The sequence below is a fragment of the Pelophylax lessonae genome (genome assembly GCF_965119305.1).
Source record: "Pelophylax lessonae genome assembly, chromosome: 9".
Taxonomy (NCBI): Eukaryota; Metazoa; Chordata; class Amphibia; order Anura; family Ranidae; genus Pelophylax; species Pelophylax lessonae.
The window spans coordinates 129,037,375-129,100,798 of NC_138776.1; the positions used below are offsets into that span (position 1 = coordinate 129,037,375).

General features: G+C 41.8%; 1 protein-coding gene across 1 annotated transcript; it reads right to left on the reverse strand.

The window, feature by feature from the left end:
- Positions 1-6,626: 6,626 nt before the first annotated feature.
- On the reverse strand, positions 6,627-45,376 carry LOC309562596 (intelectin-1-like; the record flags this gene model as incomplete). Its single annotated transcript, XM_082266848.1, has 7 exons — positions 45,301-45,376; positions 43,132-43,299; positions 39,081-39,328; positions 38,522-38,680; positions 36,252-36,372; positions 9,275-9,378; positions 6,627-6,779 (listed from the first exon to the last, which is right to left on the reverse strand). Exons 1-7 carry the CDS (start codon positions 45,362-45,364, stop codon positions 6,627-6,629), a joined length of 1,017 nt encoding a protein of 338 aa, XP_082122974.1. The 5' UTR covers positions 45,365-45,376.
- Between the last annotated feature and the right edge of the window lie 18,048 nt (positions 45,377-63,424).

The window sequence follows — 63,424 nt, forward strand, 5'->3', positions numbered from 1 at the left end:
TGGAGATCGGGGCTGGCCTGCCTTCTGGCACTGTGGAGGTGTAGGGCTGGGATGCGCCGGAGAGGTCCCGCTCGAGGAGGCCGGGGAGCTGCTGCCAGCGCCATCTTGGTTCCGTTGCTGGCTGTGGGGCATGAAGAAGTGCTGGAGTTGACGGGGTTGCCCACCGTCCTTCTTCTCCCTAGCCATATCGATGGATGTAGGAGGATTTAGTGAAGCCGATGAGGGTCTTGGCAAGGTGATCGGTGAAGTTAGGGCGCCGATGTTGCTGGATATCGTCCCTGTGTTGGCGGAGCGGCGAGCTCACACGTCCATACGGCTACGCGGCGGCCACGCCCCAGGTCAATTTATTTTATTTAGTAATCCAATAGGATTACAATATATCAGTGTGTTTGTGCGTTTTACTTTTTGAATTTGCCGCAGGTTCTACCCCCCTGTGACGCGACGATCGCAGGGAATGGAAGCCGGGGCATACAGCATCAGGTGGAAGATCCAGACAAAGTACACTGCTGGAATACATCACGGGATCCTGGGGACAAGGTAATTAACCTCTTCCATGATCCAGCTACTTCTCCCTGGCGGTACCCAGAGGCCTGGCAAGGTGGTTGGATTGGATCATAAATATAGAAGAGCCTGGCCAGCAAGGGTTGTTGTTGGGTGGAAAATGGAGTGTTGAGACTAGAGTCATGAGGCCTGGGAGGGAACCCTGGGGCTGGGGGGCTCTACCTCCAAGCTGGAGCTAAGGAGAGAGGAAGAGAAGTTGCAGAGGGATCTCCACTAACCGACCGTCTCATCCAGGAGACACCCTGCCAAACAAGCAAAGATCTTTCCAGCAGGAGGCCTGAACATCAGTCTATGCAAGCAGCAGGATTCATGGGATAGAGTGAGTAACTCTATCCCAGTGTTTCTCAACCTTTTTTGAGTCAAGGCGCCCTATAAGATTCTGCACAATCTTGCGTCACCCCATTCTAAAATGTTAAAAACAAAAATGAATAGTTTTCCATAATGCAGCAACATCCATACACGTAGGACACCCAATGTTAGAGCTGATTTATTCCTCCACCGTTGCAAACTGGTACTGTTTAATATTCCAGTATTTCTCTTCTCCCTCACTTTCTCTCCTTCACTCAGCTAATGTGACTCCAGTGCTGACAGCAGTGTTAATTTCGTCGACTAAAACCGACTAAAACGTTTTCGTCGACTAACACAATTCAGATGACTAAAATACGACTAAAACTAAAATGGCATTTTAGTCTTAAGACTAAAATACGACTAAAACTAAAATGGCATTTTAGTCAAAAGACTATAACTAAAACTAAATCGAAATTTGCTGCCAAAAATTAACACTGGTGCATGCTCAAAGCATAAATAATAACATATTAGATTTTTCACTCCAGGACCAGCAGTAGTATATAATGAGTTTGGAAATTGTAGAGAAATGCTTAAATAATGCATTACAAATTACAATTGAACTACACCCATTTGATTATAGATGACTAAAATGAGTTTTAGTCGACTAAAATGTAGGGCGTTTTAGTCGACTAAAATATACTGGAGTTTTAGTCGACTAAATACGACTAAAACTAAAACACTGGCAGAAGACTAAAATGGGACTAAAACTAAAATGCCATTTTAGTCCTAAGACTAAGACTAAAACTAAATTGAAATTTGCTGCCAAAATTAACACTGGCTGACAGAGAGGGGCACAGGAAGGTTAATCAAGGATGCTGCGCACGTGCCCGACGTCCCCCTTATCAATCTAAAATGTCATTGGCTTCATCCACCCGCTTGTTTGTACACAATTTTTGATCAATTTTGCCAAGGCACCCCTGAAGAAACCTAAAGGCACCCTGGTTAAAAAAGGCTGCTCTACCTGATCACCTCAAGGGCCAATAAGGGAGAAGCCTGCCAGATGCAATTAGCATGCTTTATTGGGACAGTGCCACTGCTAACCTAAATCCCTTGCTCTGGGACATTTTCAAGACAGCCAGGTGGGCTTCTATTTCTACCAAATAGAATCAACACTCCTACTGTATATACAGTTGAGATGTTTCTATTTTCTACCAAGGGAACACAGCGCTCCTACATACAGTTGAGATGTTGCTACTCTCTACTAAGGAGACACAACTCCAACAATACCTTAAAAAAGTATTCATACCCCTTTACATTTTCCACATTTTGTCATGTTACCAAAAACGTAAATGTACTGTATTGGGATTTTATGTGATAGACCAACACAAAGTGTCACATAATTGTGAACTGGAAGGAAAATGATAAATGGTTTTCAAATTTCTTTACAAATACATTTCTGAAAAGTTTGGCATGAATTTATATTCAGCCCCTTTTACTTTGATACCCCTAATTAAAATCTAGTGGAACCAATTGCCTTCAAAAGTTACCTAATTAGTAAATAGAGTAGATCTTTGTGTAATTTAATCTAAGTACAGCTGTTCTGTGAAGTCCTCAGGTTTGTTAGAGAACCTTAGTGAACAAACAGCATCATGAAGTCCAAGGAACACACCAGACAGGTCAGGGATAAAGTTGCGGAGAAGTTTAAAGCAGGGTTAGGTTATAAAAAAAAAATCCCAAGCTTTGAACATCTCGCCGAACACTGTTCAATCCATCATTCGAAAATGGAAAGAGTATGGCACAACTGCAAACCTACTGTCGACCTACACTGACAGGCTGAGCAAGGACAGCATTAATAAGAGAAGCAGCCAAGAGGCGCATGGTAACTCTGGAAGAGCTGCAGAGATCCACAGCTCAGGTGGGAGAATCTGTCCACAGGACAACTGTTAGTCGTGCACTCTGCATATCTGGCCTTTATGGAAGAGTGGCAAGAAGAAATCCATTGTTGAAAGAAAGATCAAGTTTTGTTTTCAGTAGGCAAGAAGCCATGTGAGGGACACATCAAACATGTGAAAGAAGGTGCTCTGGTCAGATCAAACTTTTTGGCCTAAAAGCAAAACGCAGAAAAATAAACATGGTGTTGGCTGCATCATGTTGTGGGGATGCTTTTCTTCAGCAGGGACAGGGAAGCTGGTCAGAGTTGATGGGAAGATGGATGGAGCCAAATACAGGGCAACCTTAGAAGAAAACCTGTTGAGAGTCTGCAAAAGACTTGAGACTGGGGTGGAGGTTCATCTTCCAGCAAAAAAATACAGCCAGAGCTACAATGGAATGGTTTATATCAAAGCATATTCATATGTTAGAATGGCCCAGTGAAAGTCCAGACCTAAATACAATTGAGAATCTATGGCAAGACTTGAAATTTCTGTTCACAGACACTCTCCATCCCATCTGAAAGAACTTGAGCTATTTTGCAAAGAAGATTGGGCAAAAATGTCACTCTCTAGATGTGCAAAGCTGGTAGAGACATACCCAAAAAGACTTGCAGCTGTATTTGCAGTGAAAGGTGGTTCTACAAAGTATTGACTCAGGGGGGCTAAATACAAATGCACGCCATGCTTTTTAGATTTGTATAAAAAATTTAAAACCATTTATCTTTTTCCTTCCAGTTATGTGCCACTTTATGTTGGGCTATCACATAAAATCTCAATAAAATACATACACATTTTTGGTTGTAACATAACAAAATGTGGAAAATGTCAAGGGGTATGAATACTTTTTAAATGCACTGTACATACAGTGAGACCTTGCTACTTTCCATTAAGGGGGCATAGAGCTCCTGCACACAGTTGGGACTTTGCTATTTTCATTAAGGGACATAGAGATAATGCCTACAGTGATAATATTTACTACTGATCCAGTAAGGACTGATTTTACTCCGGAGGAAGTCTAGAATTCATTTTGCAAGTTGTACATAGAGAAGTTGTCCTCCAAGTTGTTGCTGAATTCAGTTTTGGGCATTCCATGACCCCTTTACCCCATTCAAGTTATTTTCCTTCAATAAAACATAAAAACAAATCCAAAGACTAGTCTTCTGTGTTTACATGCAAGTTGGAAAATGTGTGTTGCCTGGTTGTGCAGGATTAGGGGGACCCAAAATCCAGTGTCCCTCTAGGGGGTAGCGCTAAACATATATTATATGTATCTTTCACTACCTGTTTTTAAACAACAAAAAAAATACTTTTTATCAACAAACAGAAATGACCAATGCAAAGTGGAAGAAATGGACCTATGTTTTTGGAAGAAATGGACCTATGCAACTCGTCTCTGTTCTGCCCCTGCTCAGTCCACGCTGGCTGTGATTGACAGCAGCTGGAGCTAATGGCTCCCACTGCTGTCTCTTAGTCAATGAGGGGGCAGAGACCTGAAAGAGCAGCTGCTCGTATGCACATTGCTGGGTCACAATCGGGCTCAGGTAAGTATTAGGGGGGGGGGGCTGCGGGGAGAACAGCATATAGAATGTTTTTTACCTTCGTGCATAGAATACATAAAGGTGAAAAACCTTCATTCTTTAGAACCACTTTAACTCTTTTTTATCATTCCTGGAAAAGACTTTACAAAGATAAGACCCAATCTCCATATTTTACTTTTGAAGCCGTTCTCTAGAAATATGATATTTTCACAAAATGCACATTTAGATTTTGCAGATCTGTCTATAAAAACCTTTTCACTGTTAGGTCCGAACAGCATACAGACTTACAGCACTGCCTGCAGCTGGCCAGGTCCGTACGCCGTACGGACCTCATTTCTCCTTCTGCTATAAGCTCACGATCACTTCAGTGACCATAAACTTATAGTAAAATTGTTCAGCAGACTCTGCTGAACAATTCTATAACTCTGATCAGCATATTACAATAAGTTATTAATCTAAAATGTGACCCCCCCCCTCCCACTGCCTGCCCTGGCCGCTAAAATGCCTCCCCCCCTCCTCTGCCACTGTCACCCACTCCCCAGCACACCTGTCACCCCTAATAGGAGCTGCTTACCCACCCCCCCCCCCACCATCCGCCAGCACCCGATCTCTGTTGCTGGATGCAATTATCGGCTTCACCCTGCTGCCTTTCCCACCAACAATTGCATTTACTCCAGACGCAGTTCTAAGAAAAAATGTAATTGTGCCTGTAAAAAAAAAAAAAAAAAAATTCAAAATATATAAAATTTTCCCTGTAAAAAAAAAAAAACATAACCCCCCCCCCATAGTAGAGCCCCTTTCACATGGGCCAACCGATTGGGTCCGCCTGTCAGTTTTTCAGGTGGACCCAATTGGACCCTCCTTTGTCCTCTATGGAGCGGCAGATATAAACTAACTTATGTCCGTTTACGTCCAACCCAATCTGCTAAAAGCAGAGGGATGGGGATGAGGAAACAATCCGCTGCTTTTCCCCGCCTGTTTTAACCCCATTTTTGCAGACAAATGTGCCACATGTATTGCACATGGTTGCGGGGCATTTGGGGGACTTCCCCATTGACTTGAGTGTTTAGTATTTAGTGGGTGCAAAGCAACTTTGCTGTGGGTGCAAAGCGACAGGTTGCAGCTCCATCCATCCAGAGTTTCATCCAAAAGTGGAAGCTCAGCTTTACTGCTTCCTCCCCCCCCCCCCCCCCACGGTGCCATATTTGGCACCTTTCGGGGGGCAGATACCTGTCAAAAACAGGTACCAGCTCCCACTTCCTTGTAGGGGCGCCGCAGTGACCTACGTCATTTTCAGGCCTCTCCTCCCGGGACCATTAAGAAAAGCACAGCAGGACTTGCGCATGCGCAGTAGGAAACAGGCAGTGAAGCCGCAAGACTTCACTTCCTTTTTCCCTGAGTAAGGATGCCGGCGCCTGCATCCAGAGAGAATGGACAGGTCGGCTTTGGGTGCCGACATCATGGGCTCCTTGGACAGGTAAGTGTCCTTATATTAAAAGTCAGCAGCTACAGTATTTTTAGCTGCAGACTTTTATTTCCCCCCCCCCCCACTCTGGAACTCCTCTTTAAGGGGGGGGCATTGGCGGGTGGAAGAAACCCAGCTCAACAGCACATATTTGCACCTGCCCTACCGCAAATCTAAACAAGGCCTTGGAGGTGCTATAAAGGGAGTGAGAACAGTTATGTGAAGGAGGGTGCTATAAAGGGGGTGGGGATAGTTATCTCAAGGGGGCTGCTATATAGGGGGTGGGGACAGTTTTGTGAAAGGGGGGTGCTATAAAGGGGGTGAAGACAGGAATGTGAAGGGTCGCTGGGGACTGCAATTTGAAGGAGGAGTACTATTAAGGGGGCGAGGACAGGAATGTGAAGGGGGGGATGATGTGCAGAGGGACTGAGAACACTGATGTAATAAAATGTATTGTGATGTGAAAAATCTGAGGCTAGGTTTACATTATTGCGTAACGTGTGTATGCGGCCCATTTATTTCAGTGGGCTGCCTTATAAGCAGAAACACAGAAAATAAGTCCCTGACCTTTTTATTTATTTATTTTTTATTGCACTGCACCAAGCTGCATGGTACTGTGGCACTCGTAAAGATGTGCCACGTTTGCCCATTGTGCAGAGGTGCAATTAAGAACCAAACATTTGATTCGGACCTCAGCTGGAAGAAAATTTTACTGACTGGACCTTCATGAATTTTAATTCAATACCCCTGGTAAAGTAAAACAGATTTCACACAAATATGCTATATACTTTATTGAAGCAAACAAAAACTGTTAAGGGAAGAATAGGAACATCTGTTTACAGATTAACGATAGAACAGTAGGACAGCTGCCTCAGTGATCTCCTTGGTGGAACTCCATCCTGTGTGGGTTCCATAGCCGTCCCAGTCAAAAGATGCAAAGTCTCCACACTGACGAGGTGCTCCTTCGGGCATGTATCCAGCTCCTCCAATGCAATGCTAAGAAAGTGATATTAGTATGAAATAATAACAACTGATTAGCACAACTTAGAATAACAATTTAAAGAAGAATCCTCCAAACTCTCAAACTCTAAGTGGAAGGGCTTTTCCTAAGCAAAATATGGAAATATTAATCATGAATTAAAATTAAATTCTGGGCACAAACTTTCATTTAACTATATTCCCTAATAACCACAAGTGATAAAAATCCACTTTGTGTGCTCAAATGCATTTACAAATTACAGTTATCAACTTGTAAAGTAGTGGTGACATTGTTTCTGTGCTGTACAGAGGGCAGGCTGTAGGAGAGACCCAGCAGGTTACTACAGGAGGGGGCAGAGACAAGACCAGTCACTCTGCATGAGAAGAGAGAGCAGCAGTGACTGGTCTTTGTTACAAGACACTCCAGCACAGAGTTTCACACTAGATCACTGCACAGATCAGCAAGAAATACACAAAGCACAACAAGATTCAAGTAGGTACAATAATCTACATGCCTCTTATATTCAGAAAATATTTTCTTATCTCCACATTCAGCTTTATTTAAAAATATAATTTTCTGCAAATGTAGCACCTTCTAGCTAGTGTATATAGCTAGCTGTTAGTGTAGGTAAATTGGTTTGGTTGAGAGCTAGGCATGGGCTAAATCTTGGTCATGGTTGTGTGACTCAGGGACATTGGATGACTCAGCAGACAGCTCTTCTGGTGCATCCCCCTGCTTTCTGGAACCTTGGAGAGGGTTCTAGATGTAGTGGATGGAGGCTAGGAGGGGCTGTTTGGCATATTTATGAGGTCCCTGACCAATCCCCAGCAAATGGGCTGGCAGGGGCAGTCGGATGGAGATGGAGTGCTAAGGAGGCTGTCGATGGGCCCTTAAGGGTGCACTCTAGTCTGAGGGGTGACTTTGGGCCTCGGGTGCTGGAGGGATCGTCTATATCACATTAAGGAATCCTTTCCTGGACGCATGGGAGCAAGTGTGAGGATAGCAGGAGCAGGTCAGCACATCTGGGAGATCTAAGAAGTTAGCCAGGTGAGCTGGTGAGTGTCACTCTGGAGGACTGTGGAAAAGTTAGCCAGGAGGACTAGTAAAAGGGACAGCTGCAGCCAGGTGGGTTGGCAGTGCCTGAAGAGGTGGTGCTGGGCTCAGTGACCACAAGAGGAAGTGCTGAAAATGTGTTAGCTGTGTCTCTCAAACGTTCTACAAGTATAGGGGCTGCGAGTCCCTGCCTGTAATGGGCCATTACTACAAACCCTTTTAGAGTGACACAGCTGGGAGTACTGCAAGCAAGTGAGTGCTGGAGGAAGCAGAGGAGTATATATAGACTGTATATAGGAAAAGTTGTCCCTGAAGTTGTTCTGAAGTCAATTGGGCATCCCATAATTTTCCAATCCCTATCCAGTTACATAGTTACATAGTTACATAGTTAGTGAGGTTGAAAAAAGACATAAGTCCATCCAGTTCAACCTATGATGTGTGTGTTTGCTTTTAACCGTACATTGTATACCCCTGTATGTTGTGGTCCATCCAATAGTTTTTTGAAACTATCAATGCTCCCCGCTGATACGACTGCTCCAAGTTCTAATCCATCAATAAAGCAAACAAAAAAAAAAAAAAAACAAAGTACAGGACTGTTTTCTGATTCTGGAGTGACTGTAAAAATATGGTGTGCTTGACTGTGCAGAGTGGGGGTTCCCTTTCTAATTGCGGCTCCTTAGGGAGTGTGCTACACAAATAAATGATAAAAGTTGCTTAAAATAAAAAGGTCCTCCCATGTGGTATGAAACAAAAAGCTCTTGCAATGCTTTGTGAACTGTAGGAATTACCTGCTGATTCACTGAACACAGTATTAAATATCCCACCTGCTTTGGACCTTTCAGCATTATCATACAGGTCATTGGGGATATGTTTTGGAATAAATGGTTTTGCTGTGGGGTCCAAGAATAACTCATTACAACTAAAGGTGTCACACATATAATATGCAGCCTCTTAATCTCAGATGAATTATTTTTCCATAAAATATAGTTGATAATTATTATATTAGTCGTCCCTTTGCAATAATCCCTATTTCCCCCCTTCTCATAAGCAAGATACGCAACATAAATTCTAACATATAACCCATGTATACAGATGTTTCACAAATACTAGGTCTTAGTGTATAATGTACAACAATGGCTTCTATGCTTTTCTGTGGCAAAACATCTTAGCCTACAAAAAAGAAAGCAATGGGGTTTAATTTACTAAAAACAAACAGGCTGTTCAAAGGAATTTCTACCTTGCAAGTGAATTTTGCCATAGGATGTGTTGAAAATTCACTTTGTGAAAGATACCAAGGAAAAAAAACTGTTTTTTTGTCTGCACATGATTGGATGATGGAAGTCAGCAGAGCTTTACCTCTTCTCTAAGCTAAGGGAAAATTCCCTTTCAAAATCAACAGCTTATTGCCATTAGTGAACCAACCTTATTGTGTCAGTATTAAAGAAATAATAATGCTTACATGCTCTACATTGCAGCCTGTCACTTTCACACCAGCACAAAGAGCCAGGGGAGCTCTTTCTGCATTAATAGCTCGGAACTGGACAAAGCCAGCAGTAAACTCTCCTGTAGAGAAAGAAAGGTGCATTAACATTGTGACAACATTTTTAAAAAAGGTAAATTGATCTGAGCAAATATTGAAATATCACAACATATAAAGTGCACACTTAAAGTGATGTTCAAATAAAGTGCTTATCAAATAAAGTGCTATCGTGCACGTGCAAAAAGTCCTCAACTGTATCAAACAGTATTGTATAAGTGCTATAAGTGCTAGTAAAAAGCCAATTAACTATAGGATATAAAAAAAGTATGGAAACACAGTCCAGATTGGCACTGGTGTGCAACAAAAAGATTCAGCAGTCCGATATAGTGAAGTCTCTAGAGTCCAATGGCTATGTATAACGTGAAAGATATAAACCAAGACAAGGTGGGTAATCAGGTGGAAAGCACACTACCGAAAAGGTAAACTTAAAGGAGTGACCCCGTGCTGGGCGGTGAGGTGCTAGGTGATCCCTTCTGGTAGAAAAACTCACTCACCAGAAGCACCCACCCCACACAGGGGTATAAGGCGGGTGTATAACGATCAAAGGATCCCAGTATCTCCCCTCCTCCTGGGTCGGTAGGTCCTGGAAATAGTCTCGGCGGTCCTAACTGCGGGTATCCCTAGAATGGCAGTGGGTCCTAATGTTCTCTTATGGGCCGGGGTTAGTCCAAAATGTCCACCAGAAAGATCTCACAGCCGTATGCCAAGGGACAACAGATAGACAGGGCACATAGCGTAATATTGGCATACGGCTGTGAGATCTTTCTGGTGGACATCTCGGACTAACCCCGGCCCATAAGAGAACATTAGGACCCACTGTCATTCTAGGGATACCCGCAGTTAGGACCGCCGAGACTATTTCCAGGACCTACCGACCCAGGAGGAGGGGAGATACTGGGATCCTTTGATCGTTATACACCCGCCTTATACCCCTGTGTGGGGTGGGTGCTTCTGGTGAGTGAGTTTTTCTACCAGAAGGGATCACCTAGCACCTCACCGCCCAGCACGGGGTCACTCCTTTAAGTTTACCTTTTCGGTAGTGTGCTTTCCACCTGATTACCCACCTTGTCTTGGTTTATATCTTTCACGTTATACATAGCCATTGGACTCTAGAGACTTCACTATATCGGACTGCTGAATCTTTTTGTTGCACACCAGTGCCAATCTGGACTGTGTTTCCATACTTTTTTTATATCCTAGAGTTAATTGGCTTTTTACTAGCACTTATAGCACTTATACAATACTGTTTGATACAGTTGAGAACTTTGTGCACGTGCACGATAGCATTTTATTCGATAAGCACTTTATTTGAACATCACTTTAAGTGTGCACTTTATATGTTGTGATATTACAATATTTGCACTTGTCACTTTATTGCGTTACCACTTCATATGTTTACATTGCACATCGATTTCTAATTTACTTAAGGCAGCGCCAACACCCATCTCCTATTCATTTTATATTTAGTCTCCGGACTAATATTCTGGGAGGCTGCAGCCTTACAACTACCTTTTATATTTTATACATTTTTTTATTTACCACACACCTGTATTTTATATATTTATATTTTCACATTGTCACTTACATCTGCACATTTTTGCTTTTGCACATCCAAATAGAGACTTTTGCGTGGAGTTTATGCCTTCTAAATTGATCTGAGCGGCTGACTTTAACTTCTGCATGGATCTAAAGGCAGACAGACAGTATATTGCATGCACTAGGGAAGAAAAGTCGCCCCGTTAAGCTGGTGAAGAAAAAACTGTATCAATCCCAGATGATAAATGTATGGAGAATACAATATCCAAGGGTAAAAGATTATATATTTTACTCCTCAGTGCATGGGACACATTCTAGATTTGATTATATAATGGTAGACCATAGATGGTTGGACTCAATAGGTAAAACATCTATAGAAATAATATCTCTCTCAGACCATCCCCAGGTAATAATGAAGATGAAAACAGCAAAACATCAAAACAGGACAGGTACCTGGAGGCTAAATGAGGAGCTGATACAATACAAAGGAGTGGAAGGTAAAATAAAAAAAACAACAACAATACTTCCAGTTAAATTAAACCCCAAGGATTTCAGGGGCGCATAAGGCATATATTGGGGGTATCTTGATTTCAACAGGGCTAAAAAGAAGAGGGAAAGGGTACGTAGTATAGAAGTATTAATAAAAGAAATATATGAATTAGAACAACTACATAAAAAGACAGCCGGCTCAAAAGTACAACATACCCTAATATTAAAAAGAGAAGAACTAGAAGAGTTAATGGAAAAGGAAACAAGAAAGGTATTTAAAAGAGTGGCCAAAGAAAGATACCAGTGGGGAAATAAATCAGGGAAACACTTAGCAAATATTTAAAAAAAAATTAAAAATCAGCAAATTTTATAGGGAAAATTAAAGACAATAAAGGGGAGATGATATACCGAACATCGAAAATATCAGAAGTATTCCAAAACTATTATAGTTCCCTGTTTTTAGTAAGACATAAAGGGTCACAGGAAGTAGAATTAAAAAGAACACAGATAATACAAGAATATATTAAAGAAGTAAACTTTCCTAAAATACCAGCTGAAAAATTATAGACATTAGAATATTTAATAACACAAGAAGAGATTGAAACAGTATTAAAAAGTACAGCAACAGGAAAGAGCCCAGAACCTGATGGGTTCCCATCTCGATATTATAAAAGTTTTAGAGAACAACTGGTACCAAAATTATGTGCATATATGAATGGATTAGGAGAAAGGAGGGGAAGAGAAAAGAATCACTGGAGACTCATATTACAGTGATAACTAAAGAGGGGAAGGATGCAGTGCCGGGACAAGGTCATCTGGTGCCCAGGGTGAAGATGGCAAACGGCGCCCCCCCCCCCCAGATATGAAGAAAGAGTCAGTGTCATTTCAAAACAAGAAAATGCTTAAAACAATACAAATCAAATCAGTTTTGCTTCCCTACTGACAGGACAGAGCTCTGCCTTGTTTACATAGTATGTGTCTTCCCAACAATCGATGGATGCTGGTGGTCATCCATTGGCCGTCACACGCTGATCGGCATCTGCTGTGTATTAACACAGCACAGCCGGGTCGCCCGTGGCGCATGTGTGTGCCCCCTATTTGGGAGTGCCGGATTAGGTACCTAGTATGTGATCCAGTGCAGCAGAGCCACTGTATATGTGATACGGTCGGCAAGCAGATAATAATGACCACCAGCATCAGTCCCAGTTTCTGCAATTATATCCCCCAGCATCGATGCCAGTTTAGAAAATAACAACTCTCAGCAGAAATGGCAGTCTCCCTAATAACAACCGCCAACATCAGTGCCCTGCCAGAAAGTAACTGAAGAAATGTGAAAAAAAAATGGTTAAAAACAAGTAAATATGATATACTTTTCTATCTATTCACTAATGCTGCACGAGGATTAAAAAATAATCAATTTTGATCAGGAGAGTGAAGTACCACTTTAAAGATCACCTGTCTTTCACTACTCATCATAGGGGTTAACTTCCAACATAATCTGTCAACATGTGCTGTGCTTGGGTCCCCAGTTCTGCACCCCAAATACCAGCATACTAACTGGTTTCAATTCTTCTTCTTGCTGAATTTCAACTTTACTTTATAAGGAAAATGCAGCTGCTGACCACAAGCTAGAGGCTCCAATGTAGATGGAAATCAGGTCAGGATCAAAAGAAATGACATCTCCCACAGATTTGTTAAGCCAGCTGGTGACTATGGTCAGTCTACGACACCAACAACTGAGATCACTTTAAAATGGATCAGTTCTTATATACATGAACCAGATTCAGCACAATACAGCTGGGTCCTGACAATAGGAATGGCCTGGGGCAGTTTATGTCCCCTGTGTCTAGTGTGATTGCGGACATTACAGCCACATCAGTCCCTTGTGTAGACATGGATTGCTGAACTTCATACAAGCCCATGCCAAGGAATGGAGACAGTCAGCAACCATCAATGGAGCTATTCTCACATCACCCATCACTTTCACATCTAAGGAGGCACCTGCCTGGGCTCTGTACATCCCTACAGTGTACTGGCTCTGTGACAGCTACTTGCCAAGCAGCACAGCACTGCAACAGCCGTTGAGTTTCAAAAGCCTCAACACACACACACACACACACAGACACACACAGACACACACAGACGCACACACAGACAGAAACACAACACACAGACACACACACCACACAGACACACACACAGAGACACACACAGAGATACCACACAGACACACACACAGAGACACCACACAAACACAGACAAACACACACCACACAGACACACAGATGCACACACCACACAGACACACAAACCACACAGACACACACACCGACACACACACACACCACACAGACACACACACCACACAGACACACAGCACACAGACACACACACAGAGACACACAAAGACACACACAGACACACCACACACACAGACACACACACCACACAGACACACACCACACACACAAACAGACACACAAAGACACACACAGACACACACAGACACACCACACACACACCACACAGACACAGAGACACACACACCACACAGACACACACACACACAGACACACACACACACAGACACACACACACAGAGACACACACACCCACACACACACAACACACACAGAGACACCACACACACACACACACACCACACAGACACACACACAGACACACACACACAGACACACACACACACACATACAGACACAGACACACACAGACACACACACACACACAGAAACACACAGACACACGCAGACACACACACAGACACACACACACACAGACACACACACAGACACAACCACACTTCACCTAGAGGTCCACATTGGCCCCGCCCACACTCATCACATTCTATCACCGCCATACATCACTGCTGCTACTTCTACTGGGTTCTATAGAGGCAGGCTGTAGATTGGTGATCACTGCTCACCTCCATTCATTGCTACATGCTATATACACAGCCAGACAGGAGATTGACAATAACTGCTCACCTCCATACATTGTACATCATCGAGTGTTTCCACTTCCTGGCCCGCCCACCTCCTATCCGACCTGTAGAACAAGGGCTAGAAAAGAGTCACAGGTGCTGGATGGGTGGGCCAGCCAGTAAGTGGGCGGGTCAGCCGGCAGATGGGCTGGGACAGAAGCGTGGAATATGCCTGGACTAGATATGGGCAGATATAATACTAAAGCCTTACAGGAGGTGGGCGGGCTGGGACGCGGGCACAGAGGCAAACAGTAAATATCTAAGAATACAGAATCCTTACAGATAGTGTGCGGGCGGCCGGCGGGGACAGAAGCCAAAAGCTAGTCCTGTCACTGAGATAGAAGAGATAACGATCCCAACCCGCCCACCTCAACACTGCGCCCAGGGCAGGTGCCCGCTCTGCCCCCCCCCCCTTGTACCGGCTCTGTAAGGATGTCACTTTATGCTCCAGTTATAGACCAATAGCATTGTTAAACATAGATACAAAGTTATATGCAAAAGTTTTGGCTTCTAGATTTATAGAGTTGATGCCTGATTGGATCCATGCAGATCAAACTGGATTTATCCCGGGGAGAAAGGGTAAGGATAATGGGATAAGAACCTGTTTCCTTATGCAAAAGATGAGAAGTAGAAGGTCCCCAGGGCTACTCTTGTCAATTGATGCCAAAAAGGCATTTGACAGGGTAGACTGGGGATTTATGATAAACACAATAGAGGCTGTGGAAATAGGCCCAAGGATGGGCCAATGGATTAAAACCTACAAATGGATAAAAAGCCTACAGCCTCAGTGAATGGGATGCTGTCCACCTTATTCAAAATGCATAACGGTACAAGACAAGGGTGCCCGCTCTCTCCCACCCTGTTTGTGTTGTCATTGGAGCCTTTATTGTCAACCATATGAAATAACGCGGATATTGGGGGAGTGATGATCAGAGATGAAGAGCATAAGATAGTGGCATATGCCAATGACATCTAGCGATGAGCTAAATGTTCGAGTTAGATGGTAAAGGGTTTCCGCGATAATGGAAAAAATTAAATTAAATATATGACTGCAGCCTACCTCAAAATATAGCAAGCTATATTTAACAAATATGGGGGGAGTGGAGGTAAGTGGCGCTGTCTAAATTAGGAAATAGGGAATATAAATATATTGGTGGGTCAATTAATATTGTGTAATAAATAGAGTAAAATGTGTTGAAATATTAAATACACAAAGTAAAAAGTGATATACAGTGAATAATTAAAAATATAAAGAATGTTGAAATTGTTAAATATTTTGGGAAAGTAAAAGTGTATAAAGTTATTCCAATATAAGTGTCATAAAAATAAATAAATTCTGTGTGTAACAATCAAATGTGTAAAACTGAGCCACTTATAAACCACACTTATAAAATCAATCAATAAAGTGATACATTGTTGCATAAATAAATAAATTAAATATTGTTAAATTACAGTGCTCTTATTCAAGTGCATACATCTGCTAGTGATCAGAGGTTATATGGCAATATTTAAATTAGGTGAATCAAATTATAATAAATCAGATCATATGCAATGTCCCAGCAACTTGCGTAAAAAGTCCAAAAAAAAATATATAAAAAATAAAAATATAAAAAATAAATAAATAGTGCCACAAATACACAATCAGGTGTAGATAAGTCCCAAAATAGAGAGGAGGGAAAAAAATGTCAGGAGGAAGTGGATTCCAGAGATTCAGAAATGGTGGGGGTGCTCAATATGGAAATAAGTGCTCCCCTCCTATTGATCCCGCACTCACCAGATGGTGGTACCCCTAGGGGGGTAAACAGCGTTTGGGGTGACTCTCAGGGGTCCCTCCGAAGGCTGGCTAAGTATCCACTTAATCCCGACCTCCTATCATATGCTCTTCTCCAGGGTAATTAATAAGTGAAAAATCCTCATAGGCACTCCGATATGTAAGGGAGATATCCGGATGAAAAGGAAGAAAAAGGCTTGTTGCTATTGTTGCTAGGGGGTAAGCAATTTTCTTACTCCTTCAGCGCCGCGGCGAGCTACGTCACTTCCTGTGGCGCACAGGCTGGTTTGGCTGTTTTGAATGCTGTAATTTTTTTTAATTTGGCGCAGAGTACCCGGAAGTGATGTCATGACATAAAAAGTTATAAAACCCCCCCAAAAATCCCCATCATGTCCGAAAAGCCAACAAGGAGAGGCAGACGCTCACAGACCACTAAAAGAGGGCAAGCAGCCTCTGTCCACAGTGAAAAGGGGTGGTTGTGAACATGGTGCATACTCTGCAGACGGGGTGCATACTCGCTTTTTTTTTTTTTGCCCGGTGCTGGCCGTGTTATTGAGCTACAACATGCAGAAGAGTTGGTGGAGTGGATAACTAAGCCATCCTCATCCTTCTTCCATACCAGTTTTACTTCAACCGCAGCTGCCAAAGCAGCCTATTCCACAGGCTCCTTCTCAACAGCTACTCCTTCTGTAGCCTCACTATCATGCACAGAGGAGTCACCGGAATTATTTGATCATAGTGTCAGTTACATGATGCTGGAGGATGCGCAGCAATTTGAATGCTCTGGGCAGACTTGGAGACCTTTCCAATATGAGCCTAGAGAGAGGGGGTGACAATGACGGACAAGAAACCAGCAGTCATGTTCCCCCAGCTGCAGCATACTGCCAAGTTTGCTCCAGTGGCGAGGAAGGAGGGGGATTTTCCAGGAATCCTCCAGGATGGTAGATCATGTGACCGTCCTGGAGGATGAGTGGGGAAAGCTAGAGTTATTACCTGATAACTCCTTTTCCAGGAATCCTCTAGAACGGTCGCATGGTCTACCATCCCGGAGGATGACTGGGGAAAGAAATTTCTTTGCAAAGCTCTGTGCCATCACGTGGAAGGCAATATTTTGGCGTCATTGGACAGAGTGGTCAGCAGGAAGGTTCACATTACTGCTGACTCTTGGTCCAGCAGGCATGGTCAGGGACGTTTAATTTCCTTCACGGCACACTGGGTAACTCTGATGACAACTGGGAAGGTTGCAGGACAGGGTTCAGTGCTGGAGCTTGTCCTGCCACCACGCCTCCAAAACATTAGTGGGGATTCTGCTACATCTGTCTGCTCCACCCCCTCTTCTTCTTCCTTCTCTATGGCCTCTTCTGCTGAATTGTCCTCTGAACCAGCAATGCTCCCTAAGCGTTCAAGGGGCTATGCAATCAGTCAGGCTAAAAGATGTCATGCAGTGCTTCAGTTGGTCTGTCTAGGGGACAGGAGCCACACCGTGCCAGAGATTCTGTCAGCTCTGCAGGGGAAGGCTCAGAGGTGGTGGTGCCACAGAAGCTTGAGCCAAGGTTGTATGTGACAATGGCCCCAACTTTCTTTCTGCCCTCTGACAGGGACACTTGACATGTCGCATGCTTGGCACATGTCTTTAATTTGGTGGTGCAGCATTTCTTGAACAGGTACCCAGGCTTACAAGATCTTCTGAGGCAGGCCAGAAAAGTCTGTGGTGATTTCTAGTGATCCTACAATGCCAGTGCTTGGCTGGCTGACATTCAACGTAAATTCAATCTGCCCACCAACCGCCTCATTTGTGACATGCCCACCAGGTGGAACTCAACATTGGCAATGCTGCAGCGGTTGCACATGCAGCAGATGATGATCAATGAGTACCTGTGTGAGTATGGCACAAGGAAAGGCTCAGGGGAGCTTGGCTTCTTTTCTCCATGCCAGTGGCTGCTGATAAAGGATGCATGCACTGTTCTGTCACCATTTGAGTAGGCCACAAGGATGGTGAGCCGCGACGATGCATGCATCAGTGACACTGTCCCTCTAGTCTTCCTGCTGGAGCAAATGCTTCATGGAATCATGGACAGGGCCTATGAGGTAGAACAGTGTGAGGAAGAGAAGGACTTCCTTTCCTCCCAAGGCCCCCCTTTATGCAGATACCATTCCTGCAGGGCCACAAACACACAGGAGGAAGAGGAGGAGGAGAATTGTGGCAGCATGGATGTAGAGGATAACATACAGCAGTCTTCAAGGGATGGTTTTCATTCCCCAGAATACCCAGGAGTTGTATATGGCTGGAGAGAGGTTGCTCCTGACAATGTCATCCTTAGTGACCCAGAGGACTCAGAATCTCATGTCTCCTTAAACTTACGCTGAATAGGCTCCCTGATTCTGCAAAGCCTGCGAAAGGACCCGAGGATTTATGGTATCAAGGAGAGGGATCATTACTGGTTGGCAACCCTTTTTAATCCACGTTACAGGGGGAAAGTTGCAGAGCTAATCCTGCCTATGCAGATAGAGAAGAAGATGAAACATCTTGAGGATGCCTTGAAGAAAAATTTGTGTAACACCTTTTTCAGACACTGGGAGGTTACCATTTCCTGGACAACGTGTTTCTGAGGCTTTGTACGGTCAAAGGAGGAGCGGTGGAGAAGGTGGCCGGCGGACCGATGCCTTTAAACAATTCTTTAGTCCTCAGCAGCCAGGGCTGTTAAGTTTAAGGAACCATCTGCAGTGTCTGCAGCATATGGTGCAGGATTATCTAGGGGCAAGAGCAGACTTGGAGACCTTTCCAACTGAGCATCCACTGGGTTACTGGTATTGAGGATGAACCACTGGCCAGAACTTGCTCAATATGCAATGGAGCTACTGGCCTGTCCTGCTTCCAGCAGGCTTTCCAAACAGACATTCAGTGCTGCTGGAGGTTTTGTGATGAAAAAAAGAGTGCGTCTGTCCACAGACTCTGTTGACTGGCTGATATTTATCAAAATGAATCAGTCCTGGATCAACAGCAGCTATCAAGCCCCTGATGCTGATGTAAGTGATTGAATTTGCTAGTGATCTGGGATCTCTTGAAGACTGCTTATTCTATTCCTGAATCTTGATTATGCTAGCTTCCAACAATGCTTTTGGTTTACGGCACCACCAACACACAAGGCCCAAATTTTCTGCACCTGTATTACAGATGCATGTAATTTCATTTTGTGTTCCAAATTTTTAACAGCAGGGCCTGTTCCTGTGCCCAGCAAGAGTAACTGTGAGGGGTTACAGTGTTCAGGCACCACCAACACCCAAGGCCCAATTTTTCTGCACCTGTATGACAAGTACATGTAATTTAAATTTTTGTTTGTAAGTTTTTAACAGCAGGGCCTGTTCCTGCACACAGCAAGAGTAACTGTGAGGGGTTAAAGTGTTTAGGCACCACTAGGGATGGGTGAACGGTTTAGGCCGAACATAAGTTTGGCCTAAACATTGCCCATTCAGGTACTCGCCTAACAACTTAACTTTCTCTGCACTTAGCAGGATGTTTGCCCGCCGAGCACACAGTCAATATGTCACGAACAGGGGTCAGGCTCGAAGACCAGTTGCTATAGTAGTGGAAGCTTACACAGGAACCAGCAGGATAGGAAAACAGGCAGGTCACCCTGGCAGATGACGCAGGCTCATCTGAGGTGCAGAATCTAAGTACTAACCGGTATTCACCAGAGCTCCTGATGGTGGAGATGGACTTTGCTGCGTGTTAGCACCAGGTGGCGGTCCTCACGATCGCCCCACCAGGAGGTTAGCAAGCCAGGGTCCAGTAGCAGGTAGGGATCAACCAGATGCATAGTCGAGAAACAAGCCAAATGTCGGTAACGAATGGTAGCAAAGATACAGACGGCAGCAGGAGAGACAAGCGAGATATTGGCTGGTGAAGACACAATATTCTGGAAGCCAGGAAATGTAGAGACATGGCTTAAATCAGGAAGTTCATATAGTATGGATTTTGGGGGGACCCTACGCCATTTTTTTGTTTAACCACTTGCCTACAGTGCACTTTCACCCCCTTCCTGCCCAGACCGATTTTCAGCTTTCAGCGCTCTCACACTTTGACTGAGAATTACTCAGTCATGCAACACTGTACCCATACAAAAATTGTGTCCTTTTTTTCACACAAATAGAGCTTTCTTTTGATGGTATTTGATCAATACTGGGTTTTTTATTTTTTGTGCTATAAATAAAAAAAGACTGAAAATATTGTGAAAAAACGCATTTTTCTTTGTTTCTGTCATAAAATTTTGCAAATTAGTAATTTTTCTTCACAAATTTTGGCCAAAATTTATACTGCTACTTATCTTTGGTAAAAATAACCCAAGTAAGTGTATATTATTTGGTCTTTGTGAAAGTTATAGAGTCCACAAGCTATGGTGCGAATCATTGAAAATTGATCACACTTGATCACACCTGATGTACTGAAGGCCATTTCTTGAGACACTAAAAAGTCAGGAAAGTACAAATACCCCCCAAATGACCCCTTTTTGGAAAGTAGACATTCCAAGGTATTTAATAAGGGGCATGGTGAGTTTTTTGAAGTTGTAATTTTTTCCCACAATGCTTTGCAAAATGAAGATTTTTTTTTTTTTTTTTTTTTTTTTACAAATTGCCGTATTAACAGGTTATTTCTCTCACACAGCACATGTATACTTGCAACTACACCCCAAAACACATTCCACTACTCCTCCTGAGTATGGCGATACCACATGTGTGAGACTTTTTCACAGCCTGGCCACATACAGAGGCCTAACATCCAAGTAGCCCCGTCCGGCATTCTAGGAGCACAAATTACACATATAATTTCCTGACAACCTATCGCACTTTTGAAGGCCCTGGAGCACCAGGACAATGGAAACCCCCATAAAATGACCCCATTTTAGAAAGCAAACAGCCCAACGTATAATTTTTGAGGCATAATGAGTCTTTTGAATATGTCATTTTTTTCCACAAGTTTTTGGAAAATGTGGAAAGAAAATGAAAACACATTTTTTTTACACAAAGCTGTCCATTTATGCAATATTTCTAACACATAGCATGTACATAGCAAAAATTGCACCCCAAAATACATTCTGCTATTCCTCCTGAGTATGGCGATACCACATGTGTAACACTTTTTCACAGCCTGGCCACATACATAGGCCTAACATCCAAGTAGCGCTTTACACAAAGTTGTCCATTTATCCACTTTAAGACTGGGCCTATTTTTGACACTTGGTGTTTACAAGCTAAAATCATTTTTTTTTGCTAGAAAACTACTTGGAACCCCCAAACATTATATATTTTTTTTTAGCAGAGACCCTAGAGAATAAAATGGAGATCGTTGCAATATTTTTTATCACACCATATTTGCGCAGCAGTCTTCCAAATGCGGGTTTTTTGAAAAAAAATTCACTTTTTTGAACTAAAACATAAGAAAACAGTAAATTTAGCACAATTTTTTTCCATAATGTGAAAGATAATGTTACGCCGAGTAATTAGATACCCAACATGTCATGCTTCAAAATTGCGCATGCTCACAGAATGGCGCCAAACATTGGTACTTAAAAATCCCCATAGGCAACATTTTAAAAATTTCTGCAGGTTACTAGCTTAGAGTTACAGAGGAGGTCTAGGGCTCAAATTATTACTCTCGCTCTAACGATCGCGGCGATACCTCACATGTATGGTTTGAACACCGTTTACATATGTGGGCGGGACTTGCGTATGCGTTTGCTTCTGCGCGCGAGCTAACGGAGACAGGGCGCTTTAATTTTTTTTTTTTCCTATTTATTTTATTTATTATTTTTTTATTTTTACACAGTTTAAAAAAATAAATGTTTTGATCATTTTTATTCCTATTACAAGGAATGTAAACATCCCTTGTAATAGAAATAGGCATGACAGGTCCTCTTTATTGTGAGATCTGGGGTCAAAAAGACCTCACACCTCACAACTACACTAAAAAAGCAAAAAAAAAAAAAAAATTGTTGAAAGAGGAAAAAAAAAAAAGCAAAAAAAAAAAAGCGGCCCTTTAAACCGGTTGCTAGGCAACGCCTTTTGACGTAGCTCCGGTCCTCCAAGACCATAGAGTTGAGTGAGGGCCATCTTGCCCTCACTCGACTTCCTGTCTCTGAGGATCCGGGACCGGATAGTTTTCCCCGCTGCCGGCGGGTCCGGTAAGCTGGGAAACCGTCTGGGACGCGGCAGGAGGGGGGGGGGCACCTCTTCCTCTGCATCGTAAGGGTAATTCCGCGGCGAATCCGCCACTGGGACCACCCTTATCTGAAAGCCGACCGCCCGCGGATTCAAAAAATACCGGGGTTATGGGGGCTATCTGCTGCCATAACTCCAGTATTTAGCTTTAAATGGCCGACGCATATAGTCGTTAGGCGGTCAGTAAGTGATTGCATGTATATGGCAAACAGGTGACGATTACTGATGGGGTGACAGGTGACGATGACTGATGGGGTGACAGGTGACAATGACTGATGGGGTGACAGGTGACGATGACTGATGGGGTGACAGGTGACGATGACTGATGGGGTGACAGGTGATGATGATTGATGAGGTGACAGGTGACGATGATTGATGAGGTGACAAGTGACGATGATTGATGGGGTGACAGATGACAATCACTGACGGGGTGACATGTGACGATGATTGATGGGGTGACAAGTGACGATCACTGATGGGGTGTCAAGTGACGATGATTGATAGGGTGACAGATGACGGTGACTGATGGGGTGACAGGTGACGATGACTGATGGGGTGACAGGTTACGGTGATTGATGGGGTGACAGGTGACGGGCGATGGTCACTGATGGGTGACAGGTGACGGTGCACGGCGGTACTGATGGCAGTCTCTGGTGACCGGTGAACTTTAGGCTACATTCACATGTGAGCGTAGCGATCATGGGCAGAATCACTGCGATTCTGCCCGTGATCCAGAAATCATTGCAAATTTGCAACTGTGCGTTGCCTGTGATTTGCAATAGCACCCCAAACGCTGTGCGATGTTGCAGCGATTTCCGCCTGCCGAATCGAGGTAACATCACGCAAACAACGCATGACGCCCCAAAGAAACTCTTGTACCTTTTTTGGGCGTCATGCGATGTTTGCACGATGTTACCGCGATTCGGCAGGCGGAAATGGCGGCAACATCGCACAGCGTTTGGGGTGCTATTGCAAATCACGGGCAGCGCACAGGCGTCCCGCCATTTGCAATGATTTCCGGATCGCGGGCAGAATCGCGGTTATTCTGCCTGCGATCGCTACTCTCACATGTGAACGTTATGGGTGTCAATTTCTGGGCACTGATGAGGTGACTGTTGGGTGACAGGGGACATTGGGGGGGGGCTGAGGACTGTGTGGGGGGACCTTTATTTGTGTGCTTTTTACTTTTTACAGGGGTACAGAGCAGTAACTCAATGTTTCTAGCTCTTCTCCCCTCACACTGGAAACTGTATGAGGAGAGAAGAGCTAGTAACACTGAGTTACTGCTCTTTGTTTACATTTTGTGATCGGCTGTGAATGGATTCACATCCGATCACATAGTAAACAGTCACTGTCAGTGACTGTTTACTACCGCCGGTGACAGCTGTGTTCCTACGGAACACAGTGCCACCGACATGACCGCGCTGCGCGCTCCCGATCGCGCATGCGCGGTCATCTCCCGGGCGCCTCCATTGTGATCGGCTGTGTCATCGGAACACAGCCTATCACGTGGGAAACAGCCATGCCTATTGGCTGTTTCCCCCCTGCCGGTGACTGGCTGTGTCCCGGGGACACGCCGACACCGGCAGTGCACGGCGGCGCGCCCGCGATCGCGCGCCTGCCCTGCTTGAATGGGCGGACGTCATATGACGGCCGCCCAGGATAATAGCCGCACCGTCCCGCCATCATATGACGGCGGGCGGTAAGTGGTTAATTTTGGCATGGGGTTCCCCTTAAAATCCATACTAGACCCAAAGGGCCTGGTATGGACCGGGGGGGGGGAGACCTAAGCCTTTTTTTTTTACATTTTTTCTTTTATCTATATTGCCAGGAGCCAACAATACATTACAGCCGCAAGCAAGTTTAAATTACATTTTTCCTTTAGAAATGTCAGTATTGCTGCAACAGGCTACACACATTGTACAAATGCATCACTTTACAGGCACATTAGGGGACCCCCCAGGCATGACATTTAACTAATTTTTCATTTTTATTGTTTCACTTAAGCATCATTAAAATCACTGCTGCTTTAAAAACATTTTTTTGCATTGATGCATGTCCCCGAGGGCAGTACCCGGGTCCCCATACACTTTTTACAGCAATAACTTGCTTATAAGCCTTTAAAATGAGGACTGATGATTTTTCATGTTCGTGTCCCATAGACTTTAATAGGGTTCGAATGTTCACTAGAGCTTTTCCCCTGTTCAAGATGTTCTGGTGCGAACCGAACCGAGGGGTGTTCAGCCCATCACTAATGACATCTATGTATCTAAAGAGTCCAGATATGGGAGAGACTGCTCCAGGTGGGATGGGTGTCAGGTGCCGGTGGGATCCGCAATCCAAAGTCGTATGAAGCAAAAAGAGAGTATTAAAATTGGAGTATATTTATTCCACATCAAACAAATAGGCAAACTTGAAACATCACACTGTGAGTGCAGGACACAAAGGCAGACGCGTTTCACGACTCAGAGATGTCGCTTACTCAATACCATGTCCATTCTGTGTGTGAACCTACCACAGATAAACCCATGTATGCAGCTGAAAGCGATCAGGTTCATTAGTTGATTGTTCATTCAAATAAACTGCTGCTACAAATCTGTGGCTTTAATTGCACAAACAGGATGGCCCCAAACAAAAACCAAATCAAACACACAATATAGTGATTATATGCAACAAAACGTTGATCTGAAATTTAAAATCAAGTAAAATGTGTACTTGTGCTGATCAGAACTCAATACACAATAATTCTGACCACATAAGAAATATATGTATACTGTAGTTCAAAATATTATCAAAAAACTTTACATGGATGCATTAAAATCACCCGGCAAAAAGCTTTATATGTAAACATTAAATGCGTGTCAGAAGTGCTTCTCAAATTGTGCTAAAAATACATATAATAATGAAAAATATATATGAACCGAATATATATGAACTGAATATATATGAATTGTGTGTTTGATTTGGTTTTTGTTTGGGGCCATCCTGTTTGTGCAATCAAAGCCACAGATTTGTAGCAGCAGTTTATTTGAATGAACAATCAACTAATGAACTTGATCTCTTTCAGCTGCATACATGGGTTTATCTGTGGTAGGTTCACACACAGAATGGACATGGTAATGAGTAAGCAAAATCTCTAAGTCGTGAAATGCGTCTGCCTTTGTGTCCTGCACTCACAGTGTGATGTTTCAAGTTTGCCTATTTGTTTGATGTGGAATAAATATACTCCATTTTGATTTACATCGGAGTGCGGTCATCTCTTTTTGCTTCATATCTATGTATCTAACCCGAGAATCACATTGCCAAATATAATAAAATAATTGAAAAGGTATGGAAAACTTTTAAATGTAAAGATCAACCCTGTAATATCTAAACTTTTAAACATAAATATGAATAGGAAATCAGAAGAACTAGCTTTACAAAGAGAATTCCCATTCTCCTGGGGTAAAATGTCTTAAAATATCTCAGAATAAATTTAACACTGTCTCTAAAGAATCTAGATCATGAAAACTATGTCCCACTACTGAATGAAATTAATACGGAAATTAAAAAGTTAACAAAAAGACCACTCTCTTGGGTGGGACGAATAAATACGGTAAAGATGGTGATCATGCCGAAAAATCCTTTATAGGTTTTAGATGTTACTAATATACAGTATCTACCACAGACTTATTTAAAAAAATTAAATACAAATGATAACCAAATGTATATGGCAGAATAAGAAACCAAGAATACAATTCTCAGTACCAAGTAGAGAGAAGACAAAAGGGGGTTTGTTGCTCCAGATATTAAAAGGTACTACAATGCTGTAGTACTATCGTGAATGGTGGAGTGCACAAATATAAAAAGAGTAAAACACGGTTAAGTGATAATATTTTGGTACCACAACAATATAGAATATTAAATAGAAATACACATGAGTTGACTATGAATGTGTTTAAGGCATAGGATTTAATTTATAAACAAATAAAATGGGAATTTAATTTGCCTTTAATTTCACGCACAGGGACAAATTATTTTTTACTTGGTAAAGGGGCACAATTTGGAGAATGGATAATAGATAAAAATACACAGATTTAAGATATAATGAAAAAGGGAAATATGTACATATCAAGAATTAAAACACAAAAAAGGAATTAATAATATTAAATGAATGGCGGTACTCCCAGGTAAGACATTTTGTGACAACTCTACCTCAGCCAATTAGATCAGAGAAACATTTTTCTTCATTTGAACGCCTGTGTAACTTGCAGACGGCCATAAAACATGCAATAGCACAGATCTATAAAATACTTACGGAGTACATAGAACCGGGAATACCGCCATTCATTAATAAATGGGAAAAAGAGTTGGGATCAAGTTTAGAGGAGCAACAAATAAAAAACCAAATGCCAATATATATATATATATATATATATATATATACAGTGGGTACGGAAAGTATTCAGACCCCCTTAAATTTTTCACTCTTTGTTATATTGCAGCCATTTGCTAAAATCATTTAAGTTCATTCTTCTTCCTCATGAATGTACACATAGCACCCCATACTGACAGAAAAACACAGAATTGTTGACATTGTTGCAGATTTATTAAAAAAGAAAAACTGAAATATCACATGGTCCTAAGTATTCAGACCCTTTGCTCAGTATTTAGTAGAAGCCCCCTTTTGATCTAATACAGCCAAGAGACTTTTTGGGAAAGATGCAACAAGTCTTTCACACCTGGATTTGGGGATCCTCTGCCATTCCTGCTTGCAGATCCTCTCCAGTTCTGTCAGGTTGGATGGTAAACGTTGGTGGACAGCCATTTTTAGGTCTCTCCAGAGATGCTCAATTGGGTTTAAGTCAGGGCTCTGGCTGGGCCATTCAAGAACAGTCACGGAGTTGTTGTGAAGCCACTCCTTCGTTATTTTAGCTGTGTGCTTAGGGTCATTGTCTTGTTGGAAGGTAAACCTTCGGCCCAGTCTGAGGTCCAGAGCACTCTGGAGAAGGTTTTTGTCCAGGATATCCCTGTACTTGGCCGCATTCATCTTTCCCTCGATTGCAACCAGTCGTCCTGTCCCTCTAGCTGAAAAACACCCCCACAGCATGATGCTGCCACCACCATGCTTCACTGTTGGGACTGTATTGGACAGGTGATGAGCAGTGCCTGGTTTTCTCCACACATACTGCTTAGAATTAAGGCCAAAAAGTTCTATTTTGGTCTCATCAGACCAGAGAATCTTATTTCTCACCATCTTGGAGTCCTTCAGGTGTTTTTTAGCAAACTCCATGCGGGCTTTCATGTGTCTTACACTGAGGAGAGGCTTCCGTCGGGCCACTCTGCCATAAAGCCCCGACTGGTGGAGGGCTGCAGTGATGGTTGACTTTCTACAACTTTCTCCCATCTCCTGACTGCATCTCTGGAGCTCAGCCACAGTGATCTTTGGGTTCTTCTTTACCTCTCTCACCAAGGCTCTTCTCCCCCGATAGCTCAGTTTGGCCAGACGGCCAGCTCTAGGAAGGGTTCTGGTCGTCCCAAACGTCTTCCATTTGAGGATTATGGAGGCCACTGTGCTCTTAGGAACCTTAAAGCGGTAGTATCCCGCTTTTTGACACTTTTACCTACAGGTAAGCCTATAATAAGGCTTACCTGTAGGTACAAATAATATCTCCTAAACCGGCATCTTGCCGGGAGCTTGCCGGAAAATCACTCCCGCGCGCATGCGCGGAAGTGACGTCATCGCGGCTCCGGCCAATCATCGCGCCGGAGCCGTCTCTTCCGGCCAATCACCGCGCCGGAGCCGCCGAACCCGGAAGAGACGGCGAGGGATCATGGCAGTGCCCGCAGCGATGTCCGGGGGTCCGTGTCGGGGCTTCGTTCTAAGGTAAGTTACACATAATGGGCTAGTATGCGATGCATACTAGCCCATTATGCCTTTGTCTTGCAGGTTTTTTTTTTTTTTTTTTTTACAAGGGTTTACAACCGCTTTAAGTGCAGCAGAAATCTTTTTGTAACCTTGGCCAGATCTGTGCCTTGCCACAATTCTGTCTCTGAGCTCTTCAGGCAGTTCCTTTGACCTCATGATTCTCATTTGCTCTGACATGCATTGTGATCTGGAAGGTCTTATATAGACAGGTGTGTGGCTTTCCTAATCAAGTCCAATCAGTATAATCAAACACAGCTGGACTCAAATGAAGGTGTAGAACCATCTCAAGGATGATCAGAAGAAATGGAAAGCACCTGAGTTAAATATATGAGTGTCACAGCAAAGGGTCTGAATATTTAGGACCATGTGATATTTCAGTTTTTCTTTTTTAATAAATCTGCAACAATGTCAACAATTCTGTGTTCTTCTGTCAGTATGGGGTGCTATGTGTACATTCATGAGGAGGAAGAATGAACTTAAATGATTTTAGCAAATGGCTGTAATATAACAAAGAGTGAAAAATTTAGGGGGTCTGAATACTTTCCGTACCCACTGTATATATATATATATATATATATATATATATATATATATATATATATATGTAAATAAATATATGAATATATATCACATTTAAAAGTGCATGTGCTCTTAAATAATGTGATAAAAATGATCCAGGTGATAAAACTAATATCCGTGATAAATGAAATATAACTTATTGGCTGATTGCTATCATATTAAAGTGCTCGTGCTGAAAATATCTAATGATAAAACCTTAGCATACACAAGTGGAAATAAAATTTAAAAATTGTGCAAAGTCCATAAACAATAAATCAATAATTTCCTCCGTGCTGTGCTGATATCCAGTGACCAGGTGCTGGTGCTTAAATATCATAAAGTGACTTGTTGCATCAATAGTAATGATGGCCTCTTACCTCCTAGTTTGGCTCACAAATTATATTGAGCCAAACCCGCTTTTTTGCACACACAGGTGCTGTATAGTAAGGGATAGGTTACTTCCTCCTGTCCTCCCTCTGGAAAAAGGTGCTTCAGATAGGGTATAACAGCCAGGCCCACAGGGCCAAACGACACAATAAAGGGAATAGGATGGTCACCTCATCATAATAATTTTTCCACCGTCACATATGGGTGCATATGTAAAATAAACGCAGCGATATAATGCTCTCTGTAGCAACTGGTTTATTGCGGTAAAAATACAATAAAAACTCCCATGAGCTGGCACTCAGCCAGTGCAGGCATGGACAGCAATAGTGGGTGCTACAGCGTGTGCAGGCTCCTCCCCCGTATGCGTTACGTCGAAACCACGACTTCCTCAGCAGGGGTGATGCTGACACGCTGTCCACTGTTTTATATAGTGATCAGGCTCCTCCCTTATTTCTCTGGGCCAATCAGTGCATCCATTAGTCATGGCCCCAGGGAATGTGGTAATAGGTGGAATAATCACTGTTGAGTACTAGTTACTAATCCCCAAGACAATTAGTATATGTGCTCCCCCTCCCTCCATACTTGGGGCCAGGGGGTGCCTAAACTTAGAAGATGTCCGCATTTTGTGTTACTATGGAGACCCGACACTCCCCTCCATACACAGGAGGCAGAGCAGGGTGGGCCGGTCTCTCTGCTCGTTATCAGGTATAGGAAGTGATGTATGCCTGTCTCCATGGCTTCAGAGGACACTCCTCGGCGGGGAACGGAAGCAGGGCGGGGTTATCCCACGCCTCAGACCTCCCACAAAAGACTTTCTAAGCCTGTCCCCATGGTTACAATGATGCTTCCTTGGAGTAGACCGGAAATCAAGCAATGCAAATCATCACCTCAGACTCCCATAAGTATAAACACCCAGGAAATGATGCGGGCCGGTACGGGAGACAACGGTGGGGATTTACAGAGATTTTGGCCCCCAAAGGACCAAAATCCTAATACAAAATGCAAATTAACGTCTGGGAAAAGAAAAAAACAGGATCCTGCACATATTAGACACCAATCCATGGCTGCCCACATAACTGCTACAATATTAAAATCATCAATTCCAAAAGATATTTCTTATGTGATTACGTCAGATTCGACCTCTGTAAAGCCCATTGGTGGATTTGAGGGCTTGTGAGTACCCTATAATGGTATAGAGGGACACAACATCTCCTGTTGCCAATATACATTTACCAAGGTTATCTAATTGGTTAAAATACTTAATGACATGTTTAGTGTCTTCGGTGTAAGCTTTACAGAGGTCGAATCTGACGCAATCACATAAGAAATATCTTTTGGAATGCTTGGAGTTTTGTTTAAAACACAATTATTTCTGGTACGACCATAATTATTATTTACAAATCAAAGGAGTTGCGATGGGAGCTAGGTTTGCCCCTAACGTCACTAATTTATTTATGACATATTGGGAACAGGAACCTATCCTAAAAATAGACCAAAAGAACTTATGATAGATATATAGAGATTTATCAACTATCTGCTGATAATATGGAATGGAGACGTGGATTCTTTTAATTCTTTTAAGAATACAATGGACAGAAGTAACAGGAATATTGTTTAAACCTGGACAGTAAGCAACGAACAAGTAGTGTTTTTTTAGATTTGGAAATTTTTAAGGATCAAGGGAAACTACTCACCCGTAACCATTTTAAACCTACTGACAGGAACTCCTATCTGCCATTGGACAGCTGTCACCATAGGAGTTGGTTGATTAATATACTAAAGGGGCAGTTCATCAGATTGAGGAGGAACTGCTCTAATGAATCATATTTTTTGGCCCAATCAGATTTATTAAAGAATCAATTCCATGAAAAAGGATATGATATAGGTCTGATTGAAAAGGTGAAGAGGGAAGTTTGTGAACTAAACAGAGAGGATCTGTTCAAGACAAAAAACCCTAAAGTATGTGGGAATAATTTCAAATACAAATGCATTATGGACTACAATATTCAGCATGAGCAGATCGAAAAAATCTTTGCTAAACATTGGGACATTTTAAGAAGAGATAAAATTCTCGGCCTGTGCTACCCCCTATACCAAAGTTTATCTATAAAAAAGTGCCCACATTCCTTATCACGGTCTGCATCCCTGCACCTTCTGTTTCTGGTGAACTCGTGGTGACAAATCGCTATACAATCATTTCCCCCACGATCCAAGCCACCATCCTAGCTTGGAGGAAATTGCTGTCACCCGCTAGTCCAGACCCCGTAGATGCACCTATTCGTATCCCACTCCAAACCTTGGAAGTATTAATACCCTACTTAAAGACTAACACATGGAGTTCCCTGGGCATTCTGTGGGTGGACGAGTTACTCTCGTCAGGCACTACTAGGACATGGGCAGAGCTCTCCTCCCACTACAAACTGCCAAAGTCAATGTCTTACTCTTACTTGCAAATCCAACGGTTTCTCAAAAAATTCCCACTGCTGGTTATAAACTTAGCTGCACCTCTACATGCCTTCTTTACGGCCTCAGAAGTACAGGAGAAAGGTATTTCCCTGATATACAACTCCCTAGGAGGTAAAATGTTATTAGCCAAACCCCCCCCCCCCCCTGATGCTCAAATGGGAGAAAGACCTCGCAATGCAATTCTCACCCCACATGTGGTCCAAATCTTTTCAAGCAGTGTCTGCTGCCACTCACTGCGCAAACCATTGGGACCTTGCTCAGAAAATTATATGACGCTGGTATAGGACCCCAGTCATGCTGTCAAAATTTATAGCGTCATATTTACCCTTATGCTGGAGGGGTTGTGGTCAACCTGCCAATATATATCACGTGTTTTGGTCCTGTGTGGGTATCTCTAGCTACTGGAAGCAAATTTTTGCTACCATGTCCAATATAACAGGTAATCTCAGGCCCACTGAACCAGCCCTAGCCATACTTCACCTGGGAATCCACGGATATCCAAGGGACCACCGCACGATCCTTACCCATATCCTACTATCTGTAAAACTCATAATAGCCAGACATTGGAAGAGCAGTCTAGCACCAAACCAAACAGAGGTACTAGCCCAAGTCAACCTTAACTATCAATATGAACGGTTGTTGACGTTACGGGTCAAAGATTCTATGACTAGTTTTGATTCTCAATGGGCAGCATGGTCAACATGGTATCCGAATCACTCTGTCACAGGTTCATCTTGACAATGTTGATGTTACTGTTACTGTATCTACACGAGTTTCAATACTACCACCTTCGTTTCTGTAAAAGAATGTTGTATTGACATGTTTCCTTGTCACTGTTCAATTGTATTTTTCTTGAGTGCGAATTGTTCATATTTCATATTTCACATTGCACTGTTTATTTTGTTTTGTTTGCTAAAACTTCAATAAAAACTACTTTAAAAAAAAAAAAAAAAAAAGTGCCCACATTAAAAGATAAACTGGCCCCAGGGGTCGGAGATCCCTCTATAAAAATGAAAAATCATCTCCTTCCTCTCAGGGTTCCATTCGCGTGGTCGCTGTATGGCCTGCAAACATGCAGTGAATAACACTCGGAAAAAGAAGGAGTTCACATCCACTAGTACTGGAAAAAAACTATTTAATTAAGGATCTCTTCACTTGCACCACCACAGGAGTAAATTACATGCTCCAATGTGGATGCGGGCTCCAGTACATAGGGCGGACCTCGAGATGCTTAAACATTAGGGTTGCCGAGCATATCAAAAATATAAAGAAAGGGAAACCCACACATAATGTCTCCAAACACTTTTTATTGGCACGTAATAAGGATCCTAGGTCACTGCAGCTCTGGGGGATTGAAAAAGTGGAGAAGCATTGGAGGGGAGGCAGTTTTATTAGACAGTTGAGTAAAAGGGAATCGCACTGGATTTTTGAAGCTTAAGTTCTGGTACCAAAGGGGTTGAACGTGGAGTTCGATCTTAATTGTTTTATTAGTGAAAAATTATTTTAGATTATATTGTAATTCACGGGAAACCCCCCCATCCCCCCCCCCCCGATCCCGGGTTCTTTTCATTCCCTTTTTTATATATATATAAAAAAGATTTATTGTTGAACATAAGAATTTTTATATATATTTTATTTAAATATTTATGCGTGGTCATATATGTATATTTTTTATTTTTCCTCATATTTCTTTATTCTTATTAATTTTTCTTTTTATTCTCATCATTATTTTTCAGCTTTTTTAGCTTTTTATGTATCATATTATATGGTATGTTCCACTGCATTCTGTTTACCATTAGCTTTTAGCATTCATACCATTTTTATTTTTATTCAATTTGGCAGCAAGTCAGAGGGGTTACTTAATCTTATAGGGTGTGATTGTGGTACATGCATAATTATCATGGTGTCCACCAGGGGGATACATAATGATTGTGAGGCATTATGTCAGTCAATTCATTTTATTTTAATTACTTATTTTTCAGTATTCACTTTAGTATTTATCAATCATCTTATTGATTATTTTAATATTGTGACAGTTATGTGGGCAGCCATGGATTGGTGTCTGATATGTGCAGGATCCTGTTTTTTTCTTTTCCCAGGCGTTAATTTGCATTTTGTATTAGGATTCTGGTCCTTTGGGGGCCACGATCCCTGTAAATCCCCACTCCCGTACCGGCCCGCATCATTTCCTGGGTGTGTATGCTTATGGGAGTCTGAGGTGATGATTTGCATTGCTTGATTTATGGTCTACGCCGAGGAAGCGTCATTGTAACGATGGGGACAGGCTTAGATAGTCTTCTGTGGGCGGTCTGAGGCGTGGGCTAACCCCGCCCTGCTTCTGTTCCCCGCCGAAGAGCATCCTCTGAAGCCATGGAGACAGGCTTCCTATGCCTGATAACGAGCAGAGAGACCGGCCCACCCCGCTCCGCCTCCTGTGTACGGAGAGGAGTGTCGGGTCTGCATAGTAACACAAAATGTGAACATCTTCTAAGTTTAGGCACCTCCCTGGCCCCAAGTATGGAGGGAGGGGGAGCACACATACTAATTGTCTTGGGGATTAGTAACTAGTACTCAACAGTGATTATTCCACCAATTACCACATTCCCTGGGACCATGACTAATGGATGCACTGATTGGCCCAGGGAAATAAGGGAGGAGCCTGATCACTTCATAAAACAGTGGACAGCATGTCAGCATCACCCCTGCTGAGGAAGTCGTGGTTTCAACGTAACGCGTACGGGGGAGGAGCCTGCACGCGCTGTAGCACCCACTATTGCTGCCCATGCCTGCACTGGCTGAGTGCCAGTTCATGTGAGTTTTTTATTGTATTTTTTACTGCAATAAACCAGTTGCTACAGAGAGCATTAGATCGCTGTGTTTATTTTACATATGCACCCATATGTGATGGTGGAGAGATTATTATGATGAGGTAACCATCCTATTCCCTTTATTGTGCCGTTTGGCACTGTGGGCCTGGCTGTTATACCCTACCTGAAGCACCTTTTTCCAGAGGGAGGACAGGAGGAAGTAACCTATCCCTTACTATACAGCACCTGTGTGCAAAAAGCGGGTTTGGCTCATTATAATTTGTGAGCCAAACCAGGAGGTGAGCGGCCATCATTACTATTGATGCACCAAGTCACTTTATGATATTTGAGCACCAGCACCTGGTCACTGGATATCAGCACAGCACGGAGGAAATTATTGATTTATTGTTTATGGACTTTGCACAATTTTTACATTTTATTTCCACTTGTGTATGCTAATGTTTTATCATTAGATATTATAAGCACAAGCATTTTACTATGATAGCAATCAGCCATTAAGTTATATTTCATTTATCACGGATATTAGTTTTATCCCCTGGATCATTTTTATCACATTATTTAAGAGCACATGCACTTTTGATTGTGATATATATTCATAAATGTATTTATATATATATATATATACATATCTATCTATCTATCTATCTATCTATCTATCTATCTATCTATCTATCTATCTATCTATCTATCTATCTATCTATCTATCTATCTATATATATATTTTTTTTTTTTGGCATTTGATATTCACTTTGGTTGAATCTATTTATCCTTTGGCGCTGCATACCCTTACTTTTTTGAATAATTTGAGTTAGGTGAATGCACTTTATGTTAGCAGCCTTTGGTCCCCTTATCTAGTTATTCAGCAAGTAATTGGGGTTATCACTTGTTTATCGGTCAGCGCTGATTAATCATTTGTCTAAACAAATAAATAAAGTATTGAGAGTGGTCCATAAAACAGCAGTGGATATAAACATCGTTAGAGTCTAATCATAAATGTCTATCTAGGTGGTACAGTATATAACACCCACCAAGGTGCATAAATATCAGCCAGAGAAACCTTCAATGTGTTGGAGAGGGTGTAACATGGAGGGTACTATGGCACATATATAGTAGGAATAGCCAAAAATACAGGACTATTGGCAAAAGGTGAGACATTATATAAGGGGAATCACTGTTATGGAGATGGCAGAGGACCCATGGGTCTGCCTGTTCCATAGCACAAAAAATACAATAAAACAACACAAGAATACAGTAGTACCTTATTTAGTAAATGCAGCAAAAAAGTGGTTAAACCCTAAAAGCCCTACGATGAGAGATTGGTTCAAAAGAGTAGAATATATCCACAAAATGGAATTTCTGAGCAGTAGCGAAGAAGATCAAATAGAGATATTTTCCACCATATGGAAAAAATGGGTAGAATTTAAGAAAATGAGGGAATACGCTGAACTATGGAGTGAATAAAAGGGAAAGGGAGGGAGAGAGAGAGAAGGAGGAATAGAGAGTAGAGAAGAAAAAAAATATATAAATTGGCCAAATATGGGAAGGGGGGGGGGGAGAGAGGGGAATTGGGAAGTTTGTATACAAATGTTTTGAACAGTGATATATGTGTTGTTTACTCCTTTTTATTGTATATGGAAAAAATAAATAAAGAGAAGTGAAAAAAAAAATTGTGACAACATCATTTTACAGAAGTCACATACAGTATATAAAGATTATTGTGTATTTATCAATCTTACCTGCTCCATTTGGTGAGTAGTAAGCTCTTGTCTTCTCGGCACTTCCAAAGTCATAAACAACGGGAACAGCAGGTCCATTGTGTGCCAAACAGGCTCCAATATTGTACACCACAGGGTATTTCTATCAGTAAGGGAAAAACATTAGTTTTGATTAGTATTGATATGTACTTACTACATCAAGTATTTAAGCCTCTTGCAGTAAATAACACCATACGTCCATGGTGCACAATGCAAAGTGACAACAGAGTTTGGTCTAAAATGTCCTACTGGTGTATTCCTCCGATTTCATTCCATCATCTTTGTGATCTGTACTGTGATCTTAATTAGATTTGGCTATTCCTTGAATACACATAAAACAAAGGAGTTAGGGGGAGATAGGTCTGCCACTCAAATATCTTATGAAGTGTCTAGCTGTCTCCATCCCTACTTATATATGGCAAAAGGGAAAGGAAATATGGGACTTTAAATGAGTACAGCTAGATATATATATTTAATTGAATCAATAACATAAATATCATATAGGACCTCGAATGGGGGGACCCATAAAAGGCTGATATTCTATGTGTGACTTATGATTTGTAGTATCACATATGTGAATATAAATAATGAGTCAATGGTATAATCCATATATAAAAAGTATTAACCATAAGAATAACATTTTCAAAATCAATAAAAATGTATCATAGATTTATTGTGACAGCACATTCTCTATAGGTACACAATCTTTACATATAAAAAAAAACATGATAAGACCCAGAAAATGGGGACCCATAGAGAGCTGACACAAAATCATATATCAGATTTCTAATTCATAATTAATAGTATAACATATATAAATAACAATTAACAAATCACATATACATATAATATAGATGAGAATAAATACACTGGTAATACATTCAACATAATTATTTATAAAAAAAGGCAGATTTCATATGAAATTCTAATTGGATATAGGTATACAATCTTGGAATGTAGAAAGCGTTTCTTGGACCTCCGTCCATTCATCAGGAGCATAAGAAAATAGATTGTATATGGACCCACATCGACACTCTGGGGAAAGCAGGATGGTTAGAGGTTCATCTTTTCTCTTCACATCACACTAAGATATATCTATTTTCTTATGCTCCTGATGAATGGACGGAGGTCCAAGAAAAGCGTCGAACCGACAATCACTCAGACTCTTTATTCAAGCTTTCTACATTCCAAGATTGTATTCTATTGTATAGAATTCTAATTCTATCCAATTAGAATTTCATATGAAATCTGCCTTTTTTTATAAATAATTATGTTGAATGTATTACCAGTGTATTTATTCTCATCTATATTATATGTATATGTGATTTGTTAATTGTTATTTATATATGTTATACTATTAATTATGAATTAGAAATCTGATATATGATTTTGTGTCAGCTCTCTATTGGTCCCCATTTTCTGGGTCTTATCATGTTTTTTTTTTATACGTAAAGATTGTGTACCTATAGAGAATGTGCCATCACAATAAATCTATGATACATTTTTATTGATTTTGAAAATGTTATTCTTATGGTTAATACTTTTTATATATGGATTATACCATTGACTCATTATTTATATTCACATATGTGATACTACAAATCATAAGTCACACATAGAATATCAGCCTTTTATGGGTCCCCCCATTCGAGGTCCTATATGATATTTATGTTATTGATTCAATTAAATATATATATCTAGCTGTACTCATTTAAAGTCCCATATTTCCTTTCCCTTTTGCCACACATAAAACAAAACACTCAAAGAAATTGAATATATACAACCATGAACGCAATGATCTTATTTAATAGGACTGAGAAAAGTGCAATGACCATGCAGACACTTCAGTAGCCATGCAGACACTTCAGTAGCCAAAGAAACCAAAAATTCACATATAGCTAATATGACGATGGCGTGCTAAAATCTAGGCTGCTATGCAGTACTGCACTATGCATAAAGCCTTATTCATTTATCAATTGAAGCAGCAAAGTGCAGTAACCCTCAGTAAGACATTGTTTTACTGAACCAGATTAGAATAGAATAAATTATGACTGGCACAATTGTTAGTGAGTAGGCTAGAACTTTGCTCCTTGCCCTGTTTTATTTCATTTACCCGTTAGTTGATATTCAGAGGGATAGGAAGTGTTCAGATTTTTTCAAAAAACTTTGCAACTCAATGAAAGTGTCTTTGTGGTGGCAGCTACATCACTTAAAAAACAATAGCAGCCTCTTATATTCCACAAACTATTTACCTTGTAAAGCTGGAAGAGGTTACCACCCTCATGAGTAAAAAAACTGGTCTCTGTACGATATCTCAAAAGAGATGAATTCCTCCAAAGAGACAAGGGTGTGTTATTGGGAACATGCCATAGACTCAGATCTTTGGCAGTAATATCATAATATCCTGGATTCTAAAACACAAATTTAAAAATAGATTAATTTCTTTTTTTTTTTCAGACATTATCTCATATTAGTTAAGAGAAGGCATTGTAAAACGTTCCCCCATTTGATTACAATTTTTTTTCAAAGCTATCTGATCTATAAGAGCCAGAGTGAAAGCTTTTGCCAATTTTGTTTTATATTTTATAATATATGGTTGAGAAACTTCATATGAACAGGTAGATTTATAATGTCTTCAGATTAAAGGAGAGTACTTCAGAATCTTCTGCAAACACAGTAACAATATGCATAGGCCTTCAACAACAGAGAAGCAAGTATTTACAAAATTGCCCCCACTTATCATATATGGTATATGCACAAGCTTAAAAAAATATATTAGTTCTATGATCTCCTTAAAATGCATTATAATACCTTGTAATCATCGCTGGTTGCACCATCTGGTAGTCCAAATGTGGCATAATTTGCCCAGTTTCCTTCTCCTGCTCGATTATTGGGGTTGTTTCCCTGCTGGCTGGACCAGCGATCTCCTGGTGTGCATTTTCCATATATGTTGTTCTCATGTACACTTGCCACAAGTGTCCAACCTCCACCGTTGGTTGTCATATCACAGAAAGTCTGGTAGATCACGCCATCTTCAGTGGCCAGCGAATAAATTCCATCTGGAACAACAATGTAACAACAAAAATTCATACGCAATATGAAGACAATAAAATGAGGGCAGATGTGTTATGTACTGTATGCACTGACATTTTTTAGCATAATAATAAATTGCATTAATTTTACAGACTACTAAATTATATGAGAAAAAAGGTTATGAGGAGCTATGGACTGGAGGACACCAACCAACTAGTTCCGCACAAAAGAAAACTGAACTTTCTAGGGCACACCATGGAATGAATCATTGTGACTCAAAATTGATAAAATATGTAATTTTATTCAAAAATAATTAAAAATAAGGACAAAACAGACAATCCTCATTCATACCATACATAACAAAAAAAGAGACAGAAGAAAAAAACATTACTAAAATTAGTAACCTAGGACTATTTCTAACCCAAGTGATCCCAGGGGATCGGTGGGAGAAATGTGTAGGTTGATGCTATAAATGTTACAGTATCATAGTAGTTTAAACATTGCAGAATCCTATCTGATCTGTAGGTCTACGCGTTTCGCAGCGTGCTTCTTCAGGACCAAATTTGTATCAGAGATTTCTTAAACACAAGCAAAATATGAGTTAGTGACATAGAAACTATATTCACATTGTTATATAATTATGTCTGTGTCCAGCAAAACAACACACCTGCCTAAGGGGTATAGCCAATGCCTCCCGGGCAGACATAGAGGGCGCGGAGATAAGGGAGAGATGTATTGGGGGGAAGAGTTTGTACAATGGACCAATGAATTGAACCTTAGGTACCTAAAGAACAGGATATTCATCAGTATTCATTAGTTCATGTAATATGATATATAACATTGGTATCGGTGAGGGTTAATTACCTTCTTGTCAAGATTGGCAATCAAAGAAATAAGTTTTGTTTGTAATTTCGGATCAATAGTTGAACAGGGATCAAGGAAGTCCCATGATAGAGACATCACTATCAAAAGATTAGAAAGTCAATATATAAATAAATATTGCCCAAAGAAAGTAGTGGGCATTAATAAATATATTTATATATGAGAGTTAAGAGTTTTACTGATTACCTGAAGATAGTTACAGGGTGAATTCCGTATCAATATATGACAAGAAGGAAAATTGGTAGATAAAGTTCATTCCAGAAATAGGCTTACTTGCACCTCTATAAGAAAATAGAAACATGTATGTTTCTTACAGATTAGAGGAATAGATGTCATAGGGGTATAATGGAAAAAAAATCAATAGTTTGTTACCTTAGAATTTAACTCTCATGTGACAAGAGCATAGAGAAAAGGAAGAAATGTTGTGGCCGACAGCTAGTTCCTGTGTTAGAGGAAGAGGATATTGTCCCTGTAGATTTTGTGTCAGGTGTCCGGTAGGACCCTGAGCCTAAAAAGGATATGGCATGTGCATTAGTAAGTGTTCTTATGTATAAACATGGCGAAATCTAGCAGACAAAGTAAATTAATCAAACAGTACCTTAAGGTAATTAGGTGCACCTGGTCTGGCAGGTGGATAGGGGAAATCTGTAACTTTCTACCCTTCAAGCCCAAATGTAGGGCTTTTATGCCTCCTAAAGACATTATATACAGGTATTAGAGGTTTAAGCAGGGTACAGCAATCTGTGTGCCACATATAAAGAAGTTTACAAACGCTATATTTTACCTTGTGTGGAGAGTGCCCCCGAGAATCCCGCTGCCGTGTTGAAGGGCAATCAAAGACGTGCCGGAAGGCACGTCTCTGTCTTTGTCCTTAAAATTTCTCAATTCCATTGATGTAACCCACTGTTTTTCTCATTTAAAATACCATCATCATTATAGTCTATGAATGCAGTTGCAAGACTCCTATACTTCTGTAGCACCCTCCTAGGTAGGTGCTAGAAGAGAGTATAGTTTTTGGGTCTTTCTGCTTACCATAGAGATTGCCAGGTACATTTATATTGCTCTATGCCTATCAGAGAGCAGGATCTATTAGTGAGGTCTGCTCATGGTGTTCAGGTGCAGTTCAGTTTGTCTGAAGTGTTCACTGGTCCAATAGGGAAACATATTGGACAGTAGGATCAAACTTGACAAATGAGTACACAGGCATTTACTACAGCCCTGGTGATTGGCAGAGGAAAGTGCCTCGGTGCATGCTGGGATACTGTATAAACGCCAAGGGCACAAGTGCTCCGCTGGAGAGCAGGGTCCCGGAGGGAGGGTGCGGCTGCCCCTCCTCTGTAAATGCTGCTATGCAGCCTCAGGTGGTCGACCTTAAAGCCTAAAGAGTCAGAGAGGAGCTGAGCCCAGATGCCCTGCAATGCTGACTGGAAGGGAGACACTGGAAAGGATCTGATTCTGCCTACAGTGAGTACAGATCTGTGTCATGGAGCCTGTACTGAGAGGGCCACCCCTTCTGCTAGAAGAGTCAGTGGACAGGTGTCAGTCAAGGGGATTCTAGAGAGTGTCCGGAAGATTATGTAGTTGCATGAAGTCTGCTGCTAGAGAGAGCAAGGGACTTAATTGTTCCATACAAGTGGCAGTGTGACTAAAGCAGTGTGTCTGCTTTCACAAATAACCTAGTGAGGCCAAGTGAGAGTTGTCCTTATCTACTGTGAATAGTTCCAGTTGGAGTATCTCACTACTCCTTTCTCCCATCCAAATTTCACAATACAAATACTAAATCCCCTGGACTGTTTATTGAGTAACAAGCAACTGGGAGTACGGATGGATGAGTGGACTATCCCCTAGTGACTGTCTGCAGGTAATCAGAGGAAAGCCAACAAGTCATCATACAGCAAGCCCTACGGGGACAGTGCTACACTTCCAACCATTCTTCATTTGCCACCAATCTCTGTCAAGTAATTTTTCCACTTTTCTCAAACTGAACTCTGAATAAGGATAAGGGTGCTCTGTTTTGTCTATAAAACACTTCATAGTGCCTTATCTCACCTACATATCTGGCACACCTCTAAATATTTCAAAATATTCCCTCATGACTAGTTCAATCCATTGAAATGCAGTCCAGATGCGTTCCGGTTTCCTTTCTGCATGCGTGCATTTAACACGTTTTTGGTGCATTCCAGTGCATTTTTGATGCGTTTTTTTGGGCAGTTTTGATGCGGTCCAGTGCACTTTTCCCCCCTCTTTTTTCTTAACATAATTAGGAAACTGTGTTCCAGTGAATGTTTGGTGCATTTAGGTGTATTCCAGTACATTCTTGATGTGTTTTACCACGTTTCAGTATAGTCCAGTGCAGAAAAAATGCAGCACGTTCTACTTTTTTTTTTTGGAATGCACTGGAACTGCATGTGGTGTGAACTGGCCCTCCATCCCTTTTTCTCATACAATCCCACGTTCTCTGGATTTCTCTTCCCTACCTGTTAGACCTGTTACCTCTTTTAAAATATTCAGCCAGTCCATTAAAAACCATCTCTTCAAATTATCCTTCTTTATTACCCTGTTCTGTTACTGCTGCAGAAGCAATGCACACCAACTGGAAACTGCTTCTGCGTACAGGTTAAAAAGAAAGACATCTAATTTGTATGGGAACTTTCCAAATGTCCAAAAGAAACAAATTGATTTTTTACAATGAAGGTATTTTTGCAAACCCACAAATTGTATTAAAATGTGTTGCAAAAAAAAATGTAAATTTAGTTGGCCATGTCATCATTATACTACAAGTCTGACTCTTTTTTTTTTTTTTAAAGTAAAGATTGATTACGTTACAATGTATATAGTATTTTTATTATGAATAAAACTTGCTAGATCCTTGGTGACCTATTGTTCATAGTATTTGAAAATACATTGATTTTGTGTGTGTATCATTATTTATAAATGTGTATCTCACCTTTAGCATATCTGTTTGAATTTTTGATTGCCTTACAGCTCCTGTATCCATATTCAACACCTCCAGTAGGGTACCCGGAATCTGGCATAATAGCATTTGCAGTGTCATCATCCCAGCATGCCAACAGGTTAAGAATGGTCTGCTTCTTCTCAGAGAGAGAAGCATATTCTAAAAAAAAGATGTGTGGACAATCTTAGAAACAAATATACAGTACATTTTCTTCCTGCGTTTGTCAGCTACATTGGGTTGTTTGATTACATTCAACATGCATTTATGTAAAAATAAAGCTATCATATTATTTCTATTCCAAATGGCTCCTGACATGATAAAATAAACTCATCTTTCATTGCAGCTCTGTCAATGTAATCCATGGCAACATGCACTATATAGTGCACTGCTGTGCGACAGAGCAGTAGAAGTGTTATCAGAATATCTTTACTTAGGCTACAGAATCATCACAGTAAATACAAAAACACAGAATTATCACAACAAATATAAAAGATAAACTACCATAATGTAATCCTAAAATTAATCAAAAAGCACACTTGAAATATAATGGAACATCGAATGCAATGGAAGGGTTGCAATTGTCAAAATTTAAATAAATATTTTAGAGCTTTATTTTTTTTACTTCTGTATATACATTTGTATCTTTACATACTTTAAAGTCTTCCAGCATTTTTTATATATTTTTTTTTTTTTAATTAACAATTTGAACAAAAGTAGAATTTGGAATTGGGTCAAATAAGTTGTTTTTAGAGTCCTTGGATTGCCATAATATTAGATTAATGTAAAAAGTAATGAGGTAATTGGCGCTGCCTAAAAAGATGTGTGGAAGATTAGGGTAAAACCAATAACTTATGTATAGAAGATCCTCTTATATATAAAATTTGCTATAAATATAAATATAAAGGGCAATAATACAAAACAGTGCAATCGCAAATCCATATATCTACATATATATGTATTCTATGGAAACATAAAGTGAAATAGTGCAATACCAGTGCATATATATGTATATATTTGTATATATATGTATATATTTGGTGGTGTGCGCACTGGTATTGCACTATTGCACTTTATGTTTCCATAGAATACATATATATGTATATATATTGATTTGCGATTGCACTGTTTTGTATTATTGCACTTTATATTTATATTTATATCAAATTTTATATATGAGGATCTTCTATACATAAGTTATTGGTTTTACCCTAATCTTCCACACATCTTTTTAGGCAGCGCCAATTACCTCATTACTTTTTACATTTTTAATATTGACTTCACAGTCTATATTTTAGGGTTAGGCAGCAGCCATTTTACTATTTATTATATTTATAATTTTTTCTCCATAGCGCGGATACTATTGTTTATTAATATTAGATTAATGACTTGGAGGACCTGGTACTCACCGCACAGGGTAGAAAGGAGCAATACTCTAAGATGTGGGCTTGCTGGAACACGTTTCTACTTTCTGGCGAAGGACGAGCCTTGAGTGGGCTCCTTCCGCAGCCTGGGGCTTGAATGTTGACGGGGTCATCCGCACGGGCTGAACTTATGCTCTCCCCATAGCTCTCACCTCCACATACCCTTCTTCCTACCTCCTTCCTGTCATCCCCAAGCCGGTGCTACATCGAACACTACCCTCCTACTCTTCTGCTACCTCCACCTCTCTCTGAAACCCCTCTTCCCTATTTTTCTCCGTGGTGTCTTCCTTTCCCCCCTATCCTTCATTTCCTGATGAATGCTCCACTTGGTTTGGATCTTATATGTCTACTCCTCCATGCTATGCCCATGAATCACGTTGACCATAGCTGTTATTTGCTGTGCCTTCAAATACTGCTGACTACCTCTTCGGTGACTTGTATCTTGACTGTTATGTATTCATGCATGGAGATTCCTTGACTACTATGCCGTTGAGACTTTTGTCTCTTGCACTTTGTAGTGTTCATGTTTGCTGACTTCTTTATGACTTTGTTTTCTGCTGTACTTTTTTCATTGTTTAATCAAGAATTTGAAAAAAATATTAGAACCTTCTAGTCAAAAGTGCATCTGGAGTTTCATGACCATGCTAAGGGCAAAACAGCAGACTGATATTTGGGTACCAGAATAAAAACAGCTGAACACTTCTGTTGTAGATCATAGCTACACAAGAAATATACTCACCACACTTGTTAGCAAAAGTTCCAGCAAGTGCCAAGGAGAGGACTAGAAGACTGTACACCAACATCTTCACCTGAGAAAATTTGACAAATTCATGAATTTAGGCTATGCAGCTGTGCTAACATAATAATATTTCACATACATAATGAAACCAACACAACAATGCATGGTACATATATAAATATAAAACAGAATCATATTGAGTTTGCAATAAAATTATTAAATCACCAATAATCAAGGTTCTGCTAAAAAAAAAAAAAAAGATAGATAAAAATAGTCCTGTTACCAGCTACACTTCAGAGATGCTTTCAATACAGGACTAGTTACTCTCTGATCTGTTCAGCCTCTATAGTTTCAAACCAACCCTACTTCCACTGACTATAATAACTTGTTCCAGTTATTTGAATAGGACTGGTTGAACTCTGATCCATTCAGCCTGATGTCACCTTTTTATAGTTATAACCAACCCTACTTCCACACTAATTTCAATATTTGTTTTCTGGATTGTGATAAGCAATTATCTAACATATTAAATTGACATAACAAAGAAGGTTTTGTGTCTAAGGTTTAGTTTGGATTGTTTTGGCCTAGTTGCAATTAAATGTTTTATTTTCACTTGCATATAGAAGTTTAAAAACAGGGAAGAATGAGATCTCCTGTGATGTATGTCGCAATAACAGGAATTACAAAAACAAAATGTCTCAATGAAGGATCTGGAGACTGGAACAAAAACTTTTTTTTTTTAGTAGAATGGGGTAGGAATATGACCCAATTAGGTTTTTAATGATGTCTTTATTCTCCTTAAGATGATATACCCTTATCTCCTGTCTAGGTGATGGGTGAGAGACAGAACAGCTAGTATTTCCCTAGTGGAATCTCCCCAGTAGGGAAATAGACCTCAATTAAAGTCCACCCGAGGTTCAAACCCTTCCTTATGCTATCCAAACTGGAGAAGACATTTTAGCCTGGAGTTGATATATAAAAGAGCATATATAAAAGACACAACATAATGCAGCTCGGCATCAATCAACACATCATTAAATGCATTTTTAATGCAAGTAGTATAGGTACTTCAATGTAACTTGCCTCTTGCAACCCCCTGTAGAGCTGCAAAAAGGGAGAAGCAGCACTAGGAGCCAATCAACTGTGCTGCAGTGCTCATGTTCTAACATAGACATGCCAATAGGAGGGCAGATAAAGCTAATCCATTTGCTGCTTTCACTGTCCCATCAAAGACTGTGAGGAGGGACAGAAGGGACGAATCTGCAGCAGAGAAATTTCAGCATGCCTGCCCTGCTAGACAAGGATGCCCTGTGTTGCAGAGCTGTGTAAATCACAGGACTGGAGTGTCTATTCGGTTTTATTGGTGTCCACAATAGCCTTAAAATCCTAAACAACGTTTAAAGGCACTATGGCTTTATTTGTCTTGCTTCATCATTGTCCACCTTTCACATCTATAGTGACAGAGATATTATAGCCTGGAGAATTCTCTTCTTTGTTCCTATAGGTCTTTTATCCTTGCTCTTACAAGTGCTATTTTTTTACTGATCCTGGATCCTTTTTGTTTATAAAATAGGGCATCGTACTCCAGTCCTGCTTCTCTTGGTATATGTTCAGCATGCAGATTAAATAAGTATGGTGAAAGTATGCAGCTTTGTCTAACTCCTTTGCCAATTGGAAACCAGTCAGTGTTTCAATTTCCTTTCAAGTATGTCATCCTGATTAGTGTAGAGGTTCTTAACAAAAACAATACAATGTTCTGGTACGCCCATTTTCCTGAGGACCTTTAATAAATGAATATGGTTGACACATTTAAAGGTTTTACTGTAATCAATTAAGCATATACTGACTTCCTTCTTGTATTCCTTGTGTCAGGAATGTGCTGGCCATAGCACAGCTGAAGCTCCAAGAGGCATGCAAATGCACAAGCGTAGGCCTGCTGGAGCCCATGTTACTGTGAATAGGCAAACCGCGCACACAAGCAAACGTGCATAGATGTGCACATGCGTGCCCGTATTAGCCATTGACACTGGCGCCAAGTGGCCTATATAAGTGCAGCAGCTGCACTAGTCCATTGCTATCTGTTCTGCAGCTGTACCTGTGTTCCTGTATCTCATTCTACTGACTTCTGTGTTTTACCCAGTTTGCTACTGACTTCGCTTGATCCCTACCTGCCCTGACTTTGGCCTGTCTCTGGACTTTGCTCTGCTTTCTGCTTATCTGCTTGATCTCGTTTTGCTAACTTCTGCCTGTACCCTTACGATCCCTTGCCTGCCGTCTATGCCTGCATCTGACCATCTGTTGCCAACCTGGCTTGTCTGACCTCGCATCCGGTTGTTCACCTACCCTGCCTGCACTAGACATGTCCGGTTAATTTCGTTCCGAATAAATATTCAGACAAATTTTTTGTTATTCGGAGATTCAGATATATTCAAATCCCCGAATTATATTATTTTTTTTTTTTTTTTTTTCCAATAAAAGCTTTATTGAGAAAATTAGTCAACAGTAACAAATAATGATGTAAACAGTATGGTAGCATATCAGCAAAAAATATTTAGACGTTTCAGTACATAATAATTGAGGAATATGTAATATTAGCGTTGTACACTGACAAGTCTAGTACAGACAACAAGTAGGCAACCAACGTGACCAGTAATGGTGTAGATTGGTAAGGACCACTACACCAGGAGGCCTAGAAGGCCAGAAGGAAGGAAGAAAGAGAGAAGAAGAGGTAAGGATTGAAGAGAGAAGGAGTAAGATGGGTGAGAGTGAGGAGGTGATAAGAGCAGGTAAGAGGGTCGGGGGTTCTAATCAAAGTAATCTTGTAAAGTCATAGCAAAATTGCAATCTTTAGCTTATATGATCAATAAGCAAAGTGACAGTGGATCAAACTACAGTAAGGTCAAGTGTTAGATCCGATTAGTGTGGAATCATTGTGCGGAAATCAGCAGACAGTGTAAAAATCACCCAAGGTCTCCACATTTCATGAAAGGCAGCATCTGATTCTTTTCTAATAGCAACGGTCTCTTCCATATCATGTATAAGTTTTACCTTATCAGCCCAATCTTTGGCAGAAGGGGTGTTTTGTGTGTTCCATTGAATGGGTATTACCGCTTTGGCAGCATTTAGTAGATGCCTAACCAAGGAGTGTTTATATTGTTTATATGAGAGGCTGTTTACATGGAGTAGGCAACAGGCAGCATCAAGGACTATAGAAGTGCCAGTTATATGTTTAATAAGATCTATGATCCTGTTCCAGAAGGGTTTAATCAAATCACATGACCACCAAAGATGTGCAAACGTGCCTTTTTGTTTCAGGCATCTCCAGCAGCGATCGGAACGATGCGGGGACCAGGTTTGTAGCTTCACCGGGGTGATATACCACTGTGCCAAGATTTTAAAGGATGTTTCTTGAATTTTCGTGCTCAGTGAGCATTTGTGCGTAAAAACGCACGCTTTTTCCCATTTTTTGTCTGAAATTGAGCAATTTAACTCTTTTTCCCACATTATTTTATATTTGTCTGGAGTCTGTGTCAGATTGCACATAATCCATTTGTATGCTTGTGAAGTGGTTTTGTAACAAGGTGACTGGTCCCCACAAAGTTTTTCGAAAGCCGTAAGAGGTTTTGTTAGAGCAAGTCTATTTTTGTGGTTTCGTATGAAGTCATGGATTTGGAGGTATTTCCAAAAAGAAATTTTGTTGTCCACAGGTCTACTTCTATTAAACTCCTCAAAAGATAGTACCTTATTTCCTTGAAAGCAATCTTTAACCCGTAAAATGGAATCTGATATGGGGGCCTCTGAATTTTTATAATTAAAGTCTGCGCCAGGTGGGAAATCTGGGTTGCCAATAATTGGCGTCATGGGGCCTGGACTCGTGGCTAGTTGGTGTCTGTTAGCTAATCCATTGAAGATTGATAGCGTGTTAAATATTAGTGGGTGATGCTTGACCTCGACAGGGTAATTAGAGGGGTCCGACCAGATCAGGTTTTGGGTTGGAAATTTCGAGCACTTCCTTTCTAAATCCACCCAGTCTTTTTGGTGAGCATGGCAATGCCAGTCTACTACCCTGGTAATATGAGTGGCATGGTAATATTTCATAAAGTCAGGTAAACCTAGGCCTCCGCTGGGTTTAGGTATGTGCAGTCTTTGTAATTTAATTCTGGGCTTTTTATGTGCCCATATAAACTGTCTCTGGGTATGAGCGAGGTTCTTAAAGAAAGCAGCGGGAATTTTAATGGGGAGCGCATGAAACAGGTAAAGCAACCTGGGTAGTATAACCATTTTTAATATTGCGGCTCTTCCGAACCAGGAAAAATTTTTAGAATTCCAGTTGTGTAGATCTCCCTTAATTTTCCTCAAAAGTGGTTCAAAATTCGCACCATAGAGGGACTCAATATGGGGGGTGAGCTTAATACCTAAGTATTTAAGGGATCTGGGTTCCCACTTATAAGGACAATTACTTTGAGTCATTTTTTTTAATTTATCGGACAGAGAAATATCCATAGCTTCCGATTTTGAGTGGTTAACCTTGAAATTGGACAAATAGCGAAAATCTCGAAATTTGAGGTTCAAATTAGGTATAGAAATATGGGGTTGGGTAATGTAGAATAGTAGGTCATCCGCATAAGCTGATACCTTATAATCTCTACCTCTAATTTGGAAACCATGAATCGCCGGTTCGGCATTTACATGTCTGATCAGGGGTTCTAGGGCTAAGATAAAGAGGATCGGAGAAAGAGGACATCCCTGTCTCGTCCCATTGTGCAGGTGTATGGGAGATGAAAGGATGTTATTAACTTTGACCTTTGCAATTGGGTCAGTGTATAGAGATCCGATCCAATTCATCATGTTATTGCCCAAACCTATGTGCTTACAAGTGGCCAACAGGTAGTCCCAGGCCACCCTGTCAAAGGCTTTTTCGGCATCTGTGGATAAAATAAGGCCTTCCAGTCCACCTCTACGAGTTTCATGGATCAGATTGAGGGATTTTATAATATTGTCTCTAGCCTCGCGGCCAGGCATAAAGCCTACCTGTTCAGGTCCGATGATAAGGTGCAGTAGGGGTCTTAATCTGTTGGCTAGAATTTTCGCTAAAAGCTTTACGTCAATATTTAAAAGTGAGATGGGTCTGAAGTTGGCGCAATCCGTTGGGTCTTTGTCCTTTTTTGGGATGACTGTTATATGTGCGGTGAGGAAATCTGCGGATGGTTTGGTTTGCTTAGAGAGGATGCTTAGTGCGTCAGTAAGGGGGGTCACTAACGTTGTGTCGAATGTTTTATAATACTGGGACGTTAGCCCATCCGGACCTGGACTCTTCCCATTTTTGAGGTCTTTAATGGCTGATTGGACTTCGGCTGGGGTAATGTCTTTTTCTAGCTCAGATATGTCTGAATGTTCCAGAATAGGTAATCCACTGTCTCTAATGTATCGTCGGATTAGTTGGTCCCTAGGTCCAACCAAGTCGGGGGGTCGAGCGTGGGGGGGTAGATTGTAAAGTTTTTCGTAGAACTGGCGGAATGAATCCGCAATGTTCTTGGAGTCATAGAATTTGCTATTGTTTTTGTCTCTGATGCATGGTATGTGTGAGGCTGTCTGTAAGTCTTTAAGCGCTCTAGCTAAGTACTTGCTACTCTTGTTTCCATGTTCATAGTAGATCGCCTTGTTTAGATATAAGGATCTTTTGGTCTTTTTATTTAAAATATCTGCTAGTTCGTTTCTGAGTCTGATCAAGTCTTTGTGTAGGGTCTTGGCTAATGAAAGCTTGTGCTGAGATTCCAAGCGGGCAATGTTAGACACTAAATCAGAGATATGTTTGTCATTTTCTCTCTTTTTTCTGGCTCCGAACTTGATAAATTCCCCTCTGATCACACTCTTATGAGCCTCCCAAAGTGTAATCGGGGAGGTCTCAGGAGAAGTGTTTTCACGAAAGTAGTTTGACAGGGTGGCGTGAATGTCTGCCTTAATCCCTTGGTCAATTAAGAGAGATGGATTCAATCTCCAATTGAACACAGGCTTACAGTTCGAGTTAGATGAGATGGAGATTGATATCGGAGCATGGTCAGATATTGAGATGATTCCAATCTCAGCCCCCATCAAATCTGGTAAGTCTCTTTGAGTGATAAATATATGATCGATCCTTGCATACCTATCGTGTGGAGCCGAGTAATGTGTGTAGTCCTTCTCAGTGGGATGCAAGGTTCTCCAGGTATCGACTAGACACATAGATCTCAACATATCTTTAATTCTTTTCAACAATTTGAACGCTATGCAAGTCTTGCCAGAGGAGGTATCCTGTATAGGGTCCAGTGGGACATTGAAGTCCCCCCCCAGGATAACACAACCCGTGGCAAAGCTTTTAAGTTCAGATATGAGATTGTTGCAGAAAGACACGTGTGCTCTATTGGGGAAGTAGACGTTTGCCAATGTGCAAGGACGCCCATAAAGTGTACCCGAGAGGAAGATGAATCTGCCTTCCGGGTCTAGATATTGTTTTTCCAACACGAATGGAGCGTCCTTGCTCATCAATATTGCTACACCCTTTGTCTTGGCTAAGGGGTTTGATGCCTCGTATATTACCGTGAAGTATTTATCTGTCATTTTAGGGACAGCATTTTTTTTAAAGTGGGTTTCCTGAAGGAAAACTATTTGTGCTTTGCTCTTTTTGAGTTTGGTAAGAACTTTTTTCCTCTTTTCGGGGATATTAAGACCATTAATGTTGAGAGATATGATCAAGGGATGTCTACCCAGGTGTGAGAAAACCATGACTATATCTCGAGTGATGGGATGGGGATGGGGGGTAAGGGAAAGAAAGGACACAGAGAGGTAAGAGAAAAGAAATACAGAGAGGAAGGAAGTAAAGACAAATATCGTAGTAAGTGGGCGGTTGGGGAAAAAAGCCCAAACGCTCACTAATCAGCAGGCAAGATTGTACGTAAGTTATTTAGATATTACGGGGTTTCTGTGAAAAAATACAAAAAACCGACAAAAATGCCTTTTGGGGACAGCGGGAGAAGCGCAAAAAGGAGGCGTCCCACAAAACAAGGTAGATAACAAACAATAGGACATTTAGTCCAAACCCACACTATCGGCTCAATGAGCGAGTGCATAATGAGTAAAAAAAAAAGAAAAAGAACTCTGCGGCCAAAAATAGCATAGAGCGGGCCAACAAGAAAAACTGAATGTCGGCAACTAGCACATGAAGAATGAGACCATAATGATATGGCTTGTATACCCTGCATAGTACAATAAGATTGTAGATCAACTTGTAACATTTATGATAGGGCCATTTCGAGAGACCTCAAATAGAAGGTACCTATTCCGGATTGCGTCCTTGTGTGGGTGCAGATTACAACATAGGCACCTCAGTGTCTAAGTGTCGTGAGATGGGCAGATACATAAGTACCTCTATAGTCCAGATTAATGGTGGTTGTCCACTTTGGAGGTTCCAGGGTCGCTCAACTCATCAGTCCAAATCCCTTTGTTCTCGGCTGGATGTGTGAGGCTAGATTTGTCTGAGGAATCCGAACAATATGTTATGAAAGTGCGCCATCTGCTGGAGAAAGTTAACAACTCATCTGAAAATAAAAATGTCATTATCAGAGGCAAGTAATTCCAGCATAACTACAAGGCAAACATGCAAGTATGCGATCCTTCTATAAGATAAAGCTTCCATGACGAGATCATATATCCTTTTGATATGGCAGAAGCTTAAGTCAGAGATTGTCTTCGGGATATCAGAGGAAGAAAAGGCCCTGAGCTAAGTAAGATCGATCAAGTGCTCTAGGGTAAAAGAAGAAAGCAACCTTCATCCAGCGAGACCATAGGTCCCGTCTAGGATAACGTGATCCAATGTCTCTCAGTTGTAGTCTCTAGATCTGGGTGTTTTTGGCGGGGAGGAGAAGGGGAGATGACTCCCCTTATTCTTTGCTTTTTTGTTTTTGGCAAAAGGCGATCTGTGGTCACTGGGAGTTCCAGGGCCATTGGAATGCATAGCAGGGGATGGCGGCAATAGGAATTCGGCATACCAATCTGGTAAGGCGATCAGGTCGATTTGTAGGTTAGTGCAGAAGGCAGGCAAGTCCTCTGGCGTGCGTAGTAGGTACTGCTTACCACGATATGTGGCTTGGACAGCAAATGGGTATTTCCACCTGTAAGGGATGTTTTTCTCCCTGAGAACATCCAGAATGGGTCTGACAGCTCTTCTATTTTTTAAAGTGATTGGGGATAGATCTTGGAAGAGTTGTATCTGTACCTCATTGAATAAAATTTGTTCGTTCTGTCTTGCCTTGTGGAGAATTTCCTCCTTAAGCGTGTGGCTCAGTAAACAGCATATCACATCTCTGGGAGGAGAAGGATCAGGGGCCTTCGGTCTTAATGCTCTGTGTGCTCTTTCCAGTTCTATTGGGGATTCCGCTGGTCTTTCCAATAGGTTGTTGAAAATTGATGTCAGAGCATGCCTGATGTCTCCCCCCTCCACAGATTCAGGCAGACCCCTGATCCTAATATTGTTCCTTCTCCCACGATTGTCCAAATCCTCGAGGTGTCTGTTTATAGAGATGAGGTGGTTGGAATGTGTGTTAGTTACTTCCTCTAATCTTTTTATCGCCTTATCCCTGCATTTGCCCGACCTCTCCACCCCCGCCATTTGTTCATACAGTCTGGCTATATCAGTTTTCAAATCGGTGATGGCTGCAGCAAATGACCCCTTAATGTCCGCCGCTATAGCGGTCATGTCATTATAGGTAAGCTGTCTATCGATTAGTGGAGAGTCACTTACTGTGTCTTCCGATGCTGCAATGGATTCCGCATCGTACTCCTCGTCCTCCTCCCGCGCCTGTCTCCGCGCCATCTTGAGGCCTGAGGTGTTCTTCCGGGCCGGAGCTTGTGTCTTGAAAATATCGGCTATGATCTTGCCGTTTACCGCCTTAGCGGACTTTATTTGTTTGCTCTGGGAAATAGGCTTGGATAATCTGCCCATATTTGAGTGGATCAGGTTGTTTAAGCGGCCGCAGAGTGTGTTAAGAGCCGTGTGGGTCCGGAGCTCTCTCTTCAGGCAGCCATCCTCGCTGCGCGCCAAGCCACGCCCCTATATTATTAAACTAATTCTACCGAATTCTCAAACTAAATTCACCTGAATTTCTGAAATTCGAATTTGAACTGTCAACATATTGTTGAAATCAAAGACTGTGTGTATTATTATTAGTGTACTATTTTGAAATAATGCTGTTTTTGTTAAGCTAAAGGTAATTTAAAGAGAAGGGAATGAAGGTTGGATCAATTTGAGGATAAGGCCCACATCCCAAATATGTAGAGAAAAACATTGAGGAAAGAATGCCTCTGATGGGGACTTTAATGGCCAAATGTGGAAGTAAGTCAAGAGTCAAGTAGAAGGAAATTGAGAATAACAAAGAAAATATATAAAATACAAAATCACTTTATTACAATTAATTAAAAATCAATTACATGATTGCAAACATGAGCTGGCATAATACAGGTATAAAAGTGCAAGACTAATTGAACAGACATGGATGGAAAAAACACATATATATCATGGATAGACACTGTATACTCAATCGGACCCTCTGTTGCCACCAACTGACGCATTTCAGAGATTTCTCCTTCCTCAGGGGTACAGGATACAAGTGGGGTACAGTGTTTCTGAAATTACATGAATAAACATTTGTATATATAAATATATATCCATAGAGATATAACCATATAATGTATTTGAACCATATTCAGTAGATTGCACAACCAGAGTTGGTCAGCTCAAGCCATAAAAACAGAAAAAACATTGGCGTCCCTTGCGTTTGCTCAGTCAAAAGTCATACATCAACCAAATAGATAGATCAGAACCAAAATGGGTCCAATGGTCACTGGATTTCAACAAGGCCAACATAGGAGGTTAGGGCATGACGGACAACCTGGATGTACAAACTTGGAGTCTATAAATAAATAAAAAAAAAAAAAAGATTTGATCAAACTGTATTGTAGATAAATGTTGAAGACTTAGATACACACAGAATAAACTGTGTTTGCAGTGTGGTAAACCTATCAAGAGATATGTGTGTATCCCTATATAGTAAAAGCAGTTTTAAAGCAGAATTAAGTTCAAGAAAGTAATGCAAATTGTAGATGCTGGAACCAAAAAAGCAGCCCAAACAAGGTAACTCCCCCACCCAGGTAAAACAGGGAAGGAAAGAATTAAAGCTTACTGGTCCAAAGGTGTGTAGTGCTGAGTAACAAATGAACAAAGCCAGGACAGCATCAGAGCCCTGACAGCTATCCTGGCTTTATATAACCGGGAATTAAATGAGACCACGCTTCGTATCCACCCCCCCCCCCCCTGACCTTCATATGGAATGGCGTGCATTCCAAAACTCCTCCCAGGAAGTGCCGCATGAATCATTGGATTGCAACGCCACGTCCCACAATGCACAGCCTCTGGCGCATAAACAAAGGTGGAGTCACAGGAATCTATAGGTGAGTGCTTGACAAGCAGAACGCCTGACATCTTCGAGATGGAAGACGGCCACCCGAGCAGAAAAATTGCTCAGCGCCCTGGGTGCGCTGGGTACATTCCAACGGTGACATTTCAAAGCCCAGCTCAGAATAATGTATCCTTCCTTGAGAGCTGAAAAACGGCTACGTCGACGACAGAATAACCTTTGCTTGTATTACGGGGAAGTCAGCCATTATGTACGCACATGTCCAGCAAAGTTGCATAAGTATCTGTCTATCTCTCCTTCTAGTCACACATTACCCTCGGCCAATGCAACTCACTTAGCTCTCCCAATCTCGTTCCAGCTTCCAGGAGGTACAGTTCCAGTTACCGCAATTATCGACTCTAGGGCATGTACCTGTTTTATCAATTTGGCCTTTGCAGCACAACAACACACCCTGTTACAGGCAAAGACACATGGACTTTCAGTATTCCTGGCAGATGGGTCCTGTATCAAATCAGGACTGGTGATTCAGGAAACACCTCCATTACCTGTGGTTACCCTCATTAATCATAAAGAACTGTTAAGTCTGGATGCTATCCCTTCGTCCTTGTTTCCGGTTTTCCTGGATCTACCCTGCCACCTTCCAACACTTTTTAACGACATTGTCAGAGATTGTCTGGATATCTTCGTAATTGTATACTTAGACGATATCCTAATCTTTCTGTGCCTTTTGATCTGCATTGAAGGCATGTCAAGAGTGTTCTCTGCTGGCTCTGTCAACACGGACTGTATGCCAAGCTGGAAAAATGCAAATTCAAGCGGCAGAACATCCAGTTCCTGGGCTTGGGGATTAATACAGAGGGGATTAAGATGAATCTGCAAACATTATCTGCCATCCAGGACTGGCCTGCTCCCACAGACAAGAAGGGGTGCTATATTTTGAGGGATTCGCCAACTTTTATCAGGGGTTTATCAAGGGATTATCCGCCATTATCTCCCCTATTACACAGTTGACTAACCTCCCTGGTGGTCTGATTATGTCAGTATTTTTGAATGTCAAAGTGGTACATTGAATGTCAAAGTGGTACATTGTTTTGCATGGAAATCTGTTGTTTTATATTGTAGGTCTGTAATTCTTAGGAATAACTTACTTAAACCTGTCAATACAAGAGTCTAATAGACATTCCGGGTATGATAAAGTTTAAACCACTAAATCATAAACTATAATATAATAATACATTTAATTCAATAATGTAATCAAACCAAAAACACTGAAATTTGTCCAAACAAGGGTGCAATATTACTAGTCACTGTAATACTAGACAATGCATATTGGTTTAATAAACATCCCGGGTATGAAAAATTTTGAAACATGGGACTGCACAAAGTCCAATGTCACAATTGGGACAATGGAACCTGGTTTCCTTTCTGATTTTCTTTTCCACTGTCATCTCGCTTCGAGTAACAAACCACTCACATCCTTGGACGTGCTGACTTTTTCCTGGTTACTGGGATCTAGTCCATAAAGTGATGACCAATCAGGCGTTCCGGGTTAACAATGCCAACAGCATGACGTCCAGCTCTATTCACAACCACTGATGGTGTTTGGTGGTTCACAAAGGTACGTTCGGGAACTTTCCATATGAAATCAGAATAAATCACAGGCTTGTCACTCTTTTTTTTCAGCAAAATGTAGGCATTCCACAAGCATTGCTCAAGAAGATGTCTGAAGATCTTCTTGTAGAACTTATTTTGCTGTTTCCTTATTTCATTTCATTGCTTGGTCGGCTCTGTGGACACCTCCCATGGAATTATTGTAGTCTTTTACTACTTGTGGCGTCATGATTTCTTTCCCACCTTTCCTGTGTACCATAACAGTGGAGGTATTATGAACTGGACACATTAGGCACACATCTTTCTTGTCACGCCATCGCAGTGCCATCATTTTGCCTTTCTGCCAGGCAACCATTTCTCCAGTCTTCGGCTTCTTATTGTTAAACATTGGCGGCATGTCGCATCGGTTAGCCGTAATGGTTTCATAGGCATTTGTTCTGTTTTGCAGAGGAAACTTCTAAAGTTCAGGAGACGTATAAAAGTTTTCGGGTTGTTACGCAATAGCCCTGATTTAGCAATGGCTCAATGAGTGAAATAATGGAAGATGTTGCTGTTCCATAGTTGCTGTGTTTTGGATTGAATGCTGTTACTTTTCCAGTGTATATGACTGAATTCCAAATGTAGCCAGTTGACGATTCACATAGCATGTAGGATTTTATGCTAAATCGTGCTCTCTTTGATGCAATGTATTGTACCCAGCTGAGCCTTCCCTTGTAGGCCATTCGACTTTCATCTATGCTGATATCGCTTTCTGTACTCTGACATGACCGTTGTCATGCCTCCAGCATAAGGAAGAAATTAATTCTATTGGAACTTGTAATACCAATATTGGCCACAAGATGCCACTGTGACATAGACTGTTATATAGCACTTTATGGTACTTCCTGTACTTTATTGCTGGATATTAGTTCCACCCCTCTCTGAGAAAATCTCCATTTTAGAACACCTTGTGACACAGCCAGACAGCATTTGAGGTTCCTGTGGGAAGATTCCTGAACCCCCCTTTGAAGCATCGCTGGTATGCCTATTAACTGTTGGTTATATACTCAATGCATATACTGTTTATGTTTGTATACTGATTATATGCCTTTATATGTTTATTTACAGTTTCACCTCTATTCACAATCCTATTCGCATATCCATTCTGACTTGTAACCTGTTCATGTGACCACTATTCTATCTCTGGAATAAAGCCTTAAGTTACAAAAGGACTGGTTATTGCAGGATTAAAGGTTTAGGTGTATGTTGAGCTGCACACGCCTGGGGCATACGTGTAGTGAGAACAGAACAACCGTGCCAAAGAATGGAGTGGCAAGTAATGTATTAGTTGTCCAATACCACTTCTGCAGGGGTTTCCTCACCACTCCCTGAAGTATTATTAGACCCTGAAACTTCCAAATGTCATCTTTGGTCACTGGTTCCCACTTTCTGCTTCTTGGAAACTTCTGATGCAGAGTAGCTAGTTGTTGCTCTTTGTACCTGTTTGTCTCAGAAACAATTTTTTCAAAAACCTCATCGGTCAGAAATAATTGTAAGTATGGCAAGGGGTTGTCGTGTTTAATATCTACGTTCATACCAGATGCTCCAGTAAATGGGAATCTTGGGGTGCTGCCTGATCTGTACCGCAGTCAATAGAGCACTAAGTTTGCACATCACCGAGTTCAGTAGCAGAATCGTCCCAGTCATCACTTTCAGTGTCTGATGACGACTTTCCACAATAATCACTATCGCTCAATTCTGCAAAAATTCTAATTCACTATCGTTGTTTTCTAGCTGGTCTAAAATAGCTTTTGACCTAAAGGGACGCTTTTTGGATGCCATGGACGTTCTCAAGTTTCCAGGCAGACAGAGCAGTAAAAGTGCAGGCAGGGTACTGGACAAAGCACTATGGACAAAACTGAGGTGAAATGGTTTGATGCAGTAATGTATTCCTAACAGATTACAATGTATTACAATGTATCATGTCATGTTTTGTTTACTTTGTTTACGGCGCTTGTAAGGAAAGGAACTCAGAAGACAGATGTCGGCATCCCTCGGAGGACACAGTAGGAGGACATCAGGGGATCGTAGGGACAGGGTAAGTGTCACTACAGAGATTCTACAGTGTAACCCTGAGTGTGGCATGGGGTTACCGTTTTTGGTACTGAAAATTATGTGTGAATCTGAATGCTCATTTTTTAGTAAATCTCCCCCTAAATCTTTTAGGGTTTCAGCAAATTTATATGATATATTTGTTCAAGTAACAATAAATACTACCCATCCTCCTGGAACTGTACTGGTACCCAGAAATGGATTGCTATGGAGAGGAGATCAAATTTTTGTTACAGAAAGTGCCGGGTGTCCATCCTGGGACTTTGTCATGACCACCCGATGGCTGGCCATTTTGGGATCCACAAGACCCTAGATCTGGTTCAACGCACGTTCTGGTGGCCCGACTTAGAGAAATGTTGTAAGCAGTATGTCTCCTCCTGTACTATCTGCACAAGAAGCAAGACAACCCGAAACAAGGCATGGGGCCTGCTCAGACCACTACCAGTCCCTGACAGACCATGGAAGATGATTGCCATGGATTTCATTGTGGAACTTCCTTCTTCAGACGGTAATTCTGCAATCTTCGTGGTAGTGGACCGTCTGTCAAAAATGGCTCATTTCATACCACTGAAGGGCACACCCTCCGCGCTCGAGACGGCGCAGGTCCTCATCAAAGAGATTGAAACACTATGCGGGGTTCCAATGGACATTGTGTCGGATAGAGGTGTTCAACTTACTTCTCGCTTCTGGAGAGCTTTATGTGACTCATTGAAGATCAAGTTGTCAATAGGGATGATCGAACGGTTCGGGTCGACCATCGGTTCGACCCGAACATTGGATGTTCGATATTCGGCCGAATACCGAACTTTTTGCGGCAAAAGTTCGGTATTCGGCCACCAGAACCGCCCAAAATGCACTGGGACAGGAACTGGGCTTTAAAAGCCCGTGATTGGCCCAGAAATGTCTGCAAAAGCCAATGAGGGGGCAGGAGTCTCCTAGGAACGTGATTGGAGTGACTACGGGGACCAGAGGCCAATCAGGAGTGAATACGCCCCACACTATATAAGATGGCCCCGCCTAACCCCTAGCACAGTTATCCAGAGCCTGTTGAAGAGAGTTGAAGCAGTTCTGTCTGACTCCTGCTTGCTACACTACATTTCCTATATATCGAGTGGTTCTAAAGCTCCATATAGCAGAATTGTATTTAGCTTACAGCCAGTGTAGTTAGATACAGCGATTGTGCTGGTTCTTAGAGTTACAAAAAAAAAAAAAAACTTAAGGGACAGTGTCAGTCTTCTGCTGTATGGAGCTTTCTATTTAGTGGAAAGGGATATCTAGTGTAGTTAGGGAACTTTGTACTACATTAGTTAGATTTGAAAATTTAGTTTCTGTAGGGAAAGTGTGAGGGTTCTGTTTAGTGAGCATGTGGCACAGTGCTGCTCTATCACAGCAGGTATACGTGCTTGCTAGGCAGCAAAATACAGTGACAACTTAACGCCTGTTGTTCAAAGCGTTAGGTGCACTGTACAAAAGCCTTTGCAACTGTGCGTGACACGCAACTGCTGTGCTGTATCCAGCGACAACTGTGGGTCGCATAGCAGTGTGCGTTTTTCACCGCACACAGTTGCCAACGCATCAGTGATAACTTAACGCCTGTTGTTCAAAGCGTTAGGTGCACTGTACAAAAGCCTTTGCAACTGTGCGTGACACGCAACTGCTGTGCTGTATCCAGCGACAACTGTGGGTCGCATAGCAGTGTACGTTTTTCACCGCACACAGTTGCCAACGCATCAGTGACAACCTAACGCCTGTTGTTCAAAGCGTTAAGTCCACTGTGCAAAAGGCTTTGCTACTGTGCGTGACACATCTGCTGTGCTGTATCCAGCGACAACTGTGGGTCGCATAGCAGTGTGCGTTTTTCACCGCACACAGTTGCCAACGCATCAGTGACAACTTAACGCCTGTTGTTCAAAGCGTTAGGTGCACTGTACAAAAGCCTTTGCAACTGTGCGTGACACGCAACTGCTGTGCTGTATCCAGCGACAACTGTGGGTCGCATAGCAGTGTGCGTTTTTCACCGCACACAGTTGCCAACGCATCAGTGACAACCTAACGCCTGTTGTTCAAAGCGTTAGGTCCACTGTGCAAAAGGCTTTGCTACTGTGCGTGACACATCTGCTGTGCTGTATCCAGCGACAACTGTGGGTCGCATAGCAGTGTGCGTTTTTCACCGCACACAGTTGCCAACGCATCAGTGACAACCTAATGCCTGTTGTTCAAAGCGTTAGGTCCACTGTGCAAAAGGCTTTGCTACTGTGCGTGACACATCTGCTGTGCTGTATCCAGCGACAACTGTGGGTCGCATAGCAGTGTGCGTTTTTCACCGCACACAGTTGCCAACGCATCAGTGAGAAATATGCCTGGTAGACCAAGAAAAGGCATACGTGGCCCTGCTGCGGAAAGGGGCACAGCTTCTAGGGTGTCTAGAGGCAGGGGTGGATGTGGTGGTCAGTCCTCAACCAGGCCACCATTTGGATTGTTCTCCGGCAGTGGCCAAGCTATACGTCCACAGTATGTACAGGAGGTGGTGGACTATATGAACAAACCCTCATCATCGGCATCATCTGCAACTACAGTGACCCAGGCAGAGAAAAGTGGTCAGTCTTCTGCAGTTGTCAGAACAAATACAGATGAGTCCATGTCCACCTCATGTCCTCCCTTAGACCCAATTTCAGACATGGCAGAGGAGTCAGCTGAGCTGTTTGACCACAGTGTCGGCCATCTACTCCAGCCTGATGCTCAGTCCTTTATGGAGTCTGATGTTGGGTCTGAGTTTGAGGAGGAGGCAGAGCAAACAAGAGGGGAGAGCAGACGGCCCGCTCCATCTAAGGCCGCACCTGTTGTCTCCCAGGCCAGGCCTGATGCTCAGTCTTTGATAGAATCAGATGTTGGGTCTGAGGTTGAGGAGGAGGCAGAGCAAACAAGAGGGGAGAGCAGACGGCCCGCTCCATCTAAGGCCGCACCTGTTGTCTCCCAGGCCAGGCCTGATGCTCAGTCTTTGATGGAGTCAGATGTTGGGTCTGAGGTTGAGGAGGAGGCAGAGCAAGCAAGAGGGGAGAGCAGACGGCCTACTCCATCTAAGGCCGCACCTGTTGTCTCCCGGGCCACTATACACACCTCATCTTGCTGGGCCTTTTTTGAGACATCCCATGCAGATAAAACAGTTGCGATCTGCAAGATTTGTAAGAAGGGTATAAAACGTGGCAAAAATGTCAACCACCTGGGTACAAGCTGCCTAAACAGGCATTTGACAACCCACCACTCGGCCCGTTGGCAGGAGCATTTAAAGAACCCACAAAAGGGCCAAAGATTGGTCAGTCGGCCTCCTAGTTCTCCTCGCGCTCCTCCTCATGCTCCATCTGCTCCACCTGCTCCACCTGCACATCAGTCTGTTCCTGGCCCTGCTATAGTCACTCGTCACCTGTTGGCAGCCTCCACTGGCAGGGATGATGATATAGCAGGCAGTGTCGCATCTACCTCCAGCACACCACCAGCTGTATCATCTAGACGCCAAATTTCGATTCCACACATGCTGGAACGAAAAAAAATGTATACTCCCCGCCACCCACATGCCCAGCGTCTAAACAGTAGTTTGGCTAAACTACTGGCTCTGCAACTATTACCATTTAACCTGGTAGAGTCTGCTCCCTTCCGTGACTTCGCAAAATGTGCAGTTCCACAGTGGCAGGTGCCAAGTCGGCATTACTTTTCCCGTAAGGCCCTGCCATCCCTATACCAACATGTGGAAGGCAATGTAGTGTCGTCCCTGGCCAAGTCAGTCAGCCGTAAGATACACTTGACGGCTGACACTTGGTCAAGCAAACATGGGCAGGGACGGTACATTTCTGTCACTGCTCACTGGGTGACACTGCTTGCCAGTGGAAGGGATTGTAGCCAGGGCTCGGTGCTGCAGCCAGTGTTGCCCCCACGTCTGCAAACAGCTGGTGGTGTCGCTGATCCGGGTAGATCGATCA